This window comes from Eulemur rufifrons, chromosome 15 (assembly GCF_041146395.1).
Source record: "Eulemur rufifrons isolate Redbay chromosome 15, OSU_ERuf_1, whole genome shotgun sequence".
NCBI classification, from domain to species: Eukaryota; Metazoa; Chordata; class Mammalia; order Primates; family Lemuridae; genus Eulemur; species Eulemur rufifrons.
Genome location: NC_090997.1, coordinates 61787415 through 61859503, shown reverse-complemented (window position 1 = coordinate 61859503; position 72089 = coordinate 61787415). Strand labels below are relative to the sequence as shown.

The 72089-nt window shown below is 41.6% G+C and overlaps 1 protein-coding gene across 1 annotated transcript; it reads left to right on the top strand.

The window, feature by feature from the left end:
• Positions 1-45185: 45185 nt before the first annotated feature.
• On the top strand, positions 45186-70572 carry OSTM1 (osteoclastogenesis associated transmembrane protein 1). Its single transcript, XM_069488302.1, has 6 exons — positions 45186-45606; positions 53650-53764; positions 61916-62013; positions 64883-65050; positions 66282-66447; positions 70400-70572. The coding sequence occupies exons 1-6, from the start codon at positions 45214-45216 to the stop codon at positions 70453-70455; spliced, it is 996 nt and encodes a 331-aa protein (XP_069344403.1). The 5' UTR covers positions 45186-45213; the 3' UTR covers positions 70456-70572.
• Positions 70573-72089: the final 1517 nt, after the last annotated feature.

Below are 72089 nucleotides of genomic sequence, written 5' to 3'. Positions count from 1 at the left end.
GGCTGCCGCGCATACTTGCTCCATGATGTAATCCTTATTGAACCTGGAGGCCGAGGCAGCGGGAGGGAGGCGGGTGAAGCTGCTGCCCCCGCCTCGCAGCCACAGGAGGCCCCGGGAGTTAATAGCGCCAGCCCCTGGGGTAGGCTGCGCCCTCGTCTACCGCGGAGCCCGCCGCTCAGCTGCCGGGAGGCGACGCGGCCCGCGGGCTCCGTGTGGGGGCGGCCCTCCGGCGCTGCCGTGGGGCCCGGCCCTCTCTCGGTTGCGTTGGGGAGGATTTCTCCCCGTCTCTCTAGGTCTTCCCGGCTTCTGTCTCTCTCCTTTCCTCTTGATTCTCTGACACCAAATCACCAGTTCAACGAAGGAAAAACTCCAATCTGACTAGCTGTTTGCTAATAGGAAGTCTGGATATTTGCTGGTGGTTGCATAGACACGACCTCTCTGCCAACCCCCCACCATTTTTTTTTTTTTTTTTTTTTGGCCGCCTCTTATACGTGTTTGAACATCGAGCTTCTGATTTAGGCAGTAAGTAAAGCCTGCAGGGTTTAAGTGTGGATATTATGTATTTAAAGATGGTGTTAATTCTGAATATGGAATGCCTTTATTTTTAATATGGATTTAAAAAACTCATTTTAACCATTTTAAAGTGTACCGTTCAGTGGCATTAAGTACCGGTCATATATTGTTGTGCAACCACCACACCATCCATCTGCAGAACTTTTTCATCTCCCCAAATGGCAACTTCTGCATGCATTGTGGAACTTATTTTTAAAACTACATTACACAGTTGATGCCATGGTTTTTTTGAGTTATCAGTAAATTCTCTTAAAGGAACTAGTATCTTTTAATGAGTTGGAGTTTTTGCACAGTTCTCCTTCATGGCAAAAGCTGGGACAATATAACATGGCCCTTGTTTACCATGCAAAAACAATTTCCGTGTACTTTTGTCCTCCCATCAGATTGATAAATATTAAATGGATACTGTACGAAACCTCACCTAGACAGTAAATGGCCATTTTGGTTTGCCTTATTTCCCCCATGGCAGAGTGGGTAAGAGTTGCTGTATTCCCAGCTCCTTGGGAGGCTGAGGCAGAGGATCACAGGAGGCCAAGAGTTCAAGGCCAGCCTAAGCAACATAGCTTGATTCCATCTCTAAAAATAAAATAATGATGATTTAAAAAAAACAAAAATGGACTTTAATGGCAATTCTGATGAAGACTCAGAAGAGGAGCGGTAGAGAGAAAGCCTCCATCTTCTTAGAGAATACATAAAAATCAATGAACAGAATTTTGGTAGAAGTATGGACACTAAAGGCCATTCTGGTGAGGTCTCAGAAATGAGGAACAGATCACTGGAAACTGGAGGAAAGACAATGCTTGCATAGAACTTGGCTGGACTGTGTTCTAGTGTTTTGTGGATGGTAGAACTTGTAAGCAATGCAATTGGGTATTTAGCAGGGGAGATTTCTTTTTTTTTTTTTTTTACATTAGCTTTGCTAGTTTTAAAATGTCCACTTTATTCCATATAACACTTAACCAGATATCATTTACATCTGAGGAAGAGATGGCCCATGAGATTGATCTATAGTAAAACACTCTAAGAAATGTAGTCCAATTTTATACATTTCCAAGCATCCCTAGACAAGTATATCATAATGCAGAAATATGGGTACTACATTTTACATAAGATAAAAGGGAAGTATCAATAAACTTCAGAAAGTAGTAAATTCACCTGTCCCTTAAAATACGGGTATAGCAGGGGAGATTTCTAAACAAGGAATTGAAGGAGAGGCTTGGGTCCTCCATACTGCTTATAGGAAAATGTGAGAGGAGATAAGGTGAAGAAGGAATTGTAAACAAAAAGACTTAGAACTTGAAAATTTGGAAAATTCTCAGCCTATCCATATTGCAAAAAATGGGGAAGCATGTTCTGAAGAGAACTGTTTATAACGCCAGACCTCTGTTCCCTAGGTTGTAGTGACCTGGGTCATAAATCAGAGTTAGGAGAGGTCTGATAATGTGCCTGGTAGCTCCTATTGGCAGGGAGTTTAGCAAGAGTGTAGTTTTTCTAGTAGCTGTAGGAATTTAGAAATTTGCCATGCCAGCTGGGGCCCTGAACCTGTGACCTGCAGCTAACTTTTGTTCCTGTAACCATAGGGTTCATCTTAGTTGATAAAGGGGCATCTATTTTGGTCTCACAGATCATAGAGCAGTAAGGGTGTGGCCAAATGAACATTTAATAATGAGATTACTGTGGGCGTGAACCATGGATTTAATCAGCCATCTAAGCAGAAGCCAGAGAGAGAGGTGGTGTTATACTAGCAAACATTGCTAGCTGGGAGAAAACCAGACACAAGGAAGGAAGGCTGTGAACATGTGTTATCCTTCAAGAAAAAAGAAAGACCCAAAGCCAATTCAGAGATCACCAGGGCTGTCACTCCCACCACAAGCCTGGAGGAAGGCTGTTTTCCCTCAGTTTCAGAAGTCGGGGCCCCTGAAGACATGTGCAGGGGCTTCCCAGAGAGCTGAAGAGGCAGGGCACACTCTGAGTTGAAGGATTGTTCTAGAGCCTCAAGATCTACTGGAATTTGCCTTGCTGGGTTTTGGACTTGATTGAGGCCTGTCACCCTTTCCTTCTTTCCTGTTTTTCCCTGTTAGACGGGGAATGTCTAACCTATGCCTGTTCCACCACTGTACTTTGGAAGTGTGTAATTTGTCTGGTCTCACAGGTTTATGGCTGGAGAGGAATTTTGCCCCAGGATGAATCATACCTTGAGTCTCACCTGTGTCTTATTTAGATGATATTTAAATGAGACTTTGGACTTTAGAGTTGATGCTGGAATGAGTTAAGACTTTTGTGGCTGCTGGGATGGAATGCATGTATTTGTGTGTAAGGATATGAATTTTAGGGGGCCAGGGGTGGAATTTTATGGATGGAATATTTGTGTCTCCCCAAAATTCATGTGTTGACGTCCTAACCCCCAAGGTGACTATATTTGGAGATTGGGCCTGTAAGGAGGTGATAAAGGTTAAATGAGATCCTAAGGGTGGGGCCCTGATCCAATAGGACTGGTACACTTATAAGAAGAGGAAGGGACACCTCAGCTCGCTCTCCGTCTGCCATGTGACGACACGGTGAGGAAGCAGCTGCTTGCACGCCAGGAAGAGAGCCCTCACCAGAAACTGAACCAACTGGCACTTTGATTTTGTATTTCCCAGCCTCTGGAACTGTGAGAAAATACATTTCTGTTCTAGTCTATGGTGTTTTGTTATGGCAGCCCCAGCTGACTCATACAAGAACCATATAAAGGAGATACTAATCACTGGCCCCACCCATAGCCCTTTCTAAAATAATCCACCCTGGCCCACTGGCCCAGCTGCCCCCTGGACCACACGCTCCCTTGCCCTCAGTTTATTTGCCAGCGGTGAGCACCTGACTCAGGAGACTCCTCCACTCATGGGCCCCTGCAACATTCCCCCCATAAAATCCACAAAGTAGATCTTTGTTTATGTTAATATCTTCTTTTGAATTGTGTATTCTCTGGGGATAATTCATGTTACTGTGAGTTAACTTAGTTGGATAATCTTTTTTTTTTTTTTTTCTTGTGAGACAGAGTGCCATGGCATCAACCTAGCTCACAGCAACCTCAAACTCCTGGGCTCAAGCGATCCTCCTGCCTCAGCCTCCCGAGTAGCTGGGACTACAGGCATGTGCCACAACACCTGGCTGATTTTTTCTATATATTTTAAGTTGTCCAGCTAATTCCTTTCTATTTGTAGGAGAGACAGGGTCTCGCTCTTGCTCAGGCTGGTCTCGAACTCCTGACCTCAAGCGATCCTCCCTCCTCGGCCTCCCAGAGTGCTAGGATTCTAGGTGTGAGCCACTGTGCCCGGCCTTGGTTGGATAATCTTAACACACACCTAAAAACTGGTTATAACAGTAATTTTGAAGCCTGAGGCATTTCCAAAAAGGACAGACCTAGGAAGGGTGTAGCAGTTAGAACTTTTCAGGAGCAAAGGCCAGTGTGGGGGTGTCGGAAACCTACGGGAGGAGAGGATAAGAAGTAAGAGGCCAGACATGGTGGCTCAAACCTGTATTCCAGCACTTTGGGAGGCCGAGGTGAGAGGATGGCTTGAGGCCAGGATTCAAGACCAGCCTGGGCAACATAACAAGACCCCATCTCTACAAAACATACAAACAATTGGCTGGGCATGGTGGCACACACGTGTAGTCCCAGCTACTTGGGAGGCTGAGGCAGGAGGATCACCTGAGCCTGGGAGTTCCAGGTTACAGTGAGCTATGATCTCCCCACTGCACTCCAGCCTAGGCAACAGAATGAGACCTTTCTCAAACAAAACAAGACAAAACAAAATAAAACAAAACAAAAGTGAGGAGAACAATAGGAGACTGAAGGATACAAGACAAACCTGGCCTGCATTGCTGGTTCTCCCAGGACTTCTGATCAAACAAGCTCTCCACCCTTTCCCATCCAAATCATCCTTAGGGCAGCCTCTGTCATAACTGTGCTAATCAAAGCAAATTTGATTGTAAGGATTAAAGGCTCTTTCAAACTTACTTATGTACTGGGGGAGGGATGATGGCTATTGGGTGGATACAGAGGAAATACAGCAAAGCTTCTTGGGAAACTACAGCTATTTCCTCCCCACCCCACCTCCTGCCTTCTCTCTCTCAGGCCCTGTGGCTCGTTGCACTAGCTTACCTGGCAGGTGAGCCCACTCTGCAGTAGTGTTCCCAGCCATCACAGGAAGGGATGGACCTGGCAAGGGGTTTAAGTCATCAAGCATCTACTGAGGAAATCCATGCTGAAAATTCCTATTCATGTTGTTAGAAATAGCCAACATGCCTCATTTTTTTCTATTTTCAATCCTAAATGATTAGATTCAATTTGGATTAATGGGTACACTGGAGTATGAAGTATTCTGACTCATAAATGCTGTAAAATGCTCTAAGAAAACCGCTGCACCAGAAAGTGTTTCTAAAATGTTTACTTTCTTCTTTTTGTAAACATAGTGACAATATTTGCACTGTCTTGGTGATGTGTGAATTATGAGTTTAAACAGGAGTTCCCATGGAAGAAATTGTAGGTAGAAATGAAAACAGTACTGGATTTATGGTCAGAACACCGCTTAGCCCAGCTGTGACATCAGGGGAGCCTCAGGCATGTCACTGAACTTCTGTGAGCCCTACTTTCCCGATAGAAGAGGAAACAGAGATGGTCATACTTGTCATTTCCTTTTTACCTCAGGGGTGATTACTTTAAATTTCTATGTGAAATCAATTAGTAAACTGAAATTTTAAGTGATTATTTCCATCTCTGACCTATAGGACTAGCCCTATAAATGTTTGTTGAATGATTTCTGCAGTGCTAATGATCTCCATGCACAAAGTTTAGGAAATCAGGCTGAATCTGTACAAATCCCAGATCATATTTTGAAATACTAAATGCCTCCTATGAACTCATTCTGTTAGCTTTTTCTTTCACAAAATGAGATGTAGGAAAAAAAATCAGATAAATTGAGGGTTTAGTTCATGGACTTCAGGTTTAACTGATCTACTGTAGAAGAAAGTCTTTAATAATGTATTTTTAAAAGCGTATTCAGCAAATATTTACTAAGGCCAGTGGGAGTACATAGTTGACCAAAAATAGACATGGTCCTTGCCCTCATGGAGCTGACAATCTGGTCCTTAAAATACGCTCATGCATCAAAATGGCACTGGTGAGATCCCCCACCTCCACCTTGAGTTTTTTGCAGTTCCTGCAAATGTCTCTTGTGACCAGGGCTTAGGAGGAAGTTGGGGAGCAGGACAAACACCTGCAGGATCCAGCAGTCAAGAAGAAGATTGGGACCTAAACACAAATCCCACATAAAGATTTTCAGGCCGGGCGCGGTGGCTCACGCCTGTAATCCTAGCACTCTGGGAGGCCGAGGTGGGCGGATCGTTTGAGCTCAGGAGTTCGAGACCAGCCTGAGCAAGGCGAGACCCCATCTCTACTAAAAATAGAAAGAATTTATATGGACAGCTAAAAATATATATAGAAAAAATTAGCCGGGCATGGTGGCGCATGCCTGTAGTCCCAGCTACTTGGGAGGCTGAGACAGGAGGATCGCTTGAGCCCAGGAGTTTGAGGTTGCTGTGAGCTAGGCTGACGCCACGGCACTCACTCTAGCCTGGGCAACAGAGTGAGACTCTGTCTCAAAAAAAAAAAAAAAAAAAAAAAGATTTTCAGATCACTGCCCTTGGCTGGGAGGAGGGGAGGGTTTTTTTTTTTTCATCGAGGCTGGAACATCCTTGTTTTTTAATGTATCCAAATGCCATGTCTTTATTTAACTTCAATCTGGCAGTAGCTAATACTTTTTGAGAGCCTATGAAGGACCAGGCACTGTGCTGACCCTTCCCATGTTTTGTCTTTAATCCTCATAACAACTTTGCAAGGTAGATACTATCATCATCCTCAATATGCATATGAGGAAATTGCAGCTTGTAGAGGATGTGGCCAAGGTCACAACAGGTGGTTACAACAGAACTAAACCCAGTTCTGTTTGACTTGAGTGCCTTCCCTCTTCCTGCCAAGCCATGCAGGGACTAACTCTTTTCTAAACAGAACAGTGGGAACCTTGTTTTCCTATCCCTTTCCATAATGGAGGGAAAATAATGACAAGAACTAATATTAATTGAGCAATTACTATGTGCCAGACACTATTCTAAGATCTTTACATGTATTAATCCATTTAATCCTCATAAACCTATGAGTGGTTACTCTTATTATTTAATATTATTTATCAATTATTTTTTTTTTTTTTTTCGAGACAGAGTCTCGCTTTGTTGCCCGGGCTAGAGTGAGTGCCGTGGCGTCAGCCTAGCTCACAGCAACCTCAAACTCCTGGGCTTAAGCGATCCTACTGCCTCAGCCTCCCAAGTAGCTGGGACTACATGCATGCGCCACCATGCCCGGCTAATTTTTTCTATATATATTTTAGTTGGCCAGATAATTTCTTTCTATTTTTAGTAGAGACGGGGTCTCGCTCTTGCTCAGGCTGGTCTTGAACTCCTGACCTTGAGCGATCCACCCGCCTCGGCCTCCCAGAGTGCTAGGATTACAGGCGTGAGCCACCGCGCCCGGCCTATCAATTATTTTATAGATAAGAAAATGAGACACAGAGAGGTTGAGCAATTTTTCCAAGGTAACTCAGCTAGCATATGGCAGAGGCAAAGTTTAGAACCAAGTTGCCTGGGTCCAAAGTTTAAAAATTGTCATTTCATCCAAAAATAAATATACTATTTTAAACATTTATCACAGTTTTCTTAAGTTGTTGAAATAAAGATCACTAGGATGGGGGGGACCTCTCTGTCCTCACCTCCTACCCCATGAACAGAAGGCACAATTCTGACCATACATAGTCTGTGTGAATATTTCTCTTTAGTACTGTGCAGTGTGAAACCTATACAACTGTATACAGCAGCCCTGACTTCCATCTACCATGAAATGGCACATGACAAAAAAAAAAAAAAAAAAAAAAAAATGCACCATGTACTGTCTGCTAAATCTGAGCTCTCCGCCTCACTTAGTTTTTGTTCCCAAATGTATACATTTTCCATAGATATGAGAGTTCTCTCAAAGGGTTAACAGCACTCCTTGAGAAGAGGAATTGAAGAAAGCATTTTCTTTACCAGCTTAGGCAAGTGACAGAAAAGTAAAAAAGAAAAAAAAATTAATAATTGAAAAAATACTCATGTATTTTATCTTTACTCCCACTGCCTGGCTATTTGGGAAATTGTGCAGTGTCATCACTGATGGGGCACCAGCCCCTGTGGCTCCTCTAGGGGCACAGCAGAGGCAGAAGGCAGCAGGAAGGTGTTGGGGCATCAGGCTGATGATTTCTAACCTTGGTCTACAGATATCTCACCTAAGAAACACACAGAAGAGATCTCTGAAGCAGGATGATGTCCTCCAATGTAAACCTAGTTTGTGGCCATGAACCATTAAGGGTGCTTGATAACTACCAATTAAATAAATTAAGTGCACAAAATATAATTACTAACGTTCTACTTTTCACCTGTCTTCACTGCACCACAGGAAAAAGTTTCCACGGCAATTGGTTTGTATAAGCAAAAAACAAAACAAAACAAACAAACAAACAAAAAAAACAACAAATTAAGATGTCACACACCAGTAGCAAAGATAAAATCAGGAAAACATTTTCTAATCAGAAACTGCAAAGAAATCAGGGCTTTTACATAATAGCAAAATTAGGGTTTGGATGGTGGTATTCTTTCAACCAACTTTTCACAAATATTTTCTGGAACGGGCCCAAGGAATGAATCCTAATTTAGCCTATTCTTTTTCAGATATAATTGAATTCACTTGTTTAGGTTTCTGCCTCCCCTACCTTTCATCCGGTGAGAACTCGGAAGTGCCACTCAGCTCTCACATGGCACAGGGTCCAGTGTGTCAGCCACTTTGGGACCCCCTTCTCCGGGCATCTCCAAGGCTCTCGGTCCTTTCTTCTACAGCTACTATCTCCCCCACCCCTAGAAATTCCTCATGTCACTCATCAACTGCCATGGGTCTGCACCCCCAAACATCAGAGTTACCCTCCCATGAAAATGAATGACCCCACTAGCAGGGAAGAGATCATCTGAAAAATACTCTCTGGGAGGAATCCGGTGACAGAAAATATGAAAAAAAGGTCTAGAACCCTTGACTGGAATAACTCAGGACTGCACTGATACTGAACTGAAGCAACGTGCATTCCTGGTGGCTGCGGGATTCAGGAATCATGAGAACGAGGAAAGATAGCTTCTGTTGTTTGGGGCTCAGGAAAGGATTTAGCCACACACACACCAGCTTGGAGTGAAAAGTCTCTAAGGACGCATTCGTTCCCATGATAGCCTCTAAGACAGCAGGCCTCCGGCTGGGCATTTAGCCTGGAGACACGAAAACCATCTCCACAGGGAGGACACGACGTGCCAAACAATGCCTGTGCCAGGCTGGGCGCCCCACCTCGTGCTCTCTGTTCTCCCAGGCGGGTTGGCTGCCTAACTTTGCATCGGGGTTTTACGAATATTAGCTTCTCCTCCGCCTGCTCCTAGAGGTTAAAAATATCAAATGAAGGCGCTGCAGGGCAAGGCAAGAAGCCTGTGTCTCTCTCCTTTCTGTCCTTGAATAGAAGTGTACAGGTGGTTTTTAAAGAGGAGTTTGATTTGGATGTAGAAATTTAAACAAAAAGACTTCTTTTTCTTTTCGGAGATTCTTTCCCCCCCACTATGCCAGAGGCTAACTACCGTGGTTTGGAGCACGCACGTGCACACGCACACCCCTCACCACCGGCAGGCTCTGCTCTTGTACTCACAGTTGGTCCCCAAGGATGCAGAGGGCCTCCGAAACAAGAGCCCCACAGTCACTGCACAGTACAGTTTGGTGAGTGGCCAGCAGGCTGGTGGGACCCGTCTTGCCATGAGTGGTTCTTTAGCCTGGTTCTCGGTGGGAATCAGAGTCTGCGTGATTTCTGCCATGGCTTCCCAGAATCTAGCTGTCCCGTGTCCAAGTGCAGCCTCTACGTGCTACAGGGGAATGTGGGCTTCTTTGAAACAGGCTTCTTAGAGCAGGAGCATAGGCAGCCAAGTGTGAAGGGTGTCAGCCATGGTGGCACGCCCTGGGGGAAGATGTGGGACCAGCTGGGCCCTGGGCCAACTGCTACAAGAGACAGGGGACTTTTCCAGAGATCCAGCTTTGTCGTTTTAAACTGGTGCCTTCCTCACTGGTCTTGCCCTGTCCCGAGGGCATGCACTAATTTCCACTCATTAATATAGTACTTCAAAATCAAGTCATTCTCCTAGGAATGGCACTTAGTCCTCACATTCAATGAATTAAGCAGCATTGTCCCCATTTTACTGATGAAGAAACCAAGGCTTCAGAGTGGTTAAGTAACTTGCTCCCCAAGGTGAGGCTATTAGTGCTGGCAAGGACAAGGAGTGTCAGGTCCCCTGATTTTCAGTTCTTTCCCTTGCACACCTTTAGTTGGGTGAGAACAGTTGGCTCTGTGTATGTGTGAGTTCCGCATCTGTGGATTTGACTAACCACAGATCAAAAATATTCAGAGGCCGGGCATGGTGGCTCACGCCTGTAATTTTAGCACTTTGGGAGACTGAGGTGGGAGGGTCCTTGAGGCCAGGAGTTTGAGACCAGCCTGAGCAATATATTGAGAAACCATCTTTACAAAAAATAGAGAAATGAGCAGGGCATGGTGGTTTGTGCCTGTAGTTCCAGCTACTCGGGAGGCTGAGGCAGGAGGATCACTTGAACCCAGGTGCTTGAGGTTGCAGTGAGCTATGATGACTGCACTGCACTCTAACCTGGGTGACAGAGCAAGACCCTGCCTCAAAAAAAATTGTTTGGAAAAAAATTCCACAAAGTTCCAAAAAGCAAAACTTGAATTTGCCGCACTATTACATTGAATTCTCTAGAATGCAGTGATGTGTAGGCATTGTGTTAGGTATTATAAGTAATCTAGAGATGATTTAATGTATATGGGAGGATATGCTTAAGTTATACGCACTACTCTGCCATTTTATATCAGGAACTTGAGCATCTTTGGATTTTGGTATCCAAGGGGGGTCCTGGAACCAATCTCCCACAGACACCAAGGAATGACTGTACTGTATTTCTAGTAATATCGCTCAGGTTCTGTTGAGAATTAAAAGACACCATGACTTGGGTTCTGCCATCCTGGCACTTACAGCCTGGTTAGCCACAATTAAGAGATAAGGAAGGGCTGGGTGGTATGGGTTTAATGAGTTATTGGCTCATTGGTTCAGCTCAAGCAAATTGGTTTCTTAAGCATCATGTGCCAGATGCTGGGACTGGAGTAGAGGGACACAAAGATGAAAAGGACAGTCTCTAGTCTCTAGAAGTTCGGTCTAGATAAGAGGTTTCACTGCTCAAAACTGTTCAATGGCTTCTCATTGCTTCCAGGGCAAAACCCCAAATCCTCATGTGGCCCACAAGGCTGTCTGAGATCTGACCTTTGCCCTCTGTCCAGCCTCACTCTGCTGCAGCTGCCCTGGGCTTGGTTCAGTTCCTCCATCAGGCTAAACCTCCCTTCCTCTGGTCTCTGCACCCTGGGATGGGTTTACAGAAGTGTCCTTTGTGCAGAGTCTTGAAGAATGCATAGGTTTTCAAGCAGAAAGTGATTGGAGAGGGAGGCAGAATTGGAGGGAGAGGAGTTTGAGTGGTGGTGGTGGTGGGAATGCCCGGTGAGGGTAACTGGGGAAGTTTCACAGAAAAGACAAAACTGACTTTTGATAACTCTCTGTTGAACCGAGCTGGGCTGGAAAGGGTGGAGATGGGCAGAGGGTGGCTGGACAGGAGCTCAGGGGAGTGGGAGGAGGAGCACACCGGCAAAGCCTGGGGAGCCGGAATGACCAGGACCATGAGGGGCTGAAGTAGCATCCTTGAGGCAAGCTGGGGTTGGCGGGCAGTGAGGTGTGGGAGGGTGGGTGCTTTATGGGATGGGGTGGCCTGGGCTGGTGGGTGGGAGCTCTGAACTCAAGGACTTGCTTTGTTATTTTGGGCCAGTCACTTCTCTTAGGGCCTCAGAGTTTGTGAGGAAGGTGGAGTAGATAACCCTCTTCTTTCCAGGTGAAATGTGCTCTCTCTGGTGATGCCAGGTGATGCCAGGTGAAGCCAGGACAGCTGCCAGGCACTGGAAAGGAGGAGGAAATCCCAGGAGGATGGAGAGAGCCCGGGCAGAGTGCTGGCATCTCTGCAGCGTGCTGGGAGGGACTGGAGGCTGCAGGGGAAGCCAGGTGGTAAGGGGCCTGCCAGGGAGGGCGGGGTGCCCAAAGCCCATGACTCACTGGAGTCCCACCAGGACCAGAACAAACCCCAGCAGAATTTTCCAAGATAATCTGACTTTTCCTCACTTCTACCGTGATCTCAAGTCCTAATGTGGGGGCACCAGGCCCGCCATCAGGGGAGAAGGCTGCTGTGGCCCTAAAGCTGAGGGCCAGGCTGCATGTTTTCAAAAAGTAGGGGGGAGGACAAAGAGCTGAAGGGGCTCTTTGGACTGTCCAAGTGACAGAACAAGCCCCTCACCCAGGTTTTTTCTCTAGTAACCCCATTCTGCCCCATGGATGTCACTTTTTTTCCCCCCCTTCTTTCTTGGAGCTTTTGGGAAGGAGGAGCAAAGCGAGGGAGGTGGGAAGAGACTTTTTTTTCCCCTCACATGAGCCCTCAGAATTACAGTTCACAAACTATTCAGTAAACTGACCGGCCTCAACCTCCCCTTCAACGGCCTAATCTAAGGGGTGGATCTATGTGTTTTGTTGCTTGTCAGAAACAATCGCTGCGCGGCCCATTACATTTACAGCACGTCGCCCTTTAATTGGTGTAACACGCTGAGGCCTGAAAGGAGGAGAGGCCCACAAAGGCGCCCGTGAATGAGCCTTGACTCACACAAAAACACTCTGCAGAAGTTCAGAGCTGGCCACTAACAAGGAGGTAGGGAGTTAGTTTGAAAAGGGGGTGAAGTTCAGAAATGTGTCACCTTGAGGAGCCTCCCATCAAAGCAATGGTCGCATTGACAAGCTGCAAAGAAAAAAAGTTAAACCTTCAGGGCTGCGGACTTGCCTGCTGGATTTATTCTTAAACTTGAGGAGGGGGGAAGGAGAGGGGAGAGTCTTTTTCTTCTCCTCTTCTCCACCCTTGTCTCTCTGCTCCTCTTATTTACTTCAGAGAGCCTTAAAGGAGTCGGAGAAAAAAAAAAATACCTCCCACCCCCCTGCTAAGATACACTATTTAAAAAATAAATGTATAAAAAGTCAGGCTGAATGCAGCCTTTGGTTGCAGCGGCTGATTTCAACCTCTGTGGGAATAGCGATTTGTCCCTGCCCTCTTATGTCTTCCCCTCCCCATCTTCCAAGGCGACTCCCCGCGTCCAGGGCGGGGGCCGCTGCGGCCTAGGCCCTGGCGCAGTGCTAGCCTGGAGACTGCGCACCCGCAGGCTGGGAGGCGGGGGGCGAGGGCGTGCGCGCGGGGTCCACGGTGGCAGAGGTGACTGGTGCGCGCCACTCAGAAGCATTTGGGAACAGGGATCCGCCCCTGCGCTGGTCCAGCTCACTCGGGTCTTGCTTGTGGGCGTCCTGTCTCCGCCCAGGAAGGACCCACTTTCCCTGCTTCTGCCTGCGACACCCAGAGAAGACCCGACACCAGTCCACGCTTCGGTCCCAGCTTGCAAAATAAGGCGTCCGTAAAAGAAGCAGCTAGAGTGGGCGGGCCAGGGGCGGAGGTGGGGGACCCGGGCGCACCTTCCGTTTCCAAGACTTCCACCGTGATGGGCTCGACCCCTTTTGCACGCTTTCTCGCTCCAGGTGCCCGGCATTTACACAGTGGTGGTGGTGCTGGGGTCAACCTTCCTCGGTACCCTCTCCGGCACCCTACCCCTCGCCTTCTTCGGTGGGGGTCTCCCTGCCACGCCTGCGCCACGGTGAACAACTGAGCGTCTACTTCCCGGGTGCGAGCCCGAGCGCCCCGAGACACCCTCTTCTGCTCGCCCCCTCCGCGCCTTTGTCTCGAGACCGGACCCCCGCCCCTCGCGCTGCTCCTGTGAACCGGCTGCCCCGTGCGAAGGCGGGGGCACTTTTCAATGCAGCGCCGCAGCTCCCTCCAGATTTGTAATCCGCCAAAAAGCCGCTGATTGCTGCAATCGTTACTTTTCATTAAAAAAACTTAGAAGCAATTTGGGAGAACCCTTCTCAATGAATACATTTACCCCCGAACGGTCTTTATTCTCCGCCTCCACTTGATGAGTTTCTCTGGCACGAATCCGTTCTTACAGGCACAGAATGGGCAATCCCTTGATCCCCGTCAATTGTCATCCCGAGTCGGGGCCACTTTGACCGCCAATAGTGGGGAAGTCAGAGCTAATCCTCAGAAGGAATCACGGGAAAAGAAAAGCAACAATAACCAAGTCAAGCGTAAAAAATGAAAGAGAAATCTCTATTATCACTCACTACATTTCCCAGCTATGTACTGAAAAAATCAGCTCGCTTGTCATTCGAGTCAGACACCCGCACAAGAATATGGGGTCGTGGTGGGTTGGTAGACTCACACGACGTAAGGAGCGATATTTGAGAGCGAAAGGCCTCTCTTCTGCCTCTGCCAAATCCTCCTCACATCCGCCATAACCATTAAATACAGACTGACTTTATTCTGTATGGGGAGGCCCAGGGGTGGGTGGCGAGGGAGCCCCCAGCTGTGCATGGATACAAAAAAAATCCCTGGAGAGGAGGATGGGGGCGGGGTGTCGATGCTAAAGAACGCTCCCCTCGCCCGCACCTCCCGCTTTGGGCACCCCTCCCCCCCCCCCCGCCCCCAGGCAGCTCGGCCTCTCCCGACCGGGTTCAGCCGCCGCGCTGAGAGCCCCCTCTGCCCTCGACCCCCGCAGCCCCGAAGGCGCGCCGCCTCGGCAGCTGGGTTCCCGCGCGGGCGCAGGTGCGCGGTGCACGCACGCACGGGGTCCGTGGGCCGCCGGCTAGGTGGGTGCGGCCGCGGCCCGGGCGCTGAGCCGAGGCTGGGATGTGAGAGGCCCGCGGAGCTGCGGGAGCACACACAGCGAGACCTGTGGCAGTGTGCAAACACTGCCACTTTCCACGCTGACACCTGCAATTATCTGACATAGGCCTCGATTCCTTTCTGCAGCAGCCAAGTGAGGGGCAAAGTTAGTTCTAAAGAGGCCGATGTACGTACAGCGGGCGGTGGGGTGGCCCCTGCAGCCTCGCGGCCCTCTCTGCGTCCCTCGCTGGAAGGCACTTCGAGGTCTGGAACTTATCTGGTGCCCGCGGACGCGTGGTCCACAGTCCGAGTCTCTCCCAGCACCGATTTGAAAGGGCCGAGGAGGACCTGAAGCCCCAGCATCCTTCGGCAGAGCAAGGGCCTGGGCCGCTGTGTGAACGCGCGGTCGTCGCTCGTCCAGCGGCCTTTCCGCGTTCACTTCTCTCATTACGTGAAAAAGGCGGAATTGGGGTGCCTTTGTGGCTACTCTCATTTTCCCTGGGTGGGTTAAGGGAACCTCCCCTGGCCAAGAGGTGAGGCTGCTTTTCCTGGGCGCTGCGGGGAGGTGGGGGAGGGCCATGTGCGGCTCGAAGGCGTTTCCTTCTTCGCCTAGGGGACCCCTACATGGCCCCAGAGGCGCCGCAGCAGCCCGGGCTCCCGCCCCGCGCCCCGCAACCAGTCTCTTGGCCTCCCGAGGCAGCGCCCAGCTCCCACCTTCCCCCGGGGCACCAAAACCCTTGAAGCATGCTGTGCGTCTCCCTTTGGGGAACCTCTCGGGCCTGTCACCTCCCCCCTTTGCGCCACACACACATCGCACACCACACATACAACATCACATGTGTGTATTTTTACATACACTACATATCGTTTACACTAACGTTCACACACTTGTGTATACAAGAAGAAAAAAGAGGTTCACGCAGCAACAAGCTTACGAAGCATATTCACATTAAACGAGAGCTGGACTCACCTGTACATACATACACAGGCACACATTCCTGCACCAGGCACACTCCGCGCGCGCTCTCAGTGCACAAGCACTTGGGTGTTTACAGACTGGCCTGGTCCAGAAAGGCAGATCAGGCAGCGGGGACTAAAGGGAGCCATCCGGGTGGGGGTCACAGACTTTGCCCCTGGGACCTGGGGCTTGTTCGGGGATCCTAGTCCCAGTACATGCCCCAAGCTTCCCGTGGGGCCTGTGCTGCACTCGCCCCCTTCACCCCGCGGTGCTGCACCAGAGTTGGGGCTTCCCCGGGGGTCCTCACTAACTAGACCAGAACCCAGGGTGAGGAGTAGGCGGCGGGACCCGCTTATCAAGGCACCAGACACTTACCCACGTGCCCCCTTAGCGGTGTGGGCAGGACCTCCCGTGGTCTCGGGAGTGGGTGTGGGATGGGCAGGGAAGAGGGGATCCGACCTGAGTGACCCCCATCCCTGCCCAGGTTGGGCTGCCCCGGCCAGGGAGGATGGCGTAGGGCGAGGGTGATTATCGCCTTCTACAAAGCCAGCGAAAGCTTTCAGTCCTGCCCCAGATTTACATAAACTCGTCTTCGCTTGGTCCACGGTCTGGAAAGGGTGCTTGCAGAGAGGGCGACACTCTGCAATCCTAATTAGTGATTTTTGTCCCCTTGTTACTGGGCTCAGCATCTCATGCAAATGAACTCTTCATTTCAGCCACATTACCCCAGCTCCAGAATTAACTGACTCTTATCTTTAATGATATGCTGCTGAAGTTCTCCAAGCCCGGCTAGCTTTTTATCTTGATTACTCTAATCAATAAGAAATGATAGAGTAGCATTATAAACTCTATTGGCTTTTAAATGTTGCCGACAAGCCCTCTAGATGCCATTCCTGTTCATTGTTATTTATTAAAATGATCCTCAGCCTAACAGCGGATGCAAATAGAGAGGCGAACAAGGAGAATTAGCCCTGGGACTCGTCCCAGCCAGTCCCTGACGCCACCACCCGCCAATTCCAAGGGAAGATTCCTAGATATTTGGGCTTCAGAAGGTCAAAAAATATATATATTTCAAAAAATAGTCTGAAAGAAAATTGCTCTTATGAAGGCACCAGAGAAACAGAAAAACAAATTGAGAAAACACCAGACCCTCACCACCAGATAGTCTTAAAGGCAGCAGCTTTGAAAAAGGCACTTTTTGACATAGAGCCTCATGCACTGGGAATAAATCTGTAACACACGTGCGCGCACACATATATCCTCCCCCACCCCACTTTCTGCATATCTGTAGACTTTGAGTATGTATGTGTGTATGCGTGTATAATTTCAGAGAGATCTCAGGAAATGCAGTTTCCCTCATTTAGTTCTCCTGGGAGAAAAATGGGGCCTGAGTCCCTTCCTGTGCGCAGAAGGTGTGTTCAGCTCTAGTGGGCCGGTGGGTGGTGGTTGGCCAAGGCGTCAAAGCTCCTCCAATGGGAAGTTTTTGGGTTCCTAGGCGTCCAGGACCCCACGACTCCCCCCGCCCCCCAACCCCCGTCACATCTTCCTCACAGGCCCAATTTGAGCGGCACTGTCGGTTTCCCAAGAAGTAAAAAAAAGAGGGTGTGGGGCATTTCTTTCCTTCTGCTCATTGAGAGTGAAACCTGTTTGTGTGGTGAGATACAGCGGAGGAGGATGTGAAACGTCCCTCCTCCCCCTAGACCAGCTTATTACCCGCCCGCCTCCCAACCTGGGCTCTGAGTTTGGTCCTGGGTAGGGTGGGAACTTTCAGGGCGCCCCATGAGGGCCAGGGGCTGCTGAGAACACGCGGCCGTCATCTCTCATCAAAATCATGTACGAATTTCACTAGCTTTCGTTTAGATGCAATAAAAACCTATTAAGAGGCTACCCGGCATCAGGCACTTTGTCAGGAGCGCGGCCCAGGCTCTGAGGCTCTGGGGACCTTTCCCCTCGCTTGCTTGACCCTCCGCCCTCGCCCCCTCGGCCCTTTGGGTGGGTCCTCAAGATCCATGGCATCCAAAGCCCCGAAAGCGCGCAAGCGGTAGGTACACACACACAAACACATGCATCGCAACTCGGCCTGCCCCTGCCCTGCCTGCCGGCGGGGCACCACGACTGTCTAGACGCGCTTACGCACAGCCCTACTGGCCTGCCGCTCGGCGACCTGTGCCCAAAACAGCCGTGCGGTCCCTCCAGCCCTCATCGCTGCGAATTCCGTTCTCTTCTCCCTCACCCCTCAGCACAGCCCAGGGAGCAGCTTGGCGCTCTGGCCTCGCCAGGCGAGCTGCGCGCTCAGGTTCCCAAAGGCGGCTGGCTGCTAAGCCGGGAACCAGCAACCAGCGACCGGCGGGCGCAACGTCCAGGGAGCGAAAGGGGCAGAATGTAAATTCAAGTCCTCGCCAAGGCCCAAGGCCGCGGTCGATCCGAGGATAGAGAGAAGTTGGAAATCGCGGGCAGGCTAAGCTTTTTTTTTTTTTTTTTTATGACACGTGGGGGGAAGGGCTCAATGTATCAAAATCATGTAAAATTTCTGTTCTTAGCAACATCCTTGTTATTAGGAATGATGACTAAACCGCCAGGATTATTCTGGACTGTAAGTTATCAAGAGCCCACTAATTTCACATTAAAGCCCATTGACTGCAACGGCGTGATTGAAGGGTTTTTAACAATTAACATAATCAGAAAATGAGCTGAGATAATTTTTATTCAACTCATTACTTTTTAATCATGTATTTCTTTTAATTAATATCTTCTCCGTGAACATAACACAAAGCGGAGCCCCAGTGCTGGCCCAAGCCAGCCTGCGGGACTGAATTTGACACAGCCAAACATTTCAGCAGCCGCATTCATTGCCTCTCTATTGTGGTGTGGGTGAAATAGAAAAATCTTGTCCAAAAGTCACCATGTTGTTTTGAAACACAATTTAAGAAAGGATGGGGGGGGGGGCGATGGGAGCCCACAAACCATAAGCTTTTAATTCATTCGACTTGACTTTTATATTTGGGCGCCTCTCTTGGTTTGCAGCCAGAGGGATACAAATGGGAAGGAACGGAAGAAGTAGAAGAAAAGGCTTTTCGAGATGAATGCCCCGTCCTGGGTTCGCAGGGAAGTGAGTTGTGGTTGCTTGCGCCTAGCACACGGGCGGGCTGTGGGACAGTCGGAGGCACAGACCTCGGCCTCTGAGTCTTGGCTCAGAGGCCTGGACTAGACGGTCAGGGCTGAGGCGTTCAGGCCCTTTCACGACCACTACCCCATGTCCTGGGCTCGGACCCCAGCCAGGCGAAGTTTCTCAGCTCCCGGTGTCTGCCCGGAAGTGGGCGGCGACCTGCAGGACTGTCTTCAGGGCAGGATCCTGGACCACTGCAGCAGCCCAGACATTTGTGTTGCAGCCTGGATGCCATGACCTCTCCGATGACCCCAACACTTCCTGGTATCCTCAACACCGGAGACATGATCCAATTCAAACGCCTAACATGTGGCGGAGAACAAGCGTTTTTGGCGGCACAAAGGGTTCCAGCCTTGGCACATCGCATCTCCACGCGGCAACTCCGCCCCCGGAGCGCATCTCGCCAGTGGCCTGACCACTGCATCTCCGACACCTCCCCAAATGGGCTGTTTCAGCACTAAATCTCTCATAGTTTGGGAGCCGCATCAGCCTCCGGGGAAAAAAGAAACAAAGCCGACCCCTGGTGGAAGAAAATGAAAGTTTAAGACTATAAGGGGAAACCGCTTGCCCAAACGTCTGGACATGGGAGAGCGAGGGAGAAAAGGTAGAAATAGAGGGAGGGAAAGAGTAAGTAAGGAAAAGGAAAACTGAAAGAGAGAAAACAGGAGAGGCCACATAGTGAGTGGAATTCAGGTGGCGGAGGCTGGGAAGAATGGGACTCAGAGGGACTGTCCTTTCAGGCCCTTGGGTCAAGGATGATTCCTCAATCCTTGTGTCCTGGCTAATGTCAGGGGTCAGGCAAGGGCATCTCATTTCCTTTCTCCCCAGTGTAGGTCTGGAAGTTCTGTGATTACAGAGGATGGATGGAGGTTTCTGTTGGACACTTGCAGCTGCTGTCTGCTTGCCCCAGAGAGCATCCAGGTTCCAGAATCTTCCTTTCCTTTCTTCTAAACTAACCTCTGCCTCTCACCATCTTAACCTCTCAATCTTCTATAGCTGTTGGCCACTAAGGCAAAAATCCAACCTACCAAGGGATAATGGCTTAGAACCCAAGCCCCATTTCTCTCTGGTATTTGTTATTCAGTTTTAATAGGGGACATATAGGGCACAGGTTTGAGCCCAAGGGATGGAGGTATTTCAGGCACAAAGCAAAACAGTGAAGGGAGAACTGCTGTCCTGAAGCCTCTGCTGATGTCCAGAGCCAAACAGTTAAAAATAAAAGAAGTAAGGGTGACATTAGAAATAAGGTCTCACTGATGAGCACATAACTTTTTACCTAGAGTGAGCATTTTTGACTTAATCAAGGAAGTGCAAAGGGTGGCATTAGTGTTCTTGAGCTCTTTCTATTTTTTTATGATTTTTTTTTTTTGAGACAGGGTCTCACTCTGTTGCCTGGGCTAGAGTGCAGTGTCAACAGCCTAGCTCACAGCAACCTCAAACTCCTGGGCTCAAGCGATCCTCCTGCCTCAGCCTCCCAAGCAGCTGGGACTACAGGCATGCACCACCAGGCTGGGATAATTTTTTTTTTTTTTTTTTTAGCAATGGGATCTTGAAGTGTTGCCCAGGTTGGTCTTGAACTTCTGGCTTACATGATCCTTCCACCTCGGTCTCTCAAAGTGCTGGGATTACAAGCATAAGCCACTGTGCCTGGCCTTGAGCTCTTTGTAAAGCCTCTCTTGAATCCACTATTAAGATATGCCTTGGTGTTTCTCCTTGCTCATCTTTCTACCTTATCTCCCATACTCTCCTACATGTGCTAATATTCCACAGGGACTGTTTTTGCACACCCTAGAGAGGCTGGGAAAGTAGTATTTGGCTTTCAAACCTCTATGTGGACGAAGCCAGGGAGATGGGGGTTGGACATAAATGAAATGCTTACCCACATACACTAATCCTATCCTTCTTTGCTCTCTGACACATACTACCTCCTACACTTTCATTAGAACCAGTCTTAGCCATTCATTCTGTAGGACAGATGGAAACGAATAAAGGTGTCCTCTGTATGATCACAAGGGATGGTATCAGACAAAGAATGGCTCCAGCCTCCAGGAGGGAATGAGTACCATGGATGCTAAGTGCTATGGTCTGAATGGGTCTCCCAAAATTCATATGTTGAAACTTATTCGCCATTATTAAGTGATAGTATTAAGAGGCGGGGCCTTTAGGAGATAATTAAGTCATGAGACAGAGCTCTCATGGATGTGAGTGGAGCCCTTATAAAAGGACTTGAAGGAATGGGTTTGCTCTCTTCTGCTCTTGCACCATGTGAGGACACGACATTGTCCCCTTTGCACCCTTCCGTCCCTCATATCTAGGTGTGAGGACACCTAGATGACACTATCTATGAGGAACAGGCTTTCACCAGACACCAAACCTGCCAGTGCCTTGATCTTGGACTTTCCAGCCTCCAGAACTCTGAGAAAATAAATTTCTATTATTTATAAATTAAATAGTCTCAGGTATTTTGTTATAGTAACACAAACAAATTAAGACACTAAGGTAGATAAAGTTGTTTTTTGACTAGTCTGCCAATTCCATGTTGGTTTAAGGTTATTGAGGATATTACAGGATATTAAGGATGTCAGAATGGGCTGGGGTGAGAGTGGGAGGCAGGGCAGATCTGCAGAAAACAGAAGCCAGGATACCGTGAGTCAGAAAGCAGCCCTGACATCAGGAGCTTTCCACTGTGGAAGGATTTCTAGCTACCTCTGTTCAAAAATATCTACTGCATATGATTTTTTAATGTTTGAAACTTCCCCTTCCAGTGCACAAAATCCATATCACAGTTAACAACGATGTTAAAATTCAAGTAGTTCTGGAAAGGTAATTTCAACTTACATTTTTTTTCAAAATGTAAAGGGCTGAAAGGAAGAATAATGTCATTCTTATTTAATTTAAATGAAGTTCAGATTCTTCACCTCCAGAGGCCAAGAGTGGTAAATCAGTCTTCTTGTTTCCCTGTAGCACAGCAGAGATCTAGTTAGAATATTAAACAGAGACTTTACTCAAGGCTAAATGGCAAAAGGCATGATAAAAGGGAAATGAACGGTTCATAGATAATCTGGTTTCTGAGACACTGGTTATACTCCATGATTAAAGACCCATATCAGGCTGGGTGCAGTGGCTCACACCTGTAATCCCAGCACTTTGGGAGGCCAAGGAAGGAGGATCGAGTGAGCCTGGAGTTTAAGACCAGCATGGGCAACATAGTGAGACCCTGTCTCTACAAAATAAAAAAAATTAGCCATGCTTGGTGGTGCATGTCTGTAGTTCCACCTACTTGGGTGGCTGAGGCAGGAGGATTGCCTGAGCCTAGGATTTTGAGGCTGCCATAAGCTATGATCGTGCCACTGCACTCCAGCATGGGTAACAGAGTGAGACCCTGTCTTTAAAAAACATAAATAAAAATATAGACCCATTTCATTATTCAGGGAACCCAGGAAAAGAAATCTTTTGAAGGTTATCCTCCCTCCATAGGGCGATGCCATTTTAACCTCCATCACCCAAGCCTGCTCTTAGTGCTATTTAAAGCTCTTGGTGGCCTTTTTGTTACAACAATAGGCTCATTTGCCTTCTGTGGCAGACGTATCTTGCTCTGTAAACCTACCTTGTCCTTCCTCAATAAACTTCATTTCATGCTTAAAAAAAATAATAAAGCTCTTGGTAACTAAACTGAGAGAGAGAGAGGCGGGCTGAATCTCCCTGCTGCCTCTTTAGATTCTGACCAGAGTTCTAGTTTCCTGTCTGAACTTCCACAACTTACTCAAATGACCGACACCCAAAATGACCTCTCTTCAGGTGAGAGGTGTACTCACAAGGTTGGGGCCTGACCTGACTCTTGGAGGATGCTCATATCAGAAGAAAAGACACCAACCCCACAGCCCCGACATCATGCGCAACTGGGAAACAGAATCCCGGCTGGGGTGGGGGTGTGGTGGGAAAGTATTGTCCCTCCAAGAGCCAATGTTAGCTCCTCTGAGTGGCGAAGGATTGTCTGAAGAAGAAAAGTTAAGTAAGGCAGAACTATGGAATATGGAAATGAGCAGAAGGGTAAGTCTAGGATCAGAAAAATATAACTCATGTTTTCTGAACAGGTAGTAAGAACTGAATCACAGTAACAGTAACCATTAGCATTTATTTTTTTTTAACGGGAATTCCGGACCCTATGCTTCTGAGAGCCCCTAGGGAGTGTTGCATGTTGTCCGTAGAACTAGCCCTATATCCATCCTGGGACATTGACCCTTTTCCTCTGATGCATTCTGGTGACATGTCCCATATTTGTCCGTCAAAGTCCCCATGCTGGGCACTACTAGCCTCTGTACCTGCCTGGCTGTGCAAGTGGCCCAGTGCCATCATTAGAGCACACTCCTGGACTTTCTCTCATCATTGACAAGTCTTTGATGCTACCTGCAGATATTGATGCCTCTGGGGACTCATGCTTTTAGAGTAATTTTAAAAACAAAACGTCTTTTAGTTCTTGCTGGTTCTATGGCAGCCCCTTTCTTTGCTCAGAAAGGGCTGAGAATTCTAAGGGAGGTTTCTTTGGGAAGTGAGTTCATGCCTAACTTCTTGGTACACTCAAAATCAGCTTTCTCCTCTACCCAGCCCTTTGTCTTTGAACCAGATGTCAAGTCCTTCCCCCTACGAATCCATTATTTCCCAACAAGCCCCTGGATTTCTCAAGCTCCAGATCTCTGGGAGGCTGCCTCCCCTCCCCCACCTCCAATGTGCTCAGATGTGTCAATCCCAGAGCCCATATCTGATAGGCACGTGCTGGGACCCCTGCCATGGATGATGCTTTATCTGCCTCACTGCTTTTCTATTTTTCTGCTACCATGTAGGTCCTCAGAAAAAGTTAATACTAAGCCTGAAAAATATAGTGCCACACATGTAAAAATATACCATGTAAAAACTAAGAAAAAAATCAGTTTGTGAAATAGTATTGAAAACACTCATCACAGCTGTGTGTGAGCAACAGCATTCAGTTAAAGTATTTAAAAATATCACTGAATTAAAAAATTATATAACCAATAGAACATTGTATTTTGAAACTGCCTTAAAATCATGTGCCTCTCTTATTTGATAAATAAAGTGAGGCTCAGAGAGATTAAATGACTAGTCTAGTCATACAGTTCATTAGTAAAAGGGCTAAATTAAGTGAAACTTGTACAAAGTGGAATATATGGATGGGAATTTGCATATCTATATCTACAGCATTAGTACACATATTCTAATTTGAAGAGGTGAAGAGTGCTTTCTGGGTAGTCATCTTAAGCTTTAGCTATTAACTATCAATGAGAAAAAGCTGCATTTGAACAATTTCCTCCCACCCCCAATGCCTAACAAATCAGCAAATTAGCACAGTGTTCTCAGTTGGGTAAAAAAATTCTTTAACCATCAAGCAAATGATAATCACAAAGAAATGGAGTGCTTCCAGTTTTACTGTAACAGGCAATGCAATGTCTATTCCTTAGTTTATACAGCTTATATGAAATTTACACAGTTTACTGTACCTTTATCAGATGTCTCTGGCATGTGAGTGCTGGATATGGGACTTTGGAACACAAAGTGGCTATAACCAAAAAACAAGCAATGAAGCAGAGATTTGCAATTACTTACTTGGTTCATTTGAACTCTTAGGTAGCTTATTTGGGTAACTTAGAGTCCAAGGCCAAGATTTCCTCATGTTAATCACTCTAGCACTTAGCATAGATAAGCAGTGGTTGTTTAATGCTTAATGATGAGGGTGATAGCTAACATTTTATAGCATGTTCCATTCCATTAAATCTTTTCACAAACTAAGTATTGATAATTATAAATGCTTCACTGTATAAAAATACTGAATAAAAATACTGGGAGACCACTGTAAGCATTATATTTCTATTTCAATCATCAATTTATTTTTATCAATCATCAAATTTGTTTTATTTGATGACCTATGAAGGGAAAGATAGGAAGGTCTTGTACCTTTCTGAGAGATATAAACATGTGGTAATTTTTCTTTTTGAAAATATTAGAACAAGCATCAAGAGGAAATGGAAGCTGGGCATGACTGCTCATGCCTGTAGTCCCAGCACTTTGGGAGGCTGAGGCAGGAGGATCACTTGAGCCCAGGAGTTGGAGGTTGCAGTGAGCTATGATCATGCCACTGCACTCCAGCCTGGGTGACAGAGCCATACTCTGTCTCAAAGGGAGGAAAAAAAAAAAAAGGAATGGATATACCCACAGAGGGTCAACTTGGGGATCCCCTGGCATGAGATTAGATTTCCTAGTCTAGAGAAGTGAACGTGCACTGACCTAGAGATATAGGTTGTAGGTTTATTGATTCAGTGACAATGCAAGGAGAGTGAATTTTGGATATATGAAAAAATTAATGCTGGCCTACAAGCCTAGGAAGAGAAAGAAAGTGAACTTTTTTCTTTTACTTTTTATTATAAAAAGTGTAAAACATAACACAAAGTAGGGAGAATAATAAGATGAACACTCACACCCACATATTCATCACTTACATGTAATAATTGTTAATATTTTGCCATATTTGCTTAATATTTTGTTGCTCAAGTATTTTGAAGAAAATACATGCAGTATACATCCCTGAAAATTAAGAACAATGTCTATATAGCTCCAATGCCTTATCACACCTGACAAAATTAGCAAATATTCCCCAATATTATCTAATATCTACTTTACAAAATAAATATCATATTATCATTTCATGAGCAAATGGATTTATGGACCTCAAATGGAAAAACCCATTCTTTAGCTGCTGTGGAAATCAACCAGGTGGGGGTGGGAGGGGGAAGAAAAGATGGGTGAAACAATACCTAATGGGTACAACGTACACTATCTGGGTGATGGGCACATTTCTAACTTTGACTCAAGCAGTACCAAAGCAGTCCATGTAACCAAAACATTTGTACCCCTGTAATATTCTAAAATAAAAAAAAATTAAAATTCCTAGTTCACACAAAATACAAAAGCAAATTGCAGATAGATTAAAGCTCTATATTCCAAATATAAAAGAACAAAACATTAAAATTGAAGAAAATATAGGGAATATCTTTAGGATTTTGGGTCACACAGTTTTCTTAAACTAGACACCAAAAGTACAAATCATAAAAGCAAAGATGAATATTTGACTATATTAAAATTTTCTGTATGACAAAAGACATCTAATCAAAGTGTAATGAAAAGCACAAACAGGCCAGGCGTGGTGGCTCACGCCTGTAATCCTAACACTCTGGGAGGCTGAGGCAGGAGGATCGTTTGAGCTCAGGAGTTCAAGACCAGCCTGATCAAGAGTGAGATCCCGTCTCTACTAAAAATAGAAAGAAATTAGTTGGACAACTAAAAATATATAGAAAAAATTACCTGGGTATGGTGGCGCATGCCTGTAGCCTCAGTTACTCAGGAGGCTGAGGCAGAAGGATTGCTTGAGCCCAGGAGTTTGAGGTGGCTGTGAGCTAGGCTGATGCCACGGCACTCAAGCCCAGGCAACAGAGCAAGACTGTTTCAAAAAAAAAAAAAAAAAAAAAAAAAGGAAAGAAAAGTACAAACAACTCAATAGAAAGATGGCTACAGTATGTGAACAGAGACTCAAGGGACTAGGAAACCCGAATTATTTATAAACACAAGAAAAGATGCTCAACTTTACAGATAATTAGGGTAAAAACTACTAAAATAACAATAAGATACCATGTGTCACCAATTAAGGGTTGGCATGAAAGTTGGGGAAAGGTAAATGTCTTAAATGATTAGTGTGAGTGTAAACAGGTGTACTCACTTAAAAGAACAATCTGGAAATACATTATAAAATTTTAACAACTATTAGGTTTGTAGAAACTCTTTCATACATTCTCAAGGGGACATGTGCAAAGATGTTCATTGTCACATCATTAGTAACACCAAAAAAAAAAAAAAAAAAAAGGAAGACAATAGACATTGGTAGAATTTTATTTTTATTTTATTTTATTTATTTATTTTTTTTGAGACAGAGTGTTGCTTTGTTGCCCTGGCTAGAGTGAGTGCTGTGGCGTCAGCTATCCACCCGCCTCGGCCTCCCAGAGTGCTAGGATTACAGGCGTGAGCCACTGCGCCCGGCCGACGTTGGTAGAATTTTAAATAAAATGTAGTAATCCAAAATACTGAGGCCGGGTGTGGTGGCTCACACCTGTAATCCTAGCATTCTGGGAGGCTGAGGCAGGAGAATCATTTGAGCTCAGGAGTTCGAGACCAGCCTGAGCAAGAGCGAGACCCCATCTCTACTAAAAAAATAGAAAGAAATGATTTGGACAGCTAAAATATATATATAGAAAAAATTAGCCGGGCATAGTGGCACATGCCTTTAGTCCCAGCTACTCGGGAGGCTGAGGCAGGAGGATCGCTTGAGCCCAGGAGTTTGAGGTTGCTGTCAGCTAGGCTGACGCCACAGCACTCCAGCCAGGGTGACAGAGCGAGACTCGGGCTCAAAAAAAAAAAAGATTGAATACTGAATATTCAATTAAAAGGAACTAAATAGATCTAAATGGATCAATGTGAGTAGATGTCAAAAATATAGTATTGATAGAAAAAAGCAAGATGCATAATATATAAAACCATTTCTGTAAATGGAAAACACATGAAACATATTGTACATTTTTACATGTAAAATGTTCATTTATAGATATTTATGCAAAAGTATAAAATAATTAGCTGGAATGATACACACTTTCATAGCTGGCCTCTAAAATGGCCCCCAATGATCCCTGCCTCCTAGTCTTCATGCAGTTGTATAATTTACTCCCCTTGAGTTTGGCCTAGACTTTTTGACTTGCTTGTAATGAATAGTAGTGATGGGATGTCACTCCAAGTTTAGATATGAAAAACTGTGACTTCTCTCTTGTTGGCTCTGGTTCTTCTAGCTATGATGCGATAAAGTGGCATGTTGTGAGCTGCTCTGTGGGGAGACCCTCTGGCCAAGAACTGAGCTCAGACTCTGGCCAAGAGCAAGTGAGGAAATAAAGCCCTCAGTCCAATAGCTCTTGAGGAACTGAATCTTGCCCATGACTACTGGGTGAGCTTGGAAGCAGATCCTGCCACCAGTTGAACATGGAGACGACTGCAGCCCCAGCCATGACCTTGACCTCACAAAAGACCCTGACCCAGAGAACCCAGCTAAACTACACAGCTTCCTCCTGATCCACAGAAACTGTGAGATAATCAGTGTTCCTGTTTTAAGCCACCAAGTTTTGGTGCAATTTGTTATACAGTAATAGATACTAATGTTTATACCAAATTATGAGGGCTGTCGTCTGGATTGGGAGGGAGTAGGAGAGAATGGGATTAGAGGAAAGATGAAGGGGAATTAAAAAAATTACTTTTATTAAAACAACTTTAAACAAACATAACAAAATGTTAATAATTGTTAAATTCTGGGTTGTAGGTACATTATTATAAATGCTTTTCTTATATTAATACATAAGAAATTTTCTTAATTTCTCACTGAAGAATAAATTCCCAACCCCAAACCAAGAGAAAAGCCTGGGGCTGAGATGCCATTTTCTAACTCTCTGGATTTGAGAAATAATCTTTTGTTTTCAACTTCAGTTCCACAAAGTTATTGGAGCCTTTCTTGGTATATTCCTTAAATTATTATACCATTTCATTTATTCTCTACAGATTTAGTTGCAGAAGCTAATGTAAAAGAGAGTGAGCTCATTTAAATTCAATATTCAAAAGGACCAGATTTTAGGAATAATGACTCCATAGACAGGAGGAATTAAAAATGGAAGGAGAATTTATTTATTTTTGAAAACTATTTCATGCTAAGTTGAAAATATAAATTACCCAAGCACATGCCAAAGAGATGTAATGAGACAAGTGTCACAATTATCCTACAGTTCAGACAAAAATCTCTCTTCCACGAGAAAGCAGCATTGGGGCTACTTACATTTTTGGTCCTTTATTCTTTTGACTATAAGGTAAACCAACTTTAAAAAGTGTTTTTTTTTAGGCCGGGTGCGGTGGCTCACGCCTGTAATCCTAGCACTCTGGGAGGCCGAGGTGGGCGGATCGTTTGAGCTCAGGAGTTCGAGACCAGCCTGAGCAAGAGCGAGACCCCACCTCTACTAAAAATAGAAAGAAATTATATGGACAGCTAAAAATATATATAGAAAAAATTAGCCGGGCATGGTGGCGCATGCCTGTAGTCCCAGCTACTCGGGAGGCTGAGACAGGAGGATCGCTTGAGCTCAGGAGCCTGAGGTTGCTGTGAGCTAGGCTGACGCCACGGCACTTACTCTAGCCTGGGCAACAGAGTGAGACTCTGTCTCAAAAAAAAAAAAAAAAAAAAAAAAGTGTTTTTTTCACAAGGATGTATTTTAAAATTAATATATAATAAAGCAGCAGCTTAAAAGATCAGATGTATCAGTTTTACTCCACGTCACGTACTCAGTGTTCCTTACGTTCCTTATGCATTCCGGTGATTTGCTATACATAAGTAATCAAATACATTTAAATCATCTGGGTCTATCAAAAAAGATATAACTTGTGGTAATTTTTTGATTATGCAAATTCAAATGTTAGGATTTAATATTAAGGCTCATTTCCACATAGTTTTTATTCCTTTTATAGGGGTTAGCCATTTTATAAGGGCCATCTTGATTTCCCCTTAGGGAGAAATCCAGTATAACAGCATTTCTTTCATTTTCATAATGAATGGTACAATTAGGATTTAATTAGAAGCGCACTAGTAAGGGAATTGAAAGCTACTCTGAACCTGTAAATGAAATGTTACACTTTAAAATTGCTCACATGTTGCAACCCACAGTCCATAAAAAAGTACCATATGTAAACTAAATTTAAGATCGAGCTTTATAAAATAACATGATTGCTTGTTACATTGAACCTCTTCCTTGTCATGTGCCCACCAAAAAAGCTCATTTTATCTAAAAAAGACTCACAGATGCTTCAAGGAAGAAAAGGAGAATTTTCAGTACATTTGCTTTATAAAGAACATCCTCTACAAGCATTTAAGGATGAGGAGATCTCACTCTCAATAACGCATGTCCTACCTACTTCTCCTCCCCCTGTTACATAGCCTCACAAAGAAACACATTTGGGAAGTGACTTGTCCATCACATATAAATTGATTTCGAATACATACGTAGCTTTGTATTTAAACAATGCTTTTAGAAAAACTAATACTTATTAGAATTTGGGTCTTCATTATTGCTTCTAATCCCATTAACTTTTTTTTCAAATTTGGGTATATCACTTCCAAGACTGAAGTAGAGGGTACATTGAACGGTGATTTGCAATTATAGGCCTGTCATTTGAATTGGGATTAATTACTTTCCAGAAAGGTGGATTGGAATAGCAATTTAATATAGAGCTGTGAGCCTTGGTGAGGTAATGGACAAGAGTTCAAGGTTGCTGAAAATGACCTTTTGACATCACTTGACTATAGGAAAGAGGAACAGCTTTGCTCCAAAGTAGACTTCAGATAATTATATGTATAACTGCCTGGGGCTTGAAAGGTTTCTGACAGCCTGGACTATAAGTAGAGAATTAGTATCTTAGAAATCTCTCCTATCTATTTTGTTCTGATCTGAGTCCAGAGGGTCTAATCATGGGATGAATTAGAGAAATCACCAAGTGCTTATGACCATTATGGAGGAATTGCAGGAACTCCTGAACATCTAAAGTTTTGACATTCACAAAGGATGACCTAGAATTTGTGCTCTAAATACAGAACATTTCTGGAAACATCTTATTATCCACAGGTCTCTGTCATTAAGACAATATATTATCCTAATCAGTACAACTTCTAATAATGGGGTGGATGATATTTTAATATATTTTAAGAGGAAAGTAGAAGGATCTTCCAGAGGTAATTATTTTAGAGAGATGGCTAATTATCTCATGTTTAAAGATCTTCAGGAAAGATGACTTTAGTAACCTTGAGCTTTAAAATTTTCTTTCTACAGTCTTTAGAATACAACCTGAATAACAGTGGCCACATGTAATTTCCCTAGGATGACATTAAATCACATTTCTCCCAGGACGACATTCATTTGCCCTGAATTTACAACCAAGGACATGTGTACATATGTGTATGTGTGTTACATTGAACTTCTTCCTTGTCATGTGTCATGTGTGTAAGTGCACGAAGGCCATTCAGACCACAATGCAAGGCTAGCTAAAGGGAAGTCATTTTGCTTCCAATATGCTTCTGGCTTGTTCTGTCTTAAAAGTTTAGAATTAACCTGCTGCTTGCTTATATAGGTGCCCACAAGACTAGAAAATGACCTTGAGAAAAAATAGATCAAGTCTGGACTAGGCCAACCGCAGACTGCTGATGACGAGATCTACCAGAAGACCAATTGTTTGCTGATAACCATTGTGCAAGTCATCATGACTTGCTTTCTGCCTCCAACCCCCTTTGCCTCTTCCCTTTATAAGGAGAGAAAGATGAGGTGGTCTTTGGCACTTGAATAAACTACCTTTCCTTCACCAGCACTCACCTCCATATTTGGTTCTCAGGTGGCCAGGAGCTGAACCTGAGTTCAACAACATGTGTAGATATCTACATATCTATATGTGTGTGTGTGTGTGTGTGTGTGTGTGTGTTTGAGACAGAGTCTTGCTCTGTTGCCAGGGCTAGAGTGCCGTGGCATCAGCCTAGCTCACAGCAACCTCAAACTCCTGGGCTCAAGCAATCCTTCTGCCTCAGCCTCCCCAGTAGCTGAGACTACAGGCATGCGCCACCATGCCCAGCTAATTTTTTTCTATATATATTTTTAGTTGTCCAGCTAATTTCTTTCTATTTTTTTAGTAGAGATAGGGTCTTGCTCTTGCTCAGGCTGGTCTCGAACTCCTGAGCTCAAACCATCCACCTGCCTTGGCCTCCCAGAGTGCTAGGATTACAGGCGTGAGCCACCATGCTCGGCCCTATATGTGTGTGTTTGTGTATGTATGTGTATGTGTATATAAATATATATACTTGTGTATATACATATATAAACATGCAACAGAGGTAAAGCTCTGAAAAAGGGCAATGAAATGTTTTACAAGTTGTCTTTTTAAAACCTTCCATTCTTTCTGGGAATTAAAAACCTTCACTCCTTCCCTGAGGCCAGTAATCAAAGGGGCAGAAAAATGTTCTTTGCGGTTTGTTTTCTAGTATGTTAAACTATAGGAGATGGCTCAACAGAATTGTCTGGACAAGGCTTGGGAGATTGTTGACACTGAAACCACCAATTATAGTTAAGCAATAGCCCAAAGCCATGGCATGTGACACTGGTCACATGGACCTGAGACCAGAGACCAACCATTGGAAACCCCCCTTTTAAGAAGCCCTGTTTTCTGCTTAGAGACAGGCTGGTGGTCTCTGAAATGCTAGTCCACCGCCCTCCTCATTTGCTGGCAAATTAATAAACTTCTTTCTCCTTTTCCTTAAACCACTTGTCCTTGCTCTTCATTCTCACTGATTCAGCCTTGGGGACAAGTACTGAAATTTCAGATATATATACATTTTTTTAGTGCATATATTTTCACATATATAGTAAACTAGAGCTTAAGATCAGCAAGGAATAACAGATTTGCTGCCCTGAATTGATATTATTTCATTCTAAAGCAGAGAAATTTGATGTTTTATGTAGCCTATCACAGCTTTGTGTCAGGTAAATTTTTAGTTTCTTTAGACTTTAGGAAATATTGGAACTAACTTATGGGTCTCCAGTTTTTCCCTGGTGGATCCCTAGATGTCTGGGGATCTCAGGCTGAAACCCACTGGTTTATAGATGGAAACAACTGAGTCACTGCTTGCACATGATAGTCATTTCAGGCACTATGATAATTGAGTCGAATCTCTGCAAAGCTGATCTGGATAATCAACATATATTTGCATTTGAAGATGCATCAAAATCCAAGAATAAGTTTGCCACAATCAACTAGATCTCTCTGTGTAAGAATGGCCCAAATTATAAACTATATTTTATAAAAGCATACATATGGTATGAATTAAAGGGGCCCACAAAGGCCCAATTGCCTCAGAATTCCTCCCTTTACAAAGCCTACCTTAATATAATGGCACCCATTCCTTTTCCCCAGCATGGTCTCCAGAGGGACACTGTTTAAGATAAATGTTCTGTTAGGAGGGAAAAGAGAGGCCCTGCAGTGGACGTCCATTAGGTTTAGCACTCAGTTTGCCTTTTCTACCAACTTCTCTCTTCCTCCCTCATCCACATGTTGGCTTTTGAGCAGCCATGGTTACACATTATGACCCCTAACCTTTGTCCTGGCTACAATTTGTGCTGAACAGAGACTCCTTAGAAAATCTGGAATTGGGAATAAGAGATCTGGTTTGTCTGGACTGAAATTTTTAATGCATGACATATAAAAATGGAGTCTGTGCAGCCATATTTCTACCACAAAGACCAGAGAAAATTAAAGAGACACATAGAGTAGAACAAGGACAGAGAGAGTATCTGGTGCAGAGCTCTAGTCCCATCCTGAGACATGGCCTTGGTTTCATCTTTGTATTTCTCACTTTTTGCTTAAGTTGCTTGAATTTGTTTCTTCTTAAAACCAAGAGATCCAACACATAGGCTGTCTGGATGAAAGTGTACTGGTCGGTCCCAGAGTCACATTATTGCCTCTATCAGATCAGCCAGTAGTTATCCTTAATGAACAGAGAATCCAGTCTCTGAAGACGCAGGAATATAAACAAGGTAGCCCAGGAGAGTCAAAATGAGATCTTGGCTTACGTCTGACTAGTTTAAGATTTACATGTATGTATAAATGTATACATATTTCTTTGCTGTAAAACCAAAAACTTAAATAGATGTCATAGTCTTTAAAATGTCAGCAGACTAATAAAAAGGAATTGATAGGCAACCATTTTCCTCCCATTCCCCATCCCCATGGTATTCAGAACAGCAGAAGAGTTTTTTTGAGGGATAATTTATTTCTCTATTTTTTTGGGAGAAAAAAATGACCCTGTCAATACTTTTATCATTCAAATACATAAAGCATAGTTTTCCATTCTTCATAAAGAGCTGGGATGGACCCAGCTGGAAAGAACTGGGTAATTAAAATATCAATTAGAACAGAGGAGATTAAATGACTTTATTTGAATAGAGCAATTGGGCAGAATTAGAATTGAAAAGAAAAGAAAATAGCTTATAAGAGAAGTAAACATTTTAACACTGGCTCTGTCTTCAAGTAAGCATAGTATAAGGATAATAACAAGTGGTACTTGCTCCAAATGTTGCCATAGGTAAATTCAGGAGCATCCACTTCTCTGAGACATAGACATTCATGTCATACACTTCATCTTGTCTGTAACATTTGCTTCTTACTGCTTCTGTTGTGTACCCAGTGAATATGGACTATGACTTATTTACAAAGATATGTAAAATTTGATATATATATTTTAAAAGCACACTGTATAGAAATAGTATCTTGTTGATTTCTCTAGCAATCTATATAATTACAAATTATATAGAAATTAAATGGGTAGCAAACAATAAATAATAAAACATACTTTGAAATTGTCAAACTGATACATAAAATCCATACATGGTTATTAATAAGCATTGAACAATTAACAAGAAGATTTTACATAGTGCAATCACTTTTCTATTTATTTTTTTATTTTATTTTATTTTTTTTCTACCCTCCCCCCATCACTTTTCTATTTATAATTAAGGTATCTTTATGAGGTTAGGTAGGGTTCTCCAGAGATGAAGAACCAAAAGGAGACATAAATAGATAGATGAGATTTATTATAAGAAATTGGCTCACGTGATTGTGGACACTGAGAAATCCCAAGATCTGCAATCAGAAAGCTGAAGACACAGGAGAGCCAATATGTAGTTCTAGCCCAAGTCCAAGAGCCTGAGAACCATGAGAGCTGAAGATGCAAGTTCCAGTCTGAAAGTCAGCAGGTTGGAGACCAAAAAGAGTCAATGTTTCAGTTCTGGTCCTAAGGCTGGAAAAAATCTTAAGTCCAGCTCAAGCAGTCAGGCAGGAGGAGATCCCTCTTATTCAGCCTTTTAGTTCTATTCGGGTCTTCAAAGGATTGGCTGTTCCCCACGATGCCAGCGAAGAAAAAAAAACAAACAACAACAACAAAAAACCACAAAAGATTGGCTGAGGCCCACCCACATCAGGGCAATCTGCTTTACTCAGTCTACCAATTCAAATGGTAATTAATCCAGAAACACTTTCACAGATACACCCAGAATAATGTTTGAATGAATAAATTAACCATCATTAGTCTACTCCTTGTTAACTTGGCACCTATATGTATCTCCAAATAAAGACAATAATGAGATAATAATTCCACCCAATATTATACAACTATCTTCATACAACTGAAAATGCACTAACCTCGTTCCAGAAGATAAAGTCCTTGAGTGATGTTCATTCTTCTCCTTGATATCCCATAACTTAAATACTATGATGTATTAATAAAATTAACAACACTTAAATACTAAATATTATAAAATAAAGACAATATATCTTATAAGAGAATAGAGAAGGAAGAAAATAAAGATATTTGGTATATGTATACACATATGTATTCATAACAAAATAAGGAGGAATACTCATAAAAATTATAGTCCTCATTTTTGTAACTGGTCACATGGTCATAGCTAGTATTTATAACTGTCTTTTCCCACTACCCATTCTGTATTCCCTTTGCCTTCAGCAAGCTCCTCAGCTCATTGTGGTCCTTTATCTGGTGGAGTGACCCAAACCTTCATTCCTGAAGGGTGGTTGTAGTTTTCCACTGACCTTGATCACACAGCATACTAATACTAAGAGATGCCCTGGGGAATCTCCTGTATTTTAGACATACTCTTCCTTATCTCCATTGTGGAGTAGCAGTTCAATTTCCTCTTAGTAGTTGGGATTAATCACCCCAGCCAGTACAGTAACTTCCTTCTTTGCCCGTTGATTTAGAGGCATGAGGAGCCCAAAGCGACCAGGTGACAGTCTTAACTTCCAGTTCAATGAAATCATTGTTGTATCTCCTGGTGGAAGCATTCCTCCTTTTGGGACTAAGACCTCTAGGTCAGCAGAGCATAAGGTAGGGGGAACAGAAGCAAAAACTTTGCTATTGGGTCACTAGGGTAAGAGTGAGTGGTGCCACTCTCATTTCTACTCGTGAATCCTGGTTATCAGAGAAATAGTACCATATATTAGGTACCTAATTAACAACAGAGTTTCCTGTTATATTAGGAAATGGATTCAGTGATCAGACTTTGGTCACTGATAATGTATATTGCTAAAACACACATATTAATGTATATTTTTATTCACTTCTTTATTGAGCAAATATTTATTAAAAATAGATTGATACAAAATCAAAGCTCTAATAAGATTCATCTATTATTAATAGAAATACACATTTACAATCAGAGACTCTGTCAGATAAATGTGATTTAACTTCTTTTTTTTAAACATGTCTCCTAATGCTGTGTATGAAATAGTCTATCTTCAGTGAGAGATTTGGAAATGAGACTGGCCATCAGAGTGAATCCATGAGACTCTTTGCAAAGTGTCACAAATGAACCACATGACTTATATGTTGCGTGTGTTCAGGTCATTCTACTCAGATAAGGGAAGTTTATAGATATTAGGAGTTAATTTATGGTGTTTTTTTTCCATATTAAAGAATTAAAATAATAAAAATGTTTTCACTGATGTATGAATGTAAATAGCATTTAAAGCAGATGTGTATTTGCATTACATAAATTCAATGTAACAAACGTATTGAGTGCCTTCTATGTGCAAGACAGCAGGCCAAGTACTTTTGAGTATACAAATATAAATAGGACATAGTTCACATTCTTCGTGAGATTATCATCTCATGGCTGGAGAGGGCATAAAATATACATTCTAACTTTAATGAAGAGTGAGATAGCACATAGAGGAGAATGCAGAAATCCCAGCAAAATGACAGTAAAAGGAAAAGACACATAAGGACATAGAGAATAGGAGAGGAGAAAAAATAAAAATTTTGGAAGATGGAGAGCAGATGGACTAATAACAACTGACTTAGCAGAACCAGGAAAGCTGATTCCTAAGCCTGTACTGGGGGAGGAAACAAAAGCAACCGAATTATATTATAGAACCCTAAAATGGCCCAGGAAGCGGGGGACATCAGGTACCTCTGAAAGTGTAGGTAAAGGAAGAACCAAAACAGGATGACTGAAAGTCTGTTTACCATATCCTCCCAACAACTCTATGTCCCACTTGGACTCCAGCAGAATATCCCTGAAATCCTGAACTCTGGAGAGAGTGAAGCAGAGGAAGTCTGGACCAAGAGACACAAATGCATTTGAGAGCAGGGACATGTTGCTGAAAATCAATGGATTAAATAAGAGTTTATCTACTGAAGGTCGAGCTGCCAGCCTTTTTCCACTGTCAAGATCTGAGATTACTGGCAGTCAGACAGCGCATTGGCAGAATCTTCTCTGGAGAATATGACCTGCTCAAGAGAAAAGACTTAAAATACTGATGTTTTCAGATGTTTAGCAGACTCTATTCTTGGTCTCTACCCACTAGATACCAGTAGCATCCCCTGCCCCATTTGTGACAACCAAAAATGTCTACAGACATTGGTAAATGTCCCATGGCGGGGGGCGGGAAGCAAAATTGCCCGCCTTACCAGTTGAGAACTACTGGTCTATAGTGAAACTCACAGTCAAAAAGACCCAACCATGAGCACAGAGCTTCCATTCAGCTTTGTAGTGCCTCTCTCTTAAGTATGAGCAGACACCGAAGGCTCACCATTTAAAGAAAGGTATAGACAAAACCCAAACAAATAGAACAAAAAGCAACTTGGAGAACACAGATTATGAGGAAGAGGAAAACTTTAAAAATATGTAACAGTTACAAAACAAGAACCTTTGGAAATGAAAAATATGGGCACAGAATGGAAAAAAACTCAATAGAAGCATTGGAGAACAAAGTTAGTGAAATCTCTAGAAAGTATAGTATTAAAAAAAAGGCAAAGAGATGGGTGGGGAACCTGTGGCCCTCCAGATCCCCAAATGTGGCCCCTCAACCAAATCCAAAGTTCACAGAACAAATCCTTTTAATAAATCATTTTAATAAAAAGGATTTGTTCTGTAAAATTTGGATTCAGTCAAAAGGCCACACTCAAGGATCCAGAAGGCCACATCTGGCCCTATGTCTGCAGGTTCCAAGAGACTCTGAAATATAGTGGCTTAACTAGCACTAGGGTGGGTAGATGCTTTATGATCTACTGGGCTCTGTTATGCTAAAAATGTTGCACCCAGAACCACCTTTGTATCCGGGCTTGCTTTTTCAGTTGTTAACATTTCCTAACTAGCAGGAAGAGGTTCAATACAATTCATGACTTAAAGATATGACTCGTAAGGTACGTGCATTACTTCTGTTCACACCTAGCTGCAAGGGAGGTTGGAGCATGTAGCCTTGCCTATGTAGTCTTGTCCTATGTTCAGCTATAACTCAGGAGTTCTATTATTAAAAGGAAGGAGAGGCTGGTTGTGGTGGCTCATGCCTGTAATCCTAGCACTTTGGGAGGCTGGGGTAGGAGGATTGCTTGAGGTCAGGAGTTTGAAACTAGCCTGAGCAACATGGCGAGACCTCATCTCTACTAAAAATAAAAAAATTAGCTGGGCAGGGTGGTGGTTGCCTGTAGTCCCAGCCATTCAGGAGGCTGAGGCAGGAGGATCGCTTGAGCCAGGGAGTTTGAGGTTGCAGTGAGCTATGATAATGCCACAGCACTCTAGCCAGAGTAACAGAGCCAGACTGTCTCAAAAAAAGAAAATAATAAAAAAATAAAAGGAAGGAGAAAATGGATATTAGAGGAAGCTGAGCGATCTCCATTATAAGGTTTAATATTCAAATAAAAGGAGATCAAAACTAGAACCAGAGAAAATAGCAGGAAATCTCCTTGTTCCTGTTCTGTGAAACAAAAAAAAAACAAAAAACAAAAAAAAACAAACAAAAAAAAGAAAATAGCAGGAGAAAATCAGCAAAGAAATATGTATTTGGGTGACTAGGTTTTGCTGTGGTAACAAACAAACCTCCTCCAAGGGAGACAACCTGAAAGTCCCATCATGTCATAGGATAAAGCTCAAAGGCTAGAGTCTTGGGTGTTGTGTGGGATAGTCTCTATAACAGGTTCAAATGTGGCTCCTCTTGATCCAGAGACCTACGAGCTGAAAGCTAAGTTATCTCTCATATGCCAGCACACATGGTGGGACAGAATCAGCATAACCTCAGAAAGGAGAAGATCAGAGACACACGGCAGACATCAGCCCACTGCAAAATGTAATAATACAGTGGTTTCCAGACTATTTTTTCCCCTAGTGGAAGCTTAAAAAAAAAATCTTATATGGAATTCTAATGCTTAAAGATCAAAGTGAACTGCTCTGCTTAGGAGCTGGAATGCTACCTAATCTCCTCTTACTCTCAAACTGCACTGCTCCTGAGGAAGCTCCATGAATTTTTTTTCCCCCATGAAACAGGGTCTCACTCTCTCACCCAGGTTGGTGTGCAGTGGTATGATCATAGCTCAGACAATCCTCCTGCCTTCACCTTTCAAAGTGCTGGGATTACAGGTGTGAGCTACCGTGTCTGGCTTCTCCATGAAATCTTGAGAGGCCACGGAGCATAGCAAAAGTGAGTTCATCAGGGATAGCCAGGTTGTGTCAGGGCAAAGAGGCTAAAGGACTGTTTAGAGAAAATATTGAGGAAAACAGATTACAGATGATAGATCATGAATTCCAAAGGACCTAGTGGAATGCTTTGGGAAGGTGGGAAGGCATTGGAAACTGGGGCAGGTGAGGAGACATATAAGGTGGTATGGTGTTCTCTCCTTTCATCTTACTGGCCTAGGCAATGCCCCAACAATTTTAAGCCCAACCATTATGCTGCTTTATGTTTTCACCTGAACAACTGAACATTGCTGAAGAGAACACATAATTAGGCCTAATGGTCAGACCTTAAACCCGTGTCCACAAATCTGAAATAGGTACTCAACATTACCTTGCAATCTTATTACATTTACCTAATAAGTTCAGTATTTCATTATCCAGAACAATTATTTCTTACCTTCTTTTCAAGCTTCAAACTTCTTATATTCCACCCTTTTCTAAGTGAAATCATCTTTCAATAAATATTTATTGAGCATCTGTTATATGCTAGGCACCGTTCTAATCACTGAGAGCAGATAGTCTTGGCTCTCAAAAAGATTAAATTCCAGTGGGAGGAGACAGAAAATAAACAAACAAATGTATAGGATTTTGTGTGGTGTTAAGTGCTACAGAGAAAAATAAAGCAGGTTGGAGGAAAGGGAATGTTGGTGAGAGTGGCATGGCAGATCACGCAGATTCTTCTAGGACATAGTAAGGGTTTTTACTTTGAGTGAGTATGTAGTCACTAGTGGAATCAGAACATAAAGAGGAACATGATCCAACTTAGGTTTTGAAAGGATCACTTTGCCTGCTATAATGAGAAAAGATCATAGGGGAGAAAGAGTGTCAACAGGGAGACCAGTTATTGGCCTTGGTTTCTGGGCCTTTTCTGATCATCTTTGACTACGTTCTTGGCCTATATCCTTGTTTTCCCCGTATTCCATATGTTTTAATGGGAAGAACTGTCAAAATATAATTTGCAAAACATTAAAAACCTAACTCTCATGCAAATATGGAATAAAATGTGTCAAATGTTTATTAACTCATTAATGTCTCTCAAACTAGGTAAAGGCACTGAAAAAAAGAAAGAATGTTAGAATTAGGTTGCTAAGTTAGCCGTAATACTTGTTAATGTCCCTCATGGTAATCAAACTACACCGTTGGGGGTTATCTTTTCTAGTAGACAGAAATCTATGCTTGCAATGTCATAGTGCCTGAACCCTAATTAAATAGTAAAGAGCCAGTCAAACACAGGTGTACTCTCCTAGAATTGAAAATTAAATAATCCATGGTTGCTTATTGAACAATGCCCTGGCATGCTGATTTTTTTACTTTATTTCAAAATTTTGTGTACATTTTCTTAACAATTTTCCATGATTTGATTACAATTTTTATAAAAGTCTTACAAAGTCTTGATTCACATTTTGAATTTACTAGAGGAATGTGGCGTGGCACTGCAGGTCAATGTCTCTTCCTTGTCTCTGGGTTTCCGGACTTTTCCCTCTGATCTCTACCCGTCACTGTTACAATAGTGTGGACAAGAGATGCAAAGGACCTGAATTTATTTTAGGCAATGGCTTGACTTTTTTCTTATTAGGTTTACATGTAAGATAAGACCTTTCCTTGATCTTATTCTTGTATCATGGGCTGATTTTGTATTTCAATCTTTCTCTCCTTTTCTTCCTTCCTTTCCTTTCCTCCCTCCCTTCTTTCCTTCCTTCCTTCTTTCCTTCCTTCCTCTCTTTCTTTCTTTCTTCTCTTTCTTTATAATTTTTCTTTCTTTCTTGACAGGGTCTTGCTCTCTCAAACCCAGGCTGGAGTGTAGTGGCCCAATCATAGTTCACTGCAGCCTTGAACTCCTGGGCTCAAGTAATCTGCCTGCCTCAGTCTCTCAAGTAGCTGGTGCATGCCACCATGCCTGGCTAATTATTTTTCTTATTTTGTTTTTAGAGATGGGGGTCTTACTATGCTGCCCTGGCTGGTCTTGAACTCCTGGCCTCAAGCAATCTTCCTGCCTCAGCCTTTTCCTTAACTTTTGTAGCTGTAACATTTTTTAAGACTACAGCCTATTTTGTAGAGTAAACCTTAATTTGGTTTGTCTGATACTTTCTTATGATTAGAATCAGGTTACATATTTTTGACCAGAATATAACAGAACCGATGCTGTATTCTTCTAATTGTATCCAATTGTATCTAATTGTATCAGGTGGCAAACTATTTCTATTTTCTTTTTGTATGATTTATTTTTTATTTCAGAGTATTATGGAGGAACAAACGCTTACACACTATTTCTATATGTCCCATTATGATGATGTTCATGTTGATCATTTGATTAATGTGGGATTGGACTTGACTGTAAATTTACTCTTTCCAATTTGTAATTTGTAAGTATTTTGGTAGGGGAAATCTTTGAAAATATGTAAATGTCTTATTCCATATCAATCTATTATTTATATATCACTATTGTTTTCCATTTTATTCAATGAGTTATAGTCTGTTAACCATTATTTATTTTGATGTTCAAATTGGATCAATGGGAGCCTATTCAAGCTGGCTTCTATATGCCCTTGAGATATTCCCAACATTCTTTGAACACTTCCTTACTTTCTGGCTCACAAGATGATCGAGACTCAACTTGTGCATTTCCTGCTCAGTTGGTGAAATCAGTCATTTCTCCAAGGATCCTTGGTTCCTTTTAGTAGAGAATGGTAGTTAGAAGCCAACATCTGGGCACTACGTATAGTCATTATTAGAGGGCCTCTGCTACTAGGACTTCAGTGGAAAGAGCCAGGGGAAATATATATACACACAAATACATATACATACACATACACGTTACACACACCACATATACACATATACGGTATATATGTACATATATACATACATACATAAATATATACATATATACATTTACATCTACATTTATATTTATATCTATATAGTCAGCCCTCTGTATCCCCAGGTTCCACATCCTTGGATTCAACCAAAAATATTCAGAAAAAAAAAAAACCAATAAAAAATAATACAATAAAAATACAAATTGAACACCTAATACAGTATAACTATTTTATGTAGCCATTTATATTATATTAGGTATTATAAATAATTTAGAGATGATTTAGAGCATACAGGAGAATGTGTGTAGATTATGTGCAAATAGTATGGCATTTTATGTAATGGAGTTGAGCATTAGCAGATTTTGGTATCTGAGGGGGAGGCCTGAAACCAATCGACCATTGAGTATTGAGGGACAACTATATATTTTAAGCCATGAGTTTGTGCTGATATTTCTAATTCTAATCCAACATTACAGAATTCATTTCCCTCTTTTCGTATTTGTAACTCCCTTCTATAACAATGAGAAACTGCACTCCAATTATCCGTAATATATTTACTTACTTGGTCAATCCCTCTGAATGTAAGCAACCTCCCAGTCTCCGCTGCCCTCTCCCCTTCATGGAAAACCTTCTTACCCAATTTGGGACTCAGTAACCTGTATCAGGCCGATGCTGTCTCCCTCCCTCATGTGACTGCCTTCTTTACCTTACCTGGCCTCTGACACTCCAACCCCACCAAGCACAGATGCCTACCTTGCTTTACTTGACCTTTAGGATTGAATTGTTCCAGGAAGGGAAAGGAAAGGAAAGGAAGGGGAAAAGGGACCATGATTTCTTTAACATGCTTTTGAAAGCCATCCTTTTACTATTACAAACGATATTGCAATGAATAATCATGTCTATAAAAGCTTAGTGTATGTTTAAGATATGTTCCTAGAAGTGAACTTGCTGAGTCAAAGAGTGTGTGCATTTGCAATGGTGTTGGTTCTGCTACAATGCTTTCCACAGTTTAACAATTTACACATCCACCAGTAACACATTATGGTGCCTGAAAGAACTTAAAAGAATGGTAATTATAAAACACAGAAAGACCTAAAAGTTACATGATGATATTTGCAAAAATTAAGACAACTTACTTTCTTTTTGGAAGTACATTTATTGTTACACAAAATTTTCTACTATTCAGTTTCTTGATAACAAAGATGAAACAAAATTTAGCTGTTACAAGCAAATTTAGGAACAGAAAACAATAACCAAACAGATGGGGTAAAAAGTAACTAAAAGAACCCTTAGGCTGGGCCTGGTGGTGCACCCTTCCTTTGTAGTCCCAGCTCCTTGTGAGGCTGGGGCGCAAGGATACCTGAGCCCTTGAAGTTCAAGGCCAGCCTGGGCAAAATAGCAAGACTCAATGTCAAAAACAAACAAACAAACAAACACAAAACAGAAAGTTCATGAAGAATCATCAGAAACATAAATTAGGACCCTAAGCTAAATAGGATTTAGTGCAGTACCTCTGCAACTTATAAGGCAAAAATGATAACCCTAAAAAGCAGGATGACACAAAACGTCCAGGAAGTAATTTTCTACCACACGTGTTAGTCAGATGCTTGTCAGAAAACTGTTGTCCAGGTTATGAGCTCAAATTCTTTTTGCTGCCGGCAGTGTTATCAGGACGCTTGTTGAAGAGTGCCCCTTGCCTTGGGCATGTCAGAAACTAGATGATGGGAGTTTGAAGTTGGGCAGTTTGTCCAGAATTTCCCAGGCTAAAGCACTGGACGTGCTGCATCCTAGGTACCCCTTCAGTTCCAAGCAAACCTGCATACTGGCCACCGTAGGACCAGATCTGTGTCCAGTACAGTGGCCAGTAGCCAGGTGTTGCTACTTGCCCATTTTTTTTTTTTTGAGACAGAGTCTTGCTCTGTTGCCCCAGCCAGAGTGCAGCGGCGTCATCATAGCTCACTGCAACGTCAAACTCCTGGGCTCAAGCGATCCTCCTGCCTCAGCCCTCGGGTAGCTGGGACTACAGGCACGCGCCACTACACCCCGCTAATTTTTCTATTTTTTGTAAAGACGGGATCTTCCTCTTGCTAAGGCTGGTCTCAAACTCCTGACCTCAAGCGATCCTCCCGCCTCGGCCTCCCAGAGTACCAGGATTACAGGTGTGAGCCACCATGCCCGGCCTTAGATAAAGTAAAAAATTCAGTTCTTCAGTTGCAGTAGTCACATTTCAAGGGCTCAACAGCCACATGTGGCCAGTGACTACCGTATTAACGCAGATGCAGAATATTTCCATCTTTGCAGAAAGTTCTATCGGACAGCACTGATGCAGACAGTTGAGTTAAAAAAACAAAACAAAAGCTTGGAAGCCAGTAGGCTCCACCACCAGTAATAACCAACAGACGTTATTACTCTCTCCAAACAGGATGAGGGGGAAAAATTATGCAAAGAAACACCACCTAAAAACCCGCCAAGGCACCTGCCAGCGGGCTTTCTCTGGGAACCACTCGTAATTTCCACAGCTGAAGCCGTCGGTCCAGAGACGTGGAGACACTCCGCAGACTTCAGGACGCAGGGAACTCCCGAAGAGGCTGCCGAGACCCCCAGACGTAATTTTTAAAGTGGTGGACGCCTGTATCCCCCAGCGGGGGAGCCTCGGCCGGGGCCCCTAAAACGCCACCCAGCCCCACGCCGGTCGTCGACTCGGAGCGCAGGGCCGTCGCGTCTGCAAGCTCCCGCACGCTCCCGCACGCTCCCGCACGCTCCCGCACGCTCCCGCACGCTCCCGCACGCTCCCGCACGCTCCCGCACGCGCGCCCGCCTGCAGGCCTGGGCTCCCGGCAGCCAATGGGGCGGGGCGCCGCGCGCAGGGGGCGGGGCCGTGACGCTCCGCCGCGTGACCCTGCTCTTGGCCTGCGCCCGCGGAAGCCGGAAGCGGCGGCTGTCGGCGGCGCCGGCTGTAGGTGGAGGACAGGCGGCAAGCGCCCGTCTACCCCGTGATGGATCCGGACCCGACAGTCGCGCTGCGGAGGTCGTCGCCGCTGCCGTGGTTACTGCTGCTGTGGTCGGGGCTGGCTCTGGGCGCACTCCCTTTCGGCAGCAGTCCACACAGGGTCTTTCGCGACCTCCTGTCGGAGCAGCAGTTGCTGGAGGTGGAGGACTTGTCCCTTTCCCTGCTGCAGGGTGGAGGGCTGGGGCCGCTGATGCTACCCCCGGACCTGCCGGATCTGGATCCCGAGTGCCGGGAGCTCCTGCTGGACTTCGCCAACGGCAGCGCAGAGCTGACAGGGTGTCTAGTGCGCAGCGCCCGGCCCGTGCGCCTCTGTCAGAACTGCTACCCCCTCTTCCAACAGGTCGTCAGCAAGATGGACAACATCAGCCGAGCCGTGGGGGTGGGTAAAGGAGCACACCCAGGATCTGTGGCGTGGGAGGGTTGGGAAAAGAGGAAGACGTAATGATGGTAAACTCTGGGGGGCCTCAGTTTCCCCAACCACAAGAAAAAGAGGTTGGACTGGGTCTCTGGAGTTTGGGGTATCAGAAAAAGGGGGTGGCATTATGGGGCTTGAGGTTTGGATTTTTGCCTCCATGAATGCTGTTGGACATCTTGGTACATATTTGCAGATAGATATGAGGTACATATTTGCAGATAGGTATGATTGTTTTTTTGGGGCGGTCCTGCTTCCCTAACCCTATTTTCCTCCCCTTACTCCGCCACAGCTTCTGGTCATCTCCACCTGAAGTTCCCAGGAAGGACCCTTTTCTGAAACCACCATTGGAAAGGAGAAACTGGTAGTAGTTAGGAGCTTGAGCTTTGTAGCCAGAAATGCTCAGATCCACCACTCTAGCAGTGTGATTTTGGATTAATTTTCTTCTCAAAGCCTTAGTTTCCTCCTCTATAAAATGGAAAAAACCCAGCTGCCTAATGTGGCCATTAAAAGGATTAAAAGAGAAACTGCCTGCGAGTTCATCTTAGTGATTTAGACAATCTGGAGCTAGTTGGCCAGGAGTCCAGTCCCACTCTGTTTATTAGCAATATACTGTGGGCAAGTTACTTGCATTCTCAGTGCCTATTTTCTCTTCTGTAAAATGGGGATAAAAGGAGGTCTTAAGAAACTGACATATAGTAATAGCTCTCTGTAAATGGGAGCTAAAATTTCCTAAAATTTTAGGAAATGATAAGTCTGCCCTTCATTTTAATACCTTGAGAGCTCTTCTGGTTATGTAGTAGGCACTATGGGGATTTAATTAAAAAGGATTTAATTAAAAAAAAAAAAAAAGAAGACACAGTCTCTGTTCCTCAGTACTTTATAGGGTTTAGACTAGGAAATGATTAGAGTGTCCAGGCTGGTGGGAGTCACGAGGTGTGGGCCGGATATGCTTGGTTAAGGAAAAACATGAGGAATCACATTGGGATTGGGGAGTGGGAAAGTTCCTCTTGTTTGATGGAATGGCAAGTAGTCTCATGAAAATATAGTTAAAATTATTTCATAAATCATAGTTGATTTGACTAAAATATAGTCTCATCCTGCTTTAAGTGAGTCTGATATTAACATAAAGCTATTATTTTATAAAAATGGGGGATTTATTTGCACTAAGTAAATTCTATGGTTGATCTTTCTGTAAAGAGCTAGTTTTCAAAGCAGTTTAAATAAATTTACGCTTACATGCAATAATTTCCAGGCATACTTCCATTGTTCCATTGGGTATAGCAAGATACATCGATCTATGTATCTTTTTTTTTTTTTAATCCCCACCACAACCTCCGATCTATGTATCTTATCATGACTTTAAAATAAAGTACACAAGACTTATTCTTGTCAACTACAGCAGGGCATTATATGGCATTATATTTGGTTTTGAGCAGTTAGGTGAGTTGTTTTTAGGGTGCCATTTACTCTGAAGAACAAGTACTATTGTGGGTAAAATGACCATGAATCATGATGCAAAGCTTGGATCTTTTGAGGTAGCAACTGCTTTCCTTGTTTGTGTAGATACTGTGGAATTGAGGTGAAAAATATTGCCTCAAATCCTAGTGTTCAGTGTTATGGGCATCACCCAATCTATGTATGAGTTTCCACATGAATTCCTCACTGCCCAGGAGAGGCATCCCAGTGTCTAGATGCAGAAACTTCCTCCTTCTCATATTCTACCAGTAACCTGGGCAGCCAGCTCACCTCACCCTGGTATGAAAGGAAGAAGGTAAAGAGATGAAAAGAAAAACCCTTTCCCCAATCTGCATTTCCCCTCCACCTCATCCTAGTCCTTGGTCTCCATTCTCCTTCTTTCCCCAGTAGAGCTGGATATGGCTCATTGGCTCAAAAGCATGATTTCCACAGTTCTGAGATACTTTGTGGATTTAAGAGGCTTTTATGGGCTGGTTTAGGAATTGAACCATCATGTATAAAAATGTGCCCTAAGTTTCTTATGAGTTAACTTGAAGGAATATGTTGTCATTTGGGGAAGTTTATTTCTCCAGAGTATTGTATTTTTTTTTTTTTCCTCACTTAGACACAGTCTTTCATTTAAATCAGTTTAACTAGCATGCACCTACCCTTCTTGAATTTTGGGCTGCTAAAAGGATATAGAAGGAAAAGGAGGATAAGGTCCAAGCCTCAAACTGTCAGTGTAGTTCAGGAAATAAACTTATATTGAGAAAAAGAAAAAAGGAGAATATCAGTGTGTCATAAATCGTACAATAGCAATTTAGAGCAAAATTGTGAAGGGGATGCCGAGTTAAAGGAGGGAACAGCGCAATGTTAGTTAATCAGAGAGAACCTACAAGCTGAATTTTGTTGTTCTTGTTTTTGAGACAATGTCTCACTGTTTCACCTGGGCTACAGTGCAGTGGCATTGTTATAGCTCATGCAACCTCAGACTCCTGGGCTTCAGTGTTCCTCCTGTCTCAGCCTCTTGAGTAGCACTACCACTCCTGTCTAATTTTTCTGTTTTTTTGTAGAGACAGGGTCTTGCTCATGCTCAGGCTGGTCTCCAACTCCTGGCCTCAAGCAATCCTCCTGTCTCAGCCTCCCAAAGTACTAGGATTACAGGTGTGAGCCACCAAGCCCGCCCACAAGCTGAATTTTGAATAAGGCATCCTTTCTCACTTTCTTTAGGATGAGTGGACATGGGTTGATTCAAAGAAGAGAGGAGTATAACAAGGAGAAAAAGGAATCAAAGGCAGAAAATAGCAAGCTATTTATGTGATACAGCCAGCTAATTAGTTTAACGGTCATAGAATTCTCTATCAGGAATCCTATGTAATTGTCACTTCTTCTTAGAAGTACTGGGACAAGGACTTCAGACAGTTTTATTATCTCAAGGTAAAGAATGCAGTGATTTGTGAAACCTGAATGATAAAACTGATGGTTTCCCTCTTCCTTAGCATCCGACTTTCTTCTTTGAGTTTAAAGTGATAGAGACATGGCTTCATTGAGCTGTTTAGCATCATCAAAGTGTTTTGAGCATGCTGTAGCCCCCTCAAATTCCAAATTGGTAAGCTCTATTCTACTTGGTTTGTTTAAAATTTAGATAGATAGATAGATGTATGTATGTATATATAGGTACTATAAATGTAAATTTGTGAAGGTGCTGGTTGTTTGGGTTATGTTTTTGGTCAGTATTCAATTTACTTTTAGTGTAGATTAATAAATTCTTAGGAATATAGGGACAAAATTGGAACACAGCATAACATAATCTATATCTTTCATTAGAGATCATAAAATTTAATGCTTCTTATACATTTGTTCAAAAAATTATTGAGTACCTATTATGTGCAGGCTGTGGTAGCTACTAGGGATGTAGCTGTGAATGAGCAGAGTTTATAGTCATAAAACAGACATTAAGCATATCATCTACAAGTAATTATTTATTCAGATGTGGTAAGTTTCACAAAGAAAAAACCCAGATGTTTTCAAAGCATATATTAATAACAAGGGTGCTGTATAAAGATGATTGTTGGCATATCCTATGCAATATATCTAAATTGAATAATGGTACCAGATAAAATTATAGATGGGAATGAAGCTTGTGTATCAACCATTATCATGTGTAACAAATAAACAATTTAATTCTCTTGAAAAAAATAACAAGGGTGCTGATCTTAAGTATGACTGAGGGTAGGTAGAGTGGTCAGTGATTAAAGCTGACATGTAAAATTTGAGAGGGTACGGGAGCAGGGGAGAGAAGGTATCCATGTAAAGAAATAGCAGGTGTGAAGATTCCGAGATGGGAAACGGTTTGGTGTGTTTGAGGACTAGAAAGAGACCAGTGATCTGCTCCTGAAGAAGTGGGCAGGTGCCAGGTCATGTGGGCCTTGTAGGATGTGTTAAGAATTTTACTCTTCGATTTTAAAGCAGTGTGGTCTTCTTGAAAGGTTTAATTCTGCAGAATGACATGATCAGATTTGTACTTTAAAAGGCCATTCTGGCTACGTTACAGAAAATGGAGGGGCTGGGGGCTGGGGAGGGAAGGGGAAAACGATATGTGGGGAGATAAATTAGGAGACTGTTGCAGTGGCATCAGAAATGGTGGTGGCTTGGCCACATGAGGCCCATTATGATGGGGAGAAAGTGGGTATGTTTCAGAGATATTTAGGAGGCAGAAATGATAAGACTTGGTGGTTAATTGAATGTGGGTAGTTGGGGAGAGAAAATGATGATTTCTAGGGTTTTATTATAGTAAGAGCAGCTTAGTAAAGAGGATTGCCATTGACTGAGATGGAGGGAGGAGCCTTTTTAGTAGGTGAAGATCATTAACTAAGTTTTTTTTTTTTTTTTTTTTTTTTTTTGAGACAGAGTCTCGCTCTGTTGCTCAGGCTAGAGTGCTGTGGCATCAGCCTAGCTCACAGCAACCTCAAACTCCTGGGTTCAAGCAATCCTTCTACTTTAGCCTCCCAAGTAGCTGGGACTACAGGCATGTACCACCATGCCCAGCTAATTTTTTTCTGTATATATTTTTAGCTGTCCAGATCATTTCTTTCTATTTTTAGTAGAGAAGGGGTCTTGCTCTTGCTCAGGCTGGTCTCGAACTCCTGACCTTGAGCGATCCTCCTGCCTCGGCCTCCCAGAGTGCTAGAATTACAGGCATGAGCCACTGCGCCCGGCCCATTAACTCAGTTTTGAACTTGTTGATTTTGAGGTGTTCACAAGCCATCTAAAGGGAGGTACTGCATATGTGGTATACATGTCTAGAGTTCTGGACCGGAGATAATACGTTTAGGAGTGGTCAGCATAAAAATGGTATTTGAAACCATGACATGGATGAGCATGCCTAAGGAATGAGTAAGAACACTAGGAGTTGAAGATTGGGTAGAGGATAAACTATCAAAGGAGACTGAGAAGGAAGTTGAGACTGAGAGATGAAGAAACATCAGGAGAGCATGGTGTTCTGTAAGTCAAGGGAAAGGGTGGGGCTGGTTATTTGTGTCAAATCCTGCTGAGAAGATTAGAAGTACATCTATCAACATTGGCATTATTGGTGACACTCACAAGAGTGGTTTTGGCTGGGCGCGGTGGCTCACGCCTGTAATCCTAGCGCTCTGGGAGGCCGAGGCGGGAGGATCGCTTGAGGTCAGGAGTTCGAGACCAGCCTGAGCAAGAGTAAGACCCCATCTCTACTAAAAATAGAAAGAAATGATCTGGACAGCTAAAAATATATACAGAAAAAAATTAGCCGGGCATGGTGGCACATACCTGTAGTCCCAGCGACTCGGGAGGCTGAGGCAGTAGGATTGCTTAAGCCCAGGAGTTTGAGGTTGCTATGAGCTAGGCTGACGCCATGACACTCTAGCCAGGGCAAAAGAGTGAGACTCTGTCTCAAAAAAAAAAAAAAAAAGTGGTTTTGATGGAGTGCTTGGGTGTGAAAGCAAGATTAGAGCGAGTTAAACAGTGAGTGAGGAGTGGAAGATGAGGAAGTGGGAAGAGTGAGCCTAGATGACTGTTAAAGGTTTAGCCTTGAAAGGGAAATAAGAAAGACAGGTCATTAAAGAGGAATGTGGGACTCAGGGATTTTCTTTCTATTCCTTTGTCCCTCCATTCCTCTGTTCCTTCTTCCCTTCTTCCTTTCCTAAGATGGGAGAGAGCTGAACACGTTTATTATTATTGTTATTATTTTTGTAGACATGAGGTCTAGCTATGTTGCCCAGGCTGGTCTCGAACTCTTAGTCTCAAGTCATCTTCCCACCTCAGCCTCCCAAAGTGCTGGGATTACAGGTGTGAGCCTGTAGAGAGGTTGAATGATCCTGTAGGAGGGAGTGGGGAAGTAGACAAAGTCATTTTCCAGATAAAGTAGGGTAGATGGAATCCAGGGCATGTACAGAGAGATGGGCCTTTGACAGGGGCAGGCACTTTCTCCACTGTGATTTGAGGGTGAAAGGAGAGGTTGGCTGTAAAGGTAGGGAGGTCAGAGTTTCAGCTCCATGGCTTCTGTTTTCACTGTCAGCCAGGAGGGTGGATCGATCTCTCTCTCCCTCCTTCCCTCTTTCTCTTTCTCTTTCTCTTCCTCTTCCTCTTCCTCTTCCTCTTCCTCTTTCTCTTTCTCCTCTCTCTCTCTCTTTTCAAATAAATAGAGTCTTGCTCTGTCACCCTAGGCTGGAATGCAGTGGTGAGATCATAGCTTACTGCAGCCTCAAACTCCTGGGCCCAAGTGATCCTCCTGCCTCAGCCTCCTGAGTAGCTGGGACTACATGCATGTACCACTATGCCTGGCTTTAAAAAAAAATTTTTTTTTGTAGAGATGGGGTCTTGCTATATTGCTCAGGCTGGTCTGGAACTCCTCGGCTCAAGTGATCCTCCTGCCCTGGACTCCCAAAGTGCTGGGATTACATGTTTGAGCCACTGCACCCAGCTAGATCTCTTAAGAGTAAAGAGTGGGAGAGAGATCAGAGTTTCAGGGAGAGTGGAGAAGATGTGAAATAGTGGTTGTAAGGAGAAGAGAATGGATAGGCAGGAGAGTGAGAAGTGTAGTTTGGGATTATAGATTTATTGTGGAAACAATCTGTTATCTAATTTTTGCCAAGAGCTCTCAACTTCCTGGGTGCAGGCATGATAAAAGTGGATGATAGGGTTCATGACGGTTAGGGTTCTGCCAACTTGTTATGACAGATTTGATATTGTCCCATTTTATGTATGTATGTATGTATATATTTGTTTATTTGTGTTTATTTGTTTGAGACAGGGTCTTGCTCTGTTGCCCAGGCTAGAGTGTAGTGGTGCTATCATAGCTCATTGCAGCCTCAAACTCCTGGGCTCAAGCAATCCTCCTGCCTCGGCCTCCTGAGCAGGTGGAACCACAGAGTGCACACCACCACGCCTTGCTCGTTTATTTTACTGTTATAGAGACGGGTTTCACTATGTTGCTCAGGTTGGTCTCAAAACTGGCCTCAAGCCATCCTCCCACCTTAGCTTCTCCAGTAGCTGGGATTACAGGCTGGAGCCACTGTGCCTGGCTATCAGCAATATTTTAAAGCAAGAATTCTTCCTTTAAGTCTGCCTTCCCTCTTTCCTCCCCCTACCTGGCTGATCAGTTCTTTCCCTGGAGTTACCACTGTCTCTCTTTTATTACTCATCACACTATAGAACTCCTTATCTGTGGGGGGAGGTTCTTAAAAACCCAGTGTTGATGGCTTTCTTTTACACTTTTTATATCCTCAGAACTCCAGGATTTTTATAGTACCTGGTAAATGGTAGAAGTTAAATAACTTTGAAAGAATGAAGGGTCAGCAGGACTTAGTTCCTTGCTTGGGGCACAAGGAAAAGGAAATAGATAAGGATCAAATACTTTAGGAACTTGGATTTATGATTTGCATAGCATGAGTTTCTTTCATTATTAAAATGATCTGTGGAAAGTGTATTTTTCTATCTGAGTACATGCTATTTGGGTACAATTTGGATGTCTCACATTTTCTTGTGGATTATATGACTTTGAACCAAAAATTGCCCAAAAGATGAAAGCAAATGATGTTATGATCATTTACCTACCAGATTTAAAAAATTATATAAATAGTATATGTTCATTGTAGAAAAATTTAGACAGCGTAAGAGAAGCAAAAGTGAAAATGAAGATCACCATATTTCCGTTATCCAGAGATAGCTACTGCTACATTTTTGTAAATAGCTTTCCAGAGTTTCCGCTTGGGCATAAACAGTAAGAAATATGACAAATAAGCAATTTGGACCTAAGTAGTTGAGATTGTACTATAGAAGCAAATACTTAAGAAGCAAGCTTTTCTTGCCTTGCAAGTGAACCTGGTACCAATAAATGTTAGCTGCTTATAGTTTTATTACCATTGTTATTAATGCCATCATTATCAGATCATATCAAAATGTTAAAAGGTTTATAATAAAAAATTTAATTTTTTTTAAGGTTTTTGTCTCAAGTTGTTGTTTGGAAAGTCTAAAAATACTCAGATTGTATTTTTCATCTTCTTTTTGTTACAGAATACTTCAGAGAGTCACAGTTGTGCCAGAAGTCTCTTAACGGCAGATAGAATGCAAGTAGTTGTGATTCTCTCTGAGTTTTTTAATACAACGTGGCAGGAAGCAAATTGTGCAAGTACGTAATTCTTTCATTTTCATGTTGCAGTTATGATTCAGTAGTATAGAAGTCAGATGTTATTTTAGTGAATTTTGGACTCTTTGAAGCTAGATAATAGTTTTTATTACTAAGTTTATATGAATAGTCAGCGTCATAGTTTATTAGTGGTAACTACTTGGGCAAACACTGAAAGGCAGGAAGGTGCAGTGGTTAATAATGTGACATTTGGAGTCAGACAGACATGGGTTTGATTCTAAATTCTGCCCCTTTCACTTACTGGCCCTAACTTACTATCTCTCAGACTTTGGGCAAGTAACTTTGCCTCTTGGACCTTCAGTTTCCTCATCTGTAAATTGGTGGTAAGACTAGAACCTATCTTACACAATTGCTTTGAGAATTAAGTGAAATAAATTATAGGAAGCACTTAGCTCAATGCCTGACACATATTTAATGTTCAATAAATGTTAACTGTTTAGTATAATAATAATTATGTTTAAAATAATCTGTCAAATGTTGTTGGGAGGTGGGGGGTGATAACATCTGTACTACCAGCTTTGCAGGTTTGTGTGTAATTATGGAATAAAATGACATCTATTTTTAGATGTCTTTAGCTATTGTTTGGAAAAATTGACATCACTATTTCAATTCAGATGTGTGGTTTTTTTTTTTTTTAGACAGAGTCTTGCTTTGTTGCTCGGGCTAGAGTTCCATGGCGTCAGCCTAGCTCACAGCAACCTCAAACTCCTGGGCTTAAGCGATCCTACTGCCTCAGCCTCCCGAGTAGCTGGGACTACAGGCATGCGCCACCATGCCCAGCTAATTTTTTCTATCTATATTTTTAGTTGGGCAGATAATTTCTTTCTATTTTTAGTAGAGGTGGGGTCTCGCTCATTGCTCAGGCTGGTCTCGAACTCCTGACCTCAAGCGATCCACCCGCCTCGGCCGCCCAGAGTGCTAGGATTACAGGCGTGAGCCACCGCACCCGGCCCAGATGTGTTTTGAATAACAACTATGTGCTAGGCAGTTCTTATCTTCCAAGTCTTATAAGTTAGTGAAGGAGAAAGATATATTTACAAATATAACCTAGGGCAGACAAATAAATGCTTTAATAAAGTTATAGAGTCCTTTGGGGAAGTAGAAAATAATCTAATTGGGGAGAATTTGAAATGACTTCCTGGAGGGATTAGTTTTTGAAGCTAGGCCTTTACAGTTGGGCATGATTTCAATAAGTAGAGATGAGAGAGGGACCCTGCGGCTAGAGAGGCATCATGGGCAGAGGCACAGAGGCATAAAAGGGTAATAGATGTTCCAGAGTCCTGGAAGCACAACAGGAGATAAAGTTGGCAAGGGAAGGTAGGACCTTGACTGATACAGTAGTTTAGTATTTGGGCCAACATATTTTCATACTGCTTAGAATACCAGCATATTATTAAGAAAGGGTTATACAGTAGTCCTTCCTTATCTGCAGTTTTGCTTGCAGTAATCCCCAGTCAACTGTAGTCCAAAAATTTTAAATGGAAGATTTCAGAAATGAGCAATTCATAAGTTTTAAATTGCGTGTCGTTCAGAGTAGTGTGATAAAATCTCGTGCCACCCTGCTTCCTCCCACCCAGGCAGATGTGAATCATCCCTTTGTTCAGCATATCCACGCTGTATGTGCGCCCTGCTCGTTAGTCACGCCGTCTTGGTTATCGGGTTGACTGTCACAGTATCACAGTGCTTGTGTTCAAGTAACCCTTATTTTACTTAATAACACTTTCCTAATAATAACTTAATTGTTAGTCATTGTTATTAATCTTTTTACTGTGTCTAATTTATAAATTAAATTTTATCATGAGTATATACGTATAGGAAAAAACATAGTATATAGAGGATTCAGGACTATAGATGCTTTCAGGCATCCACTGAGGGTCTTGGAATGTATCCCCCAAAGATAAGGGGGAGTGCTGTATGCTGTAATATCTTGGAGACTTAACAAAGCACCTGGAATGTTAAAGGCAATGAGGAATACTGCAGGTAAAAATAGGTTTTTTAAAACATCATTTAACCTAGCACTTTACAAGCTTTTTTAAAAAACTACAAAGACCCTTTTTTCATGGAACCCCGTTGGAAGAGAAAGACAAACACCAGTAAGGAATTTATTACAGTAGTTTAGGCAAGAAGGAAAGAATGTGAAGTAGGGCAGGGGCCTTAGAAATAGAAAGGACAGGATGGATTAAAAATCCATGTTCTTGAAAATCATAAAGTAGCTTAACTTTTCTAAGGACTTGTGTTTTTTCCTGTCTTGAAAATATTCTTTACATTGAACTTCTTCTGAAGAACATAAAAAGGCTAAGCAATTAGATATGAGTTATTCAAGAGGCTCTTACTTCCTAATTAAAATTAATTTGGCCAAGACATAGTTCATATGAAGTAAAATTATAAATGGGAAAAAGAGCCCCTGCTAGGTTTTTTTTTCCTTGTCATTATAACATGGTATATTGAATATTGACTCTTTTAATTTTGTCTTTATTAATTCAAATTTTCTGGTAATTTGAACAGAGGCTTGGCTGACACAACTTTTTTTTTTTTAGCATAACCTTTACTTTTTTGAAGTAAAATTTTCTAGTATAAATATGATTGAAGAGAATTTAACATATATAGACCTATTTTTAAGTATTCTTAAGCCTTTTAGAAAAATCCATTAATATAGCCAGGCGTGGTGGCTCATGCCTGTGATCCTAGCACTTTGGGAGGCTGAGAGGAGAAGATCGCATGAGCTCAGGAGTTTGAGACAAGTCTGGGCAATAGTGAGACCTCATCTCTACAAAACAAATTTAAAAATTAGCCAGGCGTGGTGGCGTGTGCCTGTAGCCCCAGCTGCTCAGGAGGCTGAGGCAGGAGGATCTATCTCTTCAGCCCAGGAGTTCAAGACTGCAGTGAGCTATGACGCCGCTGTACTCTAGCCGGGGCAACAGAGTGACACCCTGTCTCAGAAAGAAAAAGAAGTCTAGAACTAAATTCAAAAGGCTTTAACATTGTTCATCTGAGTAGACAGTGTTTTTTCATGAGTTAATGCCTGATTTTGTGTTTTAAAGTACTGTTTGACAAATTCATTATACAGTCTCCATTTATAAATTCACTATAATTAGCCCTACAGAAGTTTAACTGTTGTACTGTAGACATATTTCATATTGCAGAAAGCCTAATCTTTTACTAAAAACATAAATGTAAAATACTCCCTTTTTTCCCCAAACATCACTTAGTACTATGTAAAATTAAAACTAGATAATAGGAAAAAAATTATAAGGTAGAATTGTACATTTTCTAATGTTAACCCTCAGATGTGATCAAGCTTCAGCTTCTCATGCGACTGACAGCATCTTTAGCAATCTCAAATCCATTAAGCCACTAATTTCATTGAATCCTTGCTGTTTTCTTTTCTTAATAAAAGATGCAAAAGGCTTCTCTTTACCTTTATGTTGAAAATCAATTTCCTACCTATCTAGTCATTGTTTTTTAAATCATTGGCCTTTAAAAATGTATAAAAGAATATAAGGGATATTTACACTTCTAATAAAATGGAAGAAGATGATCATATCACACTAAAATTTTTAACTGATTGTGCCCAATCAGAAGTTTGTCGAGAGAGCTGGGCATGGTGGCCTGCACCTGTAGTCCCAGTTACTTAAGAGGCTGAGGTGAGAAGATTGCTTAAAGCCCAGGAGTTCGAGGAGTTCATGCAGTGCACTGTGATTGAACATGTGGCAAATTTTTAGATTATTTGCCTTTTAATTTAAACACAAAGAAAGACTGATCCAGTTTTCTCAGAACCTGTGTAAAATTGTTAAACACAAGCCACTAATCCATTTATCTCAGTTATCCTTTTTCCAATGATCTAGTTATTAAATTAAATTTGCAGATACACAGCTGATAAGTGATACCCGCTTAGGGATCTTTAATGGTAAATAATATGGAGTTCATTCAGTCTGGCACCTAAAAGATAAAATGGGAAGGAAAATAGTTACAAAAGAAGAAGGAAGACCACTGATTTAAGAGTTTGTTTTTTACTGAGAGAAACCAATATGAGATCCATTTGGTAGAAATATATCTTTTTTTTTTTTTTTTTTGAGACAAGTTCTCACTCTGTTGCCTGGGCTAGGATGCTATGGCGTTAGCCTAGCTCACAGCAACCTCAAACTCCTGGGCTCAAGCAATCCTCCTGCCTCAGCCTCCTGAGTAGCTGTGACTAGAGGCCCGCACCACCATACCCTGCTAATTTTTCTATTTTTTGTAGAGACAGAGTCTGACTCTTGGTCAGGCTGGTCTCCAACTCCTGGCTTCTAGCAATCCTCCCACCTTGGCCTCCCAAAGTGCTAGGATTACAGGTGTGAATCACCATGCCCAGCCTTATTTTATATTTTCTGAAGCTTGTCCTATTTTATTTTATTTTTTTTTTTGGAGACAGAGTCTTGCTCTGTTGTCTGGGCTAGAGTGCCGTGGTGTCAGCCTAGCTCACAGCAACCTCAAACTCCTGGGCTTAAGCAATCCTTCTCCCTCAGCCCCCCGAGTAGCTTGGACTACAGGCATGCACCACCATGCCTGGCTAATTTTTTCTATATATTTTTAGTTGTCTGGCTAATTTCTTTCTATTTTGAGTAGAGATGGGGTCTTGCTCTTGCTCAGGCTGGTCTCGAACTCCTGACCTCGAGCGATCCTCCTGCCTCAGCCTCCCAGAGTGCTAATAGGATTACAGGCAAGAGCCACCACGTTGGCTGATTGTCCTATTTTTTTAGAAATTGGTGATTTGTCTCTGCTATCTTTTATAAAACTAGGTTTGAAAAACAGCAGAGATCTTTATACAAACTCCTAATAGATGCCAAATACTTTATTGAAAGACGCATAATTCCTGTTATGATAATTTAGTAGGTTTCTTTGTAAGGTCTTAACTTGAATCCTTAACACCTTTAAGAATGCCTCTTGAGCTGATGCCTGAGCCCTCACTGAGGAAGAAGATATGCTAATCTGTCCTTGATGAAGCTTCATTGATTATCTGAGATGAAGAAAATTCATAATGACCACTTCACTTAGTGCTTATGGGAAGCTTTATTATAACTAATATTCTTTAACTCTAAAATGTATAGTTTCTGACTGTTTCTAACCTTAAGCTCAAAATTCCTGCAAAGGGATAAAAGGAGAATTTACTGGAGTTCCTTTGTTTTGAATCAGAAATTCAGGGCTCTTTAGTAATGAAGACATTTTTAACCCCATTATTTAAATGAACTCCTTCGTGCTTTATAATACCACTGTCTAATGATCATTGAAAAAATTTGATGATACTGCATTAATGTAGTACTTGACAAAATGACCAGTCTATATTAGCTTTTAGTTTAATTTTCAAATTATTTTAAGTGAAAACTAAATGGCTGTTAGTAAAATAGAAAAGATTAAGTTCTTTAATTCTTCAGAGAATCTTTCTTTATAAATTACTTTTTTATAAAGAAATTATTTTAATTATCTCGTATAGAAGAAATTGCTATTGCTCTCTCTCTATAGTATGCACTTTATACTACTTTTGCAGGCAATATGGGGACATATACCCTCTTTTATCCCTATATAGTGTATGTCAGTTGTCATGACATGGCTTATACCATAGGTGTGCAAGTGCTATGGTTGAAATTGTGCTCCTTCAACTTCCCTGCAAAACATCAACCACAAAAACTGAAAACCTGTTCAGTCTTGTTAGCCTAACATACTAATATTCTGCATGTGTGTAATTGTATTTGTTTTTATTTATACCAACTTTGCCTCATCCTTAAAAGGATTCAGGACTACTTCATGATGATGTTTCATTGTTGTTCGTTGTTTATTTATTTTTATTTTTTGAGACAGAGTCTCGCTTTGTTGCCCCGGTAGAGTATAGTGGCATCATCATAGCTCACTGCAACCTCCAACTCCTGGGCTCAAGCAATCCTCCTGCCTCAGCTTCCTGGGTAGCTGGGACCACAGGCACGCACCATGACTCTTGGCTAATTTTTCTGTGTTTGGTAGAGATGGGGTCTCGCTCTTGCTCAGGCTGGTCTTCAACTCCTGAGCTCAAGCGATCCTCCTGCCTTGGCCTCCCAGAGTGCTAGGATTACAGGTGTGAGCCACCGCGCCTGGCCCATGATGATGTTAAACCAGCATTAAGAGGGGTTACCTTATAGTTTTAGAAAAAAGAATTTAGTATTTGAACTTTGTCAAAGCTGACAGATGGAATAACATATTTAAATAGTAAAGAAAAGTGATATAATTAAAAGAATACTTAATTGGGAGTTTGGAAACCATGTTTTGTATCTCACTGCTTTATTAACTTGCTGTAAGATTCTCCGTATATTACCTTATTTCTCTGACTTAGTTTCCTAATTTGTAAAGTGGTCCCTGAGATTACTAAGTGATAGAGTGAATAATTAAAATTAGTCTCATACTCTTGAGAAGATAAAGCTTCAGAGAATGTAGAGTACGTGAGTTCAAAGGGGAAGAATCTAGCAACAGGTTCACCTAGAGGGCCCCATGTATACTGGGGCCTGCAGAAGGGGCCTGTGTGAGGGGATGAATGGGACTGAGTTCCAGCTTGGCTTCTGGAGGCAGAAGTACCCTTTGTAATTCATCCACCCAGAGGGGATGTCTTTTTCTAATTTGCACAAAGGAGTCTGAGATGCTGTCTTGTCCACCAGGTTTAGGTTTCATCTCAGTCACCCACTCTGGTCAGTTGGTGGTGACTGCCTGAATCCCTGTGTGGTGTAAGACATCTGCGGGTAGTGGTGGGAGTAGGCAGAGGCATGTGTTTGTTGACTCTTGAGTCTTGAACTTCTTAATGGTTTAGAATATAGCTGTGAACATGTCAGTTATTTTGCAGTGGTTGAGAGTGCAGGCTCAAGAATCAGACTGAGTAGAATTTCCAGCTTTTCAGTTTTCAGTTTTGTGACTTTGGGCAACCTCTTAATTTCTCTAAACCTCTGTTCCTTATTTATAAAGTGGAGATAATGATAGTTCTTGCCTCAGAATCCTTGCAAGAATTAAATGAGCAAATATGTTTAAAATACAGGGTAGACAGAGTGCTTGGCACATAACTAGTACTCAGTCAATGTTAGCTTTCACTGTTGTGATTGCTGTTTATTGTAGTACATGAATGTCCCTTAGTGTGTCATACCCTACTGTCCACCTATTCAGCCTTTTTTCCACTGAAGTCTTTCTATTTGCATCCTGCCTTTCTCCTGCATTATTGCAATAGCTTCCTATGCTGTCTTTCCACTCCCAATGGAGAGATGGTCCTAAATTTCTGAATAAGGTAGGTATAATATAAAGCTGTCTGTTGAAATTAAGTTGAACCTGGATTGGAGATAGCAGGCCAAGAACACAGGGAGAGGTAAAGACAAAATGAGGAAAAAGAATAAGTTCCCTGAAGAAGGGAGAATGGATAAATAAATCGGGGTATATTCATCCATTGAAAACAATGAAAAGGAATGAATGAACTTGAACTAATGCTAAGCAAGAGTAGCAAGTTGCAGAGAAATGCCATTTATGTAAGGTTTAAAAAAAACATGTAAAACAATTCCCTTTATTTCCAGACTTTACTTGAAGCCACTGTGTCAGTATTTTAGGCAAAATTCTCACCGGTTTGTTTCTCTGAGCTCCCAACTCATGATAGATTAGACAGAGCAAATTTTAAAAGTTATTCTGGTAAGTACACTAAATGACCTATTAGTGAAGTTGGAAGAGACACAGAACTACTAAATTTGACACAAAAGATGATAAAAAGGCATATGAATTTAGATAAAATTAATGCAGGATAAACTGTCTTATCCCTAAATAGCACTATTAAGGCAGCAGTTGATAGCTGATGTTCATGATTATAGCCTTGTGCCATCAAAAGTCAATTTAAATTTTATTTGGTATATTGCTTTTACAGAAAAGGAGAGTATGTGATTATTTTAAGATTTTCATGAAAATGGTTATGAGTTTTAAAAAAATCTTTTGGAAACTAAAGTTTATGTACTTGGAAATTCTCTTACGTGAAATACTTTGTGCTTGTTTGAATAAAGAATTACTATAGTGAGAAACAAAAGATGATAGCTTGAGAGATAAATGACAACACATAATTGTTGCTTGAGTCATATTAATATTCTTTATGGTGGTTTTTTTTGACAGATTGTTTAACGAACAACAGTGAAGAACTATCAAACAGCACAGTAAATTTCCTCAGTCTGTTTAATCACACCTTGACCTGTTTTGAGCATAACCTTCAGGTATTTTATATGTGATATTTGAAATTAAACTACTGCCTTGTACAAATGAATAATATGTAGTTCCAAGTTCTTATTTCATTAATTGTTGATATTTATCTATACCCATGATGTAGAGGAGTTAATAGACATGGATTTCTGCTCGTAAGTTCTTTTTTTTTTTTTTTTGACAGAGTCTCACTCTGTTGCCCAGGCTAGAGTGAGTGCCGTGGCATCAGCCTAGCTCACAGCAACCTCAAACTCCTGGGCTCAAGGGATCCTCCTGTCTCAGCCTCCCGAGTAGCTGGGACTACAGGCATGCGCCACCATGCCCGGCTAATTTTTTCTATATATATTTTTAGCTGTCCATATAATTTCTTTCTATTTTTAGTAGAGATAGGGTCTCGCTCTTGCTCAGGATGGTCTCGAACTCCTAAGCTCAAACGATCCGCCCACCTCGGCCTCCCAGAGTGCTAGGATTACAGGCGTGAGCCACCGCGCCCGGCCATAAGTTCTTGTATTCACAAATCATTAAAAATTTCAGTTCTCTCATTTATAAAGTAGTAAAATATCTACCCTGCCTATCTTCCAGTATTTTTTAGTGAGGATCTGGTGAGTAATGAAAACATTAACTGAGGCATGTGATTATTTAATTAAAACACAACATTGTTCAATCTGACAGTCGTTTGCCTTGACTTTGTTTATGTAATAATAAGGTATTTTGCTGTGCAGTATGATTCTGTCTATAGGAAGCCTATTCTTTGCGTCAATATTTGCTTATATATATTTAATTTAAGGTACTTTTTTAGTAAGGTAACTTTGAGTATTGAATTATTAATATGATATAAAAGGTAGCCTTTAAGAATCTTACTGTGTAGATTTTTGTTGTCTCCATCTCTGACTCTTGAATTTTGGTATTGGAACTTGCCTGGTGGGAAAGAAGGATGAGATTGGAACTCTGGTAAAATTGTAGTTTTGAAACTTACATAACAAGTAAGTAATCCTCACAAGGAGATGTAAACATGTTTAGGATATGAGCATATATTATTTCCTCTTTACTAAATGTGATAACACAGAATCATAAATTCCCTGAGAATAATAAACATTAGCAGAACATGTCTCAGAATGTATTCTGCAGCATGTTAATAGATGGCCTATCAAAAAAGGGTTTAGTATTCTATTAAGGTTGGGAGATGCTTTATTACAGGACTTCAGAACCTTTAGTGGACTAAAGCATGTTGTAAAACTCAAATGGTAGTTTTTGTATATAGTAGTCACCCCTCATCCATGGTTTCACTTTCCACAGTTTCAGTTACCCATGGTCAACTGCAGTTAGAAAATGTTACATGGAAAATTCTGGAAATAAACAATTCATAAGTTTTAAATTGAGCACCATAGACAGCCTTTTTTCATATAACTTGGAGTACTTGTATGAGTCTGGTGGATTACTAGAAGTGTAATTGCTATATTGTCAACTTAAGAAAAAAATACTAGAGAAAATTATCTCCAAAATACCGAGTTTACTTGGAATGACAAATGCAGATTATGATTTAGAATGCACTGGCAAGCCAGCAGTGCATCTGGTGAAGGAAGGGTAAAGGAAACTTTTATTAGCAAAAAGGGAGAGGTTCACATAAGCTGCTTAGAAACAGAGTTCATTGGTTCCAGAGGCTCAAAGCCAGAGTTGTCGTCAATTCATTGGTGGAGGATTCTGTTCCTGGGCAAGTGCTCTTTCAAGCGAATCCTATCTGACTTGCTGCAATCCTAAGGAATGTCAGTGATAAACCTTGTCAAAGCAGATTTGAAGGAGGACATGAAAGGGTTTCTCTTGGGAGGGTTTTAGAAAGTGCTTAGAAACTGTTCCTATCATAGACATGTAAGCATGAACCTCTTCTGTGCCTTCCTCGCCCTATTTTTTCCAGGTCTGAAAAAAGTTATCCTGGTATCTGCAACATTCACATTATCAAAAGATGTGTATATTTATACTTTTAATAAAAATGGCTAAATTATCCCCTATCAAAATGATATGCTCAATTTTGACTTTAGGTAAATGCATAATTGTTCTGTGCAAAACAGGCAATGGGCTATTTCTTGTAGGAGACTAAAGGGAGACTTAGTTTTTCTGATAGATGGTGATGATAACATTGTAGAGGCTACATCAGTTTAATTACTTTGATTTTCTTCTTTTCTCTTTCATTTCAATGCTCAGTTACTGTCCTTTCTCCATGCTACAAAGTAAAGAATAAAGGGAATAGAAAGCAAAGGTGAGAACTGACAGTTCAGCAAACTTGTTCTTGAAAAGACAAGTGTCAGACTAGAAGTAGAAAAAAATTGAGATTTTCTAGTATAATGTTTTATATGTTATCTCCACTATCCTCATTTTAGGTTACATAGTTCTTTGGTATTTGCCTCTTTTTGTTGACTAGAAAGGCTGGATTATGAACCTTGTTATTAGAGAATTGAGTGGGGATGTAGTTTTGGGGCCTTTTCCTTTCCCATTAAAAAAGTCTAGTCTCAATAAGGCAAACTATGCTGTTGAAGTCAGCCTAGGCAGGAACATATTTTATTTATTCAGTAAGAGTAGTATAGGTAAGTACAAATATGTAATGACAAGATAGTTCAGGAAATTTGGTATTTTAGTTACCAGTAATTCAGATACCAGGTTTCTAATCCTTTGGTATGCTCCTACCTGTAATACAGGTAGAGGTAGACCCATTTTATAGATGATAAAACTGAGACTCAGAGTGATTTAGTAACCTGTCCAACATCACAGCCCAGCACTTTAACACACCATGTTGTTTCCTGTCCTCTATGAAGGCGAATATCTTACATTAAAGAGAGAGATTGTGTGTAATGTTTATTATATGTATTACATGTGCCTTTATCATTTTAGGGGAGTGCACACAGTCTTCTACAGACAAAAAATTATTCAGAAGTATGCAAAAACTGTCGTGAAGCATACAAATCTCTGAGTAGTCTGTACAATGAAATGCAAAAAATGAATGAACTTGAGAATAAGGCTGAACCTGGAACACATTTATGCATTGATGTGGAAGATGCAGTAAGTACTTTGTTTCTGTTGTGACATATTTCTCAGTGTTGTTGAATATACCTTCAGTATTCTTATCCTTTTTGGAAGTATGTTGGAACTGCATATTCTGTCTTCAGCCAGAAATAACTAGTTATAAAATAGTAAATTTTTAGCATATCCTGGTCTGTCAAACTAAAATGGAAATTAATCAGGCACTTCATAAGTGGTTTGATAATTGTTTACTTTTTTTTAAAATTTGAAAATGTATACCATTTTCAGAGGTGTGGGCATGGTTATATTTCAGTTTCTTGTGTACTTGTTGCTGATTTAAGAAGTTTCTAGGTTTTACTACAGTGTGTTTCAGAGGCCATTCCTCAATCACTTCGTATTCCATTGCTTTATTTCTTTATATCTGTTACCGTCTGAAAATATTTATTCATTTATAGTCTTTCTCCCCTCTCTAAAATATAAGCCACATGAAGACAAGCACCTAGGATTTTTTGTTTACCATTCAGTATTTAGGACAGTTCCTGGCATATAATGGCCTTAGTGTGTGTGTATTTATTGATTGAATGAATGGTCAACAAAAACTATTTTTCTCCATTGTATAGCCTGCCTTTACATGGGGCACCACTAGATGGCGATCATGTCTTTTTAGGCAATATGATGCCTGGGTATTGTGTTTGTTAGAGGTAACTGAGACATTATTGGCTCAAAGTAGAGAACTTGAGGTCAAAATTGGTAAGCTAAATGGTTGAGAATAATGAGTGTGAATTATCACAGCAGCTCAGTGGACTAATAATATTCAGGATGGTAAAAAGCACTTAAAATGTATGTGCCATGAGGATTTTTGTTTGCTTTTACTGCTCCATTCCTATTGCCTAGAATAGTACCTGGTTTCTAGCAGCTCCCAATAAATAATAAATATTCTTTAATGAAGAATACAGGGTCTAGCTGTACTTCTATTGCTATAGGTTCTCTGTTTGAAAGCTACAAATGGTTGACTTTCTAGAATTGGTCAGCATTATGAATTTAGAATATGAAATTTCAATCTGGATATATTAATAAATTTATATAATGACTAATTGTGAACGAGCTTATTTCCCTGGCAGAAGAGATTGTCTTGAACTATCAATAGATTTTTAGTGGTGTGTATTTAGTCTAAATTCTAGGTGTCTGTTTAGATATTGACAAAATAATTATAAGAAATTGAAGGCAAGTTAAATATAAAATAGAATAATACTATTTGTTCTTGTTCCAGATGAACATTACTAGAAAACTGTGGAGTCGAACTTTCAACTGTTCAGTCCCTTGCAGTGACACAGTACCCGTAATTGCTGTTTCTGTGTTCATTCTCTTTCTGCCTGTTGTCTTCTACCTTAGTAGCTTTCTCCACTCGGAACAAAAGAAACGCAAACTCATTCTACGTAAGTTTCTTTTTATGGTTATTTATTTATTTAGATAAAAGCCTGTATTTTTAAAATTTAGGCCTGTTTTAGAAATGACATAAACTCTGAGAACTCAAAGTACATTAGTTTAAAATGGCTCCCTGCTTTCAGTTTTACAGTTACGCTTACTAATGAAAAAGATGTGTGAGAATTTTATAAGTGCAGATAATCAAAAATCAAAAGATAGCATCTTTCAGATGATTGAGTTGAGAAAGCTAGATTATTCCAGCAGTAAGTTTAGCAACAACAGAGGAATAGCAACAGAGGCTTTTAACTCCTGACATGGCAATAGTGGGGAGCTATAGACAGCTCATAGGCCCATTGGAGTCATGGTAGAACCACCTAAAGGCAAGGCAGGCAAGAAGAATCCATAGCTAACATGCAGACAATTTGTTTTAAACAAATTGGAATTGCAGTTATAAGAATATTACTTGATGTATAGCACATATTCAGTACATATCAATTCCTTTTCTTTTTCCCCATCAAATAGGGCAAAGCAAAATCAACACTAACTAGAAGATCCCATCTCTAAAGAAGAGCGGCTTCTAAGTCACATGGGTTTCTTGTTTATTATCAGAATGAAAGCATGGGCTTATCCCTTGACAATTTCAATTTTTAAAAAAGAATATTTTGGGGGGAAAAAGTTAATCTTTTTTCTCTCAAATATTATTCGTGGTCTAGGAATCTATGACATAAAAATTCTCTCCCCTGTAAATTTCTTTCTAGCATTTCTTCATCCGAATTCACTTCTAATATATCTAGCTTTTACAAAAAGGTTACCTGTAGATCAGCTAGAACTGAATTTGTAATGTCTCCTCACCTTAAAATGCCAGCTACTAGAGGGGAGAGTCTTTGTCATGGATGTATTTAGTAAAGCTTTTTGAAGGTTGCCAGCATTCTGTAAATATGTAAAAGCTCAGTCCTTAAGAGCATTTATTTAGAACAACAGCAAAATATTGTAGGGATCTCACTATTGAGAAACTTTATTTTTCAGGGCTTGGTGTACTTTTAAAGTCTAGCGTCTTATTTGCCTTGCGAATCTATTTAACTTTGCGGAAGATGTTTACTGCTGCTAATCGGGAGTTTTTGTTTGTTTATTTTTGCAGTAAAAGTTACCTCCAGTGTCACTATCTGCTGTGCAAGCCATAAACTTTGTAGTCATTTCTTAATTCTTTTCTTTCTTTTTATTTTTCTATTCCCACATTCCCCTCCCCACTCTCAATTTGTTAGCAAGTATGCTGCCAGCCCTGCTTCTACCTCTTTCATTGTTTTTTTCTCTACCTCCACTGGCAAACGCTAGCCTAGGCCATCATCACCTCTTATCTGTACCAATGCAGGAGCCCCTTAACCGGTATGCCTGCTTCCACTCCTTGATCTACTAAAATTCATACTCCATATAGTGGCTACTGTAATTTTTTAAACACAAATAATTTTACCCTGTTTCTCTCCCATTTGAAACCCTTCACGGGTTCCTGCTCTACCTAGAATAAATCCTAACTTACTTCCAGGGTCTGCTCTCTGGCCCAGATCCACCTTTCTAAACTCACTGCATCTACTTTCCTCCTTGCTTGTGGTACTCTGGGCAGGCTGGCTCCTTTCCCTTCCTCTCAAATACCAAGCTCATTCCCACCGACCCCTTGCCAAGGCCCTTCCCACTTTCCTACCCGGCTTCTTGCCACACAGGTCTGAGCTCAAAGGTTACTTGCACAAAGCGACCTTTTATGATCTCCCAGTCTAAGAATACACCTTTCTTTGCATTCTTCTGCAAGGAAAGAATACATCTGATTTCTTTCATGGCACTTAATCACTTAAACTAACTTAAGTTAAATAATTTAAGTTATTTAAATAAACTTTTTCATTTATTTTCTGCCTTATTTGTCTTCCCTGACTGTACTGTAAGCTCCATGAGAACAAGAATTTTGTTCATCTTTGTTCATCACTGTCTCACCAACATCTGGAAAGTGCCCGGCATATTGTAGGTGCTCAAAGATATTTATTGAATAAAAGAACATTATACATAATGTTAGCATTTCCCAGAGTATGTTCCTCAGAATACTAGTCCTATGAAATTCTCTGTGAAAAAAAATTTGTGGAATATTAAGATTGGGAAATGCTTCATACCACTTCCTTTTCATGAGCTTTGTGAAGGTACAAAACATAAGATAAAGGCTCTGAGATTGCAAGTCCCGAAACTTGACAGTAGAACCTTTGCATAACACCTATTAATGTTTCACAGAAACATTGTTTACAAAGCTCATTTAAGGAAATGCTAGTACTGTGTAAGCAAACCGTTGTTGTGCGGGTACTTCATGGACATTTTCATTTACTTTTCTTTATGCTACCATTCATCAAGCTGTTATTGAATGCCTGACAAATGCTAGTACTGTGGTTGGGATTAGGAATTTAAATAAGGAACAAGATATAATCCATGCCCTCAAAGAACACACTGACCATAATGTAATTATTGCAACCTGTGTAGTAGAGGTAAATAGAGTATGGTTGGGCCATAGAGAAGGTTCAGACTAACTCTGCATTGGGGGTGCTGGAATTCACCATTAGATGATCCCTGGGGTAGAATTTCTAAGAATGTAGGGATTTATCAGGTAGAGAATAAAGAAGTAAGGAAGTTGTAGGTGTGTGTACTCATTGGTATTGCTACCTAGTCTGTTAATTAAGTAATTTGATAATTAGTAAAAAGCTAGGTTGCTTCTAGTAATTTTTAACAAAGTAATTAAAAAAACCCCAAAACTGTTGATTTAGTTTGCTTCCCAAATCGACTGAAGGCTTAAGAAGTAAACTTTTAGTTTAGGCAATTTTTTTAGCTTAAGTTTGGCCTTTAGTTTAGGCCAAAGCAGTACACTGGTCCAGGAAGTCATGTTGTCATTTTGCACTTACAGTTGGGGTGAGGGGAGACCCTGATAGAAACCAGAGGAGTGGTTCTCATCCTTGGCTACATACCAGAATTATCGTGTAGGGCTTTAAAAAAAAATACAGGTGCCTGGGGCCCATTGCAGACCTTCCAAATCACAGGGGAGATTCCTAGTTAGCCAGTGTAAGACACTCTCACTGTGGCACAGTTGGTTTTCATTTCTACAGCATAAGAAACATTCACGTTTAAGTATAAAATAGGTTACCAAGCCAAATAACCATGATTTGTTTGAACCCTAATGACTCAGTCCAATAAGCATCCAATAAGCATGTAACATATTTTGTTAGCAGCCACGTTTGTGTGTGTGATATAAAATTCATTTTTCTTTAAAAGTCATTTAATTTTTTTTTTACGTTACAGAGTTCTCTCACTGAATTTTTTTTTCGTCTGAAACTACAAGCTGTTTTCTTTCTTTCTTTCCAATATATATACCTTTTCTTATTCTTTTTCTCACCTTATTGCACTGGCTAAATTGGTGGCACGATGTTGAATAAGACCAGGTATCCTTATCTTGTTCTAGATCTTAGGAGGAAATCATTCAGTCTTTCACAGTTAAGCATAATGAGTGCTGTAGAATCTTTATAGACACCTTTATCAGATTGAGAACATTTTCACTGAATTCTTTCAAGAGAAAGTTAGATTTTGATTTCTAACTTAGACTTTTAATTGTACAATTTTGTTATTGTTCTTTATAACACTTTCATTTTCTAGGTAGATTACTTTCACCTACATTACATGCTTAAGATTGTGACGTTCAAGAAGATATAAATGATGTCGTTTTATTTGGTACTGCTTCTAACAAGGTCATGTGCAGTTTCTAACAAAGTTATGATTTTTGAGATTGGTAGTAAAAATACACTTAGGTTTTAATTCTTAGAAGATTGGATCTATTCAGATTCAAACATAGAACTAATAGATAAATATTATGGTTTACATTAAAAAATAATAAATAATCATGTTTCGAGAATTTAAGTTAAAATATAATACTTTTGATTTATCTAGCCAAACGTCTCAAGTCCAGTACCAGTTTTGCAAACATTCAAGAAAATTCAAACTGAAGCCTACAAAATGGAGAATTGACACCGTACCACATGAATGAATGGTGGGAGACACAGCTTGGTCAGAAAGAAGATAAACAGTGATTTGACAAGTCAAGTTCTTAAGAAATGCAAGGACTTCAGATTTATTTTTAGATAAAAATTTTCAATTTTTCTTTCCTTTTCCGCCTCCCTTTTTAAGGATTTGGGTATTTTAAATTTCCATTCATAGCAATGTTGTCTATTTTAAAGTGTATTTGTTACAATAGCAGAAGATGCAAGAACAATCTTTGTAGGCATATTATTGCTATTTGAGACTTCTAGTATGTCCTTATTAACATAAGTATCTCAAGTAGAAAAGTTTTTGAAAATTAACATTTAAAAATTAATCAGTTATAGCAAACACTTTGAAAAAGAAATATACTTGCCAAAAGGTAGCAGGTCCAAAGATTAATTTAAATTACTCCTCACTGCAGTATTATTGTTACATATATATTTAGTATGTCATACATTACAATAATATATAATTCAATCTCTTGTTTCCCTAAAGTCATTTTTGAAACCACTAACTATAAACCTCCTTAACAATTTTTAGAAGTGGTAAGCCACATTACATTTATCTTTTTAAAAAGATTTATGGTAACTGGTTTCTTACTTGACTTTTATAAATAGTATTTTGCATCTTATTTTTGCCTTTATTTCATAAGTAATTTGAAATCACTGGACTGCTTTGTTATATTCAGGGCAAGATGGATTCTTTTTATACCAGGGTTTTGCATTGTGAATTACATTAAGTTATTTGGCAATTTATAATTTATTACTACTTTAAATCAACTGTGGCATTATCACACTGTATTTAAATTGTGATTTTTTTAAATGAAGTTTTTCTCTTGGGTTACATAGGGATTTAGGGGAGAGAAAGGAGGCATAAAAAAAGTTTAAGTTTCAGAGAACAGGCAGGGACCTGAGGGGATGCTCACTATAAGGCCGTGGAGTTGTTCACACTGGGGGCATGAATCAGAATGATAGTCTCATGTAGAAATCAGTTCGATTATGATGATTCTTATTTTTTTCTAAATTATTTAAATCAGATAAAAGTGATAAGACTGAAATGAAATCACATATTTCACTCTCGCAAAACAAATTCTATTTTGGAATGTTTATATTAGCCTTTAAAAAAACATTTCAGAATTGTTCACAATTTTATTTCTCAGGTTTTTAGAGTTCAATATTTGACTTATTAATTCCTTCTTGCTTTCTTGGTGGAAATAGGGTTTGTTTTAAATATTAATAATATAAAGCCTCCTCTATATGGAAACAGAGTTTGGTTAAATAGTAAGAGAACTTGAATCTCTTCATATACCATAAAATGCTCTATAGAGAGACAAGAAAGTGTTTTTATTATTTTTTTATGTTTACCATATATGCAGAGTGAATGAGAAGGCTCATCCTTGGATGTGTAACATATCCAAAAGCTGTTACAGTTTCTCTGGTCTGCTGTGATCCATGAAAAATGTGCTGGAGTTTGTTCCTGCTGCTGATACCTATAGCACTATCTTGATTTGAAGCTTATGTTTGAGAGCCTTTGAAAGCAGTCTTCATTAATGCAGATAAAACCAGTTTACATGTGCAAAGTTAGAAAATGACATGTTTGA

Excerpts from the sequence above, each read along its gene's own strand:
- OSTM1 (XM_069488302.1), top strand. The coding sequence starts at position 45,214 with ATGGATCCGGACCCGACAGTCGCGCTGCGGAGGTCGTCGCCGCTGCCG. Across the intron at positions 45,607-53,649 it reads ACATCAGCCGAGCCGTGGGG|AATACTTCAGAGAGTCACAG; the intron begins GTGGGTAAAGGA and ends TTTTTGTTACAG. Across the intron at positions 66,448-70,399 it reads GAAACGCAAACTCATTCTAC|CCAAACGTCTCAAGTCCAGT; the intron begins GTAAGTTTCTTT and ends TGATTTATCTAG.